At 52.9% G+C, this 70980-nt stretch overlaps 1 protein-coding gene across 1 annotated transcript; it reads right to left on the reverse strand.

The window, feature by feature from the left end:
• Positions 1 to 241: 241 nt before the first annotated feature.
• On the reverse strand, positions 242 to 47269 carry AR (androgen receptor). Its single transcript, XM_075720544.1, has 8 exons — positions 46263 to 47269; positions 21514 to 21665; positions 12964 to 13080; positions 5792 to 6079; positions 3103 to 3247; positions 2107 to 2237; positions 1402 to 1559; positions 242 to 397 (listed from the first exon to the last, which is right to left on the reverse strand). The coding sequence occupies exons 1-8, from the start codon at positions 47267 to 47269 to the stop codon at positions 242 to 244; spliced, it is 2154 nt and encodes a 717-aa protein (XP_075576659.1).
• Between the last annotated feature and the right edge of the window lie 23711 nt (positions 47270 to 70980).

The raw sequence follows: 70980 nt of genomic DNA on the forward strand, positions 1-70980 counted from the left end.
GTGCCACAGCCCCTTGTCCCAGCACAGCGAGCCAGCCAAATCTAGGCAGAAGCCATGGCAGGTAGTTCAGTTCAGAGGTACCTCAGGAAAAATAGAAATCTCAGGAATCCCAGCAGGTAGTCGTTTGTTACTGTCCATCTTCTTGGCACACCGCCTCTGTAGAGGGGATTCCCCAAGGCACTGCAGTGCAGAAATAATGGCTGAAATGAGGGTGGCAGAACTGGGAGGTCCCTCCGGAAGATCACTGTGTGTGGAAGTAGATAGGCTTGACTTTTCCAGACAGGATCTTGGGAACCTGCACAGAGATGATCTCGGCCATCATTTCAGGGTAGTCCACGCTCACCATATGTGCCTTAATCAAAAGGTCAAATGTAAACTGATGCAGATCCTTGGCAATCTGGGAAAGGAAGAAAGTTTTTTAAGTGAGAAGTCCCTGGTCAGCGATTTCTCTGGGAAGACACCGAGCGGAGGTTAGCAGGCACAGCAGGTCAGGGCTGGACTTGCTGCAGTGGGATCTGCTTTGCTCCCTGGCCATCACTGCTACCAGTTACCGGATGGCAGGTACGCGGCCCAAGGATGAGCGAGGGAACTACCCAGCCTGGGAGCACGTCGCGTATTTTGCCATGGCCCTTCACACTCAGACACTACCAAGTCCCACAAAACCGGGGATGTATAAAAATGGCACTTCCTTATTCCTACAGAAACTTGTCTTACTGTCTGCAGATGCTGCTGACTTCACTTATTAAAAATTACTTTTTGCTTGTAGACATATAGCTGTATGGGCATGGAGCTGAGCCCCAGGAAAGAGGAAAGGTCTAGCTCCCATTTCACCAGTACAGCTTTAAGTCACAAATGGAGAATTTGTTTTCACTGCTGTAAACAGAAAAGATTCACTGGGGGGACTGAGATTTTGAGCTGTTCTGCTAGGCTGACGATGGAAAAGTATTGTCTACAAAGAGCTTTTCGTCACCAGAAAAGGAAGCCCATAAACCCAAGCACAAGAGTGGTTATTGCAGGGAGTGACAGACACAGATAACTTCCACTCCCTCCGTAGTTAGTGGCTGTCTTTTCTCTGTCGCTTAATCTGGGAGCACACTGCAATACCGTCCCTGCAAAGGTGTGCCAGGAGTTAAAAAACAAACCACAAAGAATCACAGCACATTAAACATCCCGGGCTGGAAGGGACCTCAAAAGATCACCTGGTCCAGCCGTCCCTGGGAAAGGAGCCTGGATGAGGCTACCTAGCGCCCTGTCCACTCGCATCTTGAAAACCTGCCGTGACGGGAACGACCACGACCCTGGCGAGGTTGTTCCAGTGAACGGTCATTCTCACTGGTAAAAAGCTTCTTTCCTGTATTGTTTCTTATGTGTATAGATGGACATTTCACTGGGCTCTCTTACGGGATGCACGGAGTCCAGGACCTTGGTGAGCTGGTAAAATCGCCGAGAGCAGGAGGTAGGGTTCTTCCTCTTGCACGCAATGATACGGTCAAGTTCCTTAATGTAATTCATTCGAAGTTCATCAAAGAGCTTCTGGTTCTTCAGGCCATCCACTGGAACTGCATGGAACATGAGAAGGAAACAGTAAGAGTTGCCCAGAGAGTGGAGAGAATAAAAGAGCAAGGGGAAGGCTGAAGAAGTGGCCAGTGCAGACCCAACAGGAAAGATCTGCCCACCAGCCCTGCTTCCGCTATGGCCCTCTCTCTGGTCAGCTTGTTGGACTGCTGCTGACCCAGGGACCCTCGTTCGGCACTCGCTGCAGAAGAGGGGCGACGTAACAAAGTGCAGCGCTACGCTCCTGCTCAGCGGCTGATGCTCGGAGGTGCCCATGATGACAGCAGCGAGGCAGGGAGCGACCTCCTGCAGAAACGCTGCGAGGTGCAGAGGTGGGACGGGCTAGCTGCAGGGCAGCTGGGTGGCGGCACCCTCATGCTTGGCAGCTTGTCATCTCCGAGCAGCTCAGATTGAAGCAGAAAGGAGAATACCCACAGCCATCCCTTGGGAGGCATGAGCACACACACGTACAGGGAAAGCACCAGATACCTCTAGGGCAGTAACAGCGTGTAGCAACTGGAAATCTGCGGAGGAAAGGGTGTAAGTACTTACTAATACTGAAGAAGAGTAGAGCCTTCATACAAAGAAACTCCTGGGGTGTGATCTGAAGCCACCCGAACTCCTGAGAGAGGTGCCGCATCCTGACACATTGGCTGTACATTCTGGATTTGTGCATCCGGTACCTGCCAGGGCAAGATGCGCAACGCATGGCAAGATCAAAGCGCTGCCTGTGTGATGTGTGGGGGAGGACACGCTCTGCCCAACCCAGCAACCCCAGCCTCGCCTGGCACATCCCCGCTGCCAAGAACCTGTCTCGGGGAATGCTGGCAGCAACAGGCCTGCATGCAGGAGAGGAACGTTTTCCAAAATGCCCGTGTGTAATCCTCTTTGTCTAGAAATGGATGACTACCTGGGACCTATGGGGTTTGTTTGACCCTCTGCCTTCCTGAAAAACGACTGCAGTGCTTCACCCAGCGTGGCCCTCTGCAAGGGAGGCAAAGCTGAGCTCTCAGTGAGATGTGGTTTTGCTTACTGCTGTGCTTAGTTATTGTTATTAAGCTCTTCTACCTTAGTGTCAACAAACCCTCCCCACCTCTAAGCTGATGGTACATCAGGGAGAACCCATCAGAAGTTACAATACACGTTTGTTTCTGTTTCTGCTCGCTCCAGCGGACCAACCAAGCTGAAAACAGGAACTTAAATCCCTTAGAAAAAAGGCAGGTGTGTACGGACCGGCCCTTCACACCCAGCACCGGCACCTGCGGCTGCCCTGATGGAAGGCAAACCCAAGGCAAGGTTGAGGGAAAGGGAAGAAGGAGCAGGAGAGACATTGCAACTCTCCTTATTGCTCCTGGAGATCACTGCAGAGCAATGAGAGGGGAAAAGCAGGGCCCTCCTGTGCTTTGTTGGTCGGCTCTGAACGCGCCATTACTCAAGGTGTGCATTTCATAAGCAGGTGGGAAAGCGAATTCCTTGTCTCGTTCTCATTTCTCACCTAGTCTGCCCCAGGAAACGCGCAGTATTAGATTGCTGTTATTTCGCACTTACTCATTGAAGACCAAATCTGGAGCAAAGTAAAGCATCCTGGAATTGACGTTGGTGAAAGATCTCCAACCCATAGCAAAAACCATAAGGCCCATCCAAGAGTACTGGATTATTGACATCTGGTCATCCACATGCAGGTTGCGAAATCCTATGAAAAAATGAGAGAGGGATGTTACGAATTAATATTGGCTGCCTGCAGTCACCAGGACTGTTTTTGTGCAGGCTCCAGCTCTCTCGCAGCGCTCCTGTTGTGACAAGGCGATCCACAGCCTCAGCTCGTCCCAGCCCACGTGCGCGGCCGGGTGACGCAGCCGCAGCGCCGGCAGCCAGGTGCTCGCACCTGACGGGCAACCACGAACAGCCAAAGCGCAAAACTGCAACTGGAAGGGGAGAAGGGGGATCCCCAGACACAGGGAGGCGATAAAGAAAAACACAAGCAGCAAAGCGTTTTAAAGGCAGGCAGTGACAAGCGGTAATAAATGACATCTTCCCCCCAAGAGTCTCCAACATCTTCACAAATTGTATCTGAAGGCTTTGCACGACCCAGTGAGGTGGCCAAGCCTCCTTCTGCAACAGACTGGACAAAAAAAGATAAAGCAGGATGGGATTTAGTGGCTTCCTAAGGTCCTGCAGCGTAATACGTCCAACTAGAGGTGCTGAGCGGGCCCAGCTGCCCCGGCGCCAGCCCTCGTTTCTGGCACTAACGAGGCACCCAGACCGACCCAGCCTGGCCGTGCCATACGCTCTGCAGTCATGGCGTAACCCCCAAAGTCTCCGCTCCAGAACGTTCACAAGTGCCACGCGAGACAGTATGTCAAAAGTAAGAGAAGTAAAGGGCCGACGAGGATTTGTTTGCTTTGCTCTGCTAACAGGAATAAATCAGCCGAAGGGGAGCGGGGGCCCCAGCAGCGGTACAATTCACGCTATCACGGGTGGGGGCGGGACGGGGAGGGCGGCTGGGCAGGGAGCTGGCCTTGAGAGATCCCCCGGCCTGCGGAGACCTGCCCAGAGAGCAGCGACTACCCAGACGTAAGAAAATTAGAATTAATTTTGCCCAGATGCCGCCACTGGCAGAGCGGGTGCCGGCCCCGGGAGGCAGCGGTGCCGCAGCTGGCGCTGCCGCGTGGCCACGCACCACGGGGACAGAGATCGGCTGCAGTACAGGAGAGCAAAAGCCTCTGATAAGGGGGTGGTTACGACAAAAAATGTTTTTCAAAGCACTCTCCCTCTCTCCCTTTCCATTAGCACTACCGCAGTTCTACAATCTCAGCCCCCAGATGGCCGGTCTGGTTTGATGCGTCTCCGTGTACTTTTATGAAGAAATCTTGATGCCTGATGTAGATAAGCCAGAAGAGAAAGCATGATTTGTCCCTGGTTTCACAAGCTAGGTGAACCTTTTCCGACTCAAGAATATAAGAAATAGAATGGGCTATTCTGCACTTAAGCATATTCAGAGTAACAGCCCTCCCGGAGTCAGGCTACTTCCAGGGGGACTGCAGAATTTCTGGGACCATCAAACATCTGACTGCAATTCATCGCCAGGTTTTGGCATACAGTGGCAAACTTGTTTTGTCTCAGTTTCCTCCTTTGGTCATATCGCCCCGCACATAAAGAGCAGGATCCCTGTTTCCTGTGTCGTTCCCTGAGGAACAGGGCCAGGGTGAGGAAGGCAGCTCGGTATCGTCCCCGCGACCCAGTGTCAGGGATGCTGGAAGGTGAACCAGATCCCGCTGCACCCCCAGTGATCTCAGTCTTCTGCAGTTTCACTCATTCAGCCGGCAGGATTACGACATGCAACGGGCAGCGTGTTACAGACTGGTAGCCTCTACGCTCAGAAGCAAGGAGTGTATTTGAGGAAACACATATATCACCAGGATGGTTTCGTTTGCAGCACCTGTAACTATTACCATTTGGAAACTTCCCAGCCCTAATGTAATCCCATATCATGACTCTGAATGCATCATAAATGTATTCCAGCCGCCTGTCACACAAGAGCAACCTGACTGCCAGGAAGAAGCCCTTTGGGATTTTGTATCTCTCTTGCTATTTTACAATTAATTAGCTTGTGAAATACAAAACCGGTGAGGAAGGATCTCGCCCATCTCTCAAGCCTCAGCTCCGTTCAGCCCAGTTTCCCCCATCTCGCTTTCAGATCACGAAGTGGCACACTTCTGATTCACTGGGGGAATTTACCCTTTTCACTACTTCATGCGGGTTATGGGATGGGGCTAATGCTTGTTTAGAGAAGACTTCTGCAGGTCTGGTGGACACAGCCCTGCAAGTGGGCAAAAGCCCTGCAGGGAGAGTGGGAGGAGAGCAAGACCCCGACCCCCTGCCCAGCCACAGCCCTTCCCGCGCGGGGAAGCGGGCGCGTGCCTACACAATACTGCGTGCTGGGGGCTGTCAGCAGGGACAGACCCAAAAGCACAAGTTTCTACATGCTTTGTCACCACCCGGTCGCCTCTCCCATCATGCAGGCACCCAAAGGAGACAAACCTGCTGCTGCTGCAGCCTGCTTTACGGAGATATTACACAGCCAGGCACCTCGGGAAGACGCTCTCCCGAGGAACTGTGTGACGGTGGGACACGGGCTGCAGACCACCTCCTTTGAAAGCCACCCCAGGTGATGCAAACAGGGGCCTTTAGGAACGCGCCAGGGAAGGGACGGGATTTTTTAGTTTTCCCCCCTCACCTGGCAAGGCCTTCGCCCATTTGACCACGTAGACCAGCTGCCTCTCGCCGAGCTCATTCAGGCTGGTCAGCAGGTTGGAGAAGGAGTCCGGCTGGCTGTTGTCATGGCCAGCACACACCACGCCAGGCTCAATGGCCTCCAGGACGTTGAGGAAGATGGGCTGGCACTCATACCCATCAATGTGCGTCATCACCATCTTGGGAGCTTGCTCCTCTGTGGGGCTGGATGAGCTGGCTGCCTCCACCTCATCTGGCATCTTCAGGTTACCCAGCTTCTTCAGCTTGCGGGCTGTGGAAATGAAACATTTTAGCATGACGCTTAAATAAAAAAAAAGAAGCTTGAAGTTTCTTGGCCTCCAGCTCCATCACTTATATTTACGAGGAAAGGGAAACTGATGGCCAGCAGTAGCCTACTCCTACAGTGCACGCTGCCCAAGGAGTGCCTTGGCATCACGTACCTCACCTACGGACAAAAGGGAGCACACGCTGCACAAGGAAATCTGTTTGGTTGTCAATCTTATATGGAAAAGAACAAGCATCATTTACATCCTCAGCCGTGACCCATCTCACATTAACTCCCACTTAGAAATGGAGAGGAAGAACTGGGGAAAAGAGGGAAGAGGTGACTTGATTTAAACAACTACTCACATGCAATTAAAAAGGGAAGCAACGCAAGCAAATAAACTCAGTAGATGGACACGTTCCAGGGAAGACAGCCATTGCGCTTGGATGCTCGACTGGGATTGCTCCATCCCAGGCCAGAGTGGAAGCGGGCTGCAACCGAGTGAAAAGCCTTCTGCCTGCCTGGGGCTCCCGCAACCCCCACTGCCCTGCAACCGGGCTCCCCCAGGCAGGTCACTGCTCTACAGATACCTTATGGAAGACACACTTTAAAAGCTAGCAGGTGGTCCCACAGCTGTGTCCCTGGAGTCTCCCCAGCTAGCCCACCAACGCGGAGAAGGCTGGAGCAGGGGTGGCCCTGGTCGGCCGGCCAGCTTCAAGAGGAACGTCAGCAGAGCGGGCTTGTGGGGCTGGGACTGCAGGCAGCCGGCGCCTGTGCCCCCGTCACCACGGCAAAGTGTCTCTCCCGTGCAGCCGGCTCTTAAGTGCAGGTGCTAGCAAGGTACACCCGGAGCGTGGCTTCGGAATTCTTGGAGAGTCAGTGTTCACCTAATTTGACATCAACGTGCCAGTGTTCAGCACAACACGGGCTAGCAGGGTACTGCAGATAGGAACAGCTTTCACCCCTTACTGACTCCAAACCCCCTAATTAATTACAGCAAAAAAGCCGATTGCTTAATTCAAGCAGAGAATATAACATCAAACCAATTGTCCTTGGAGTTTTGGCTCCTTTATTACACGATACTTATCTCAAATTTCCTTTCAGCTGTAATTAGAAAAATAAGCAGCGAAACATAAAAATGTCAAGTTAAAGTGCAGCGCTGTAAATCAATTCAAACGTTGATCTTTAAGTAATGTACTTTGGATGATCTACTGTAAGAGCAATTAAGACCGGCTGCTCTGTAAAAAAGGAAGAGAAAAGAGTAATAACAATAAGAGAGAGCAACGGGAAAACAGGGCTGCAGTGCAGCGTGACGTGCTTCAGCCATGGTCCGCTCGGGCGCAGGCCAGCCAGCGCATGGAGCCTCCCCTCTCCCGCCCCTCCAGAAGTCGCGGGCAGCACAGGCAGCACCAGGATCCGGCAGGCTCCCGACGCTCTCCTCCCTAACCCCCGGAGAACCGATCCCCCGGGACAGGGACGGCACCGCTCTCCCTGGAAGCTGCACTCGGGTTTTGTTCTCGACAAGCAGCACGGAAGGAGAGGAGAGGAGAACACTCGTCCCTCGTTTCCGAACAACCTCGCGTTAATTCGGGAAGGAGGCACCGGGGCTGACTCCACCTGAGGCAGAAACCATGTCTCGTGGTCGTGCTTGGCACTGGACCTTTAGAGACGGGAGTGATGCTAGGAAGGAAAATCTCCCAGGCTTAAAGGAAGAAATAAAAACCAAACTGTATCTTCCAAAGATGAATAATCAGTGCCCGTCAGCTCCTGCGCGTAACTGGAGGCCAAATCCACACTATATAAAACACACACATGGTTTGGTTTAAATGTTACATTTTTTTCCTTAAAATTATCTAGTACTAAAATATGTTGAGTGAAGTAAGACCAAGCAACACGCTGGCTCTGAGACTGCAGCCATAAACCAAACCCCTCCGTGTCGGAGAGCAGTGAACGCGGATGATAACTGCTCTTATCAGAGGAGCCTTGCGTCTGTGCTTGCCCGGAGCACTTGCTCCACGTCACTGAGATACTGATGTTACTGGATGGAGAAAAGCTTCAGAGGCAAAGAGTAGCTTATAGCCAGACACCTGTGCAAAAGCCCTTTTTGGTGCTAGCTCCTACTCAGCAGCTACTGGGAACAAAGAGAGAAATAAAAAAATAGAAATTAAAGACATCTGTTACACTTTTATTCTGGGATGAGCTAAGCTAGGCAGAAGTCTACACTGTACTTCTCCAAACCAAGGTGGGACGAACCCCAGCACGTGTGACTGAAAACAGGCGGTTCACCGGCTCGGCTGTCGGCGGGGCCGCCGCCGCTCGGGAAGCCTCGGAAGCTGGCACAGCAGCACCCCAATCGCGCCCGCATTCGGCTTGGGCTTAACTGAGAAAATAGCGCATGTATTTGGGAAAAAAGCTTACAGGACATAATCATACGGTATCACCATAAAATAATTCACCAGTGCAAGAATCCCTAGGGAGCATGCTATAGAGCAATGATCGGAGGGACGCACACATTTTAAGCAACTTAACCTGCCCACCCTCCCGCGGGCGCTTCTGAAGCTGCTGAAGGAGCGCTCTGGGCTCCTGCATGGGTTTTTCACGAGTGCTGGGACTCCGGGAAGTTTTGGGGACCTGGAAGAAAACTGCTTTTGTGCTAGCAATGACAGAGAAATCCTGCCAGCCCCAGGCACCGCACGCTGATTCCAGCTGCAGGCAAAATGACAGAGAAGCTGAAACAGGACTTGACATATCCTGTTCTTTAAATTTTTTATTAACATCAACACGTGGCTTGTCAAAACCAGATCCTGTCAAGCTATCAATCTTTGCTGGCAGGATAATTTTAGTTGACAATTATAACAGTGCTGGTATAGCAGACACGTTTAAGAGATCTCAGTCAGTCTGGCCCACATGAATTAAAAAACTCGAATGATATAAAATCAGACGGTTCGCCTGAATGATTTTAAATTACCCAGGTGATACATCTCAGAAGTAATTATAAATGTTGAAACAACATCAGACGGGCTTGTTTCTTACCATGGTTGGTTGTGGCCCTTTGCTCTGTCTACATTCATTCCAAAGAGAAAATTAAGCATTTCTACTGAAGCCTACTGAAGTCTGGATGACAATGCAAAGATGGGAAAACAGTAACGAACATTAAGGACTGATAATTGAACAGATTAAGGCCTGCTGATAAGCTCCGTCTATTAAAGCAAAGTGCATTTCACTGTAAGTAGATAGATCGAGAAACTGAAAAAGTGAGCGTATTCAACGAATGTTGAACCCCATCCTCGGCAGCCTGACCTCGCACCCAAAGCAGACGGGCAAGCACAGAGGCCCCAGCTGGCAGGATGGGTCAGTGGACACGGGACTAACAGGATCCCATGCCGTGTGAAGGACGAAAACACTGGCCTGGGGAGCACCTTACCACCGCCTTCAAGCACTGACGCTGCTGACACTGGGAAACTCTGATTAGATGTTCCCCGTACGAGGGAGGTGTCTGCAGACTGCAGAAGCCGTAAGAACGGTAAAGACTAGGCAATGCGCCTCGAGGAAGGAAGTAAAGAATTTTACCTAGGTGGCTATGCAGAAGGCTAGAGGGTTATTAAGTCACAGCCAACAAATACCCACAGCAGGGACAGAAATTCAGTAAAAGTAGTTTTTTCATTCTAGCAAACAAAGATGTAATAAATAACCAGTTGCTGGAAATCAAGGATAGATGAGATGAAAAATAAGGTACATCTATCACAACACTGAACGTAATTAACTACTGCAGCTGTGTGGCAAAAAAATGTGTTGGATTTTCCACTGCTGGAAAGGCTTACATCGATAGCAAATGTTTTTATAAGACATGAGCTCTACTTTAACCACAGTGACTGGACCTGAATTAGGACTAAATACAGGTATGCCTCATGCCTCGGGCTTTTACAGGCTATCGGCAGTTATCACAGTAGTTTTCCAGACCTACCATCAATGAAACGAACTGAATTTTACATGTTTGCGAGGTTTTGCCGCAAGACAGGACCAACACGGAGCGCAGTCGCTAGGCTGAAGGTGCACAGCAGCGGACGTCCCGCGGCGCAGGCGGGCTGCCAGCTCCGGCCGCGGGCAGAGGCGCTTGGTTCTCACAACGGGAACAGCCTACGGGACCTCGCACGCCGAGATTAAAATGCACTGGCAGCAAACGAATAGGAGGTGCCTTAAATCCAGAGCTTTGCAGCTCAGCAGGAGTTGCACCAGCCGAGTGATGTGCAGCGTGCAGACTGGGGCAGGACAGGGGTCTGGATGTGCAGATGTGCGCGCAGCAGCACCTTCCCGTGCACAGGGCTGGCAGGATCCGTGCAGATGTGCGCGCAGCAGCACCTTCCCGTGCACAGGGCTGGCAGGATCCGTGCAGATGTGCGCGCAGCAGCACCTTCCCGTGCACAGGGCTGGCAGGATCCGTGCAGATGTGCGCGCAGCAGCACGCTTCCCGTGCACAGGGCTGGCAGGATCCGTGCAGATGTGCAGGCACCTGCGCTCGCAGTAGGAATTGGTGCTGTGGGAGAGGCGGGACAGTGCACCAGCAGAACTGAGCACACAAAACTGGCATTATCACTTCTTTTTTTTTCTTTTTTTTCTTTTTTTTTTTTCCTTTTCCTCCTCAGGCTTTACAGTGTTGATCAGGAGACAAGATTCTGTTTAATGGATTTCAGCTTGCAGGTCAGAGTGATCTCAATCAATAATGAAGTGCTTCGACATATTGCCATTCTGTGCCAAAGCAGAGAGTCCTAAATAAGGTATTCAGTGTGTCACCTCCTCCTCCCATTAAACATAAGGAGAGCTGCAGGTCACAGGCGGCTCTATTATACCCAACAAGTGACTGGTAATTAACAGGCTGTTAAAAACAACTGTTTGGAGCTTGGAGGCGTTTTCAAATGCTCTGCCTCTCTACTGTGGGAGAAATAACTGTGGATAAACTCATAGCTTGCCTGTTTTTAACAATTGCCTTTAAACTGACATTGAAAACAAATGTAAAACAGACCAGGCAGAACAGGTCAGGGTGACCCAAAGAGCTTAAGAAAAAAAAAAAGCAAGGGGGGGGGGCTATCAGTATTAGCATTAATTTTGTCAGTGTGTCCTGCAGAAGAAGGTTACACTGATGTATGTCTTCTCTTACTAAAGGAAATTTCGCCAGAAAAAAAAGCTCTTGAAAATATGAGCATGCTTGTTTTGGATGGCATTACGAACGCCTTCTGCTGGCTGTGGACCAGGGAGCTGGGTTTGGCTCCTCACCCCCGTCCCCCGGAGCCCAGCGATCCCACGGGCAGGGCGGCAGCGGCGGCCGGTCCCGACCCTCCCAGGCAGACAAGGGAAGGGTCCCGGAGCAGCCTCCCCAACTTCCCGGGAAGCCTCGGCTATGAACGGCCACCAGCAGCCATGAAGATGACTGCCACCAGGAACTCCGGCAGGAAGGCGTGTGGGCAGGCACGGCGCCGGGACAGGCTCCACTGCCCTCGCTCCCTCCCGCCCGGGCTGGATGACCGGGGCTGGGGGCAGAGCCGGCGAAGCGGATACTGGGAACCGAGACGGAGGTAGGCACCTGGTAACTCCAGCAAGCACACTGCCTGCTTGGTTGCATCGGGTGGATTAGGCACCTCCCCGGTGCTTCGAAAGCGTGGCGTGCCTTTGCACGTGCCCGTACACATCGCTCCCAAAGCGCTGCAGCAGCAGCACCCCGCCGTTTGCCGGGAAGCTAAGGGAAGAGCGGTCAGAGCCAACACACGGGGTTGGCGTCGCAGCCTTTTACGACTGCATTACCTTTTGGGGCATTTGGTTTTTTTGCTCGCTACCAGGAGGAAAAGAGCGAGCCGCGTGTCTCTGCATCACCCCTCACCCAAGAGCTGTGTCCCCACCGCGCTCAGATTTACCATCCGCTGCTGCGAAAGCAGCGGGGAGGAGGCTGGCTCCTGCCCTGCCAACTGGATGTGTTTGCTGGTACCTGCGCTGGAAGAACTGTTCTGCGGAGAAATAAAATTAAAACCACCGCTCCTTGATGAGCAAGAAGCCAGAACCATTTCGGTAGCAAGTTCTTCAAGACAACGTTCCAGCAGTCCAGCAGCTCCGGGAGGCACTGCCCATCCCAGCAATGGTGAAGTACTTAAACTAAGACATTGGCACATCTGGCTAGCCGGGGCTCCCCCGCTTCCCTCTGCGCGGTGCCTGACGTGCCAGCGGCTTTCCTTTCGGTATCACCCACGATTCCCCCCGCTTCGCTGCCAGGGGCCTTTCCATCGTGGGTCAGGTCCCCCGGCCCCGTTTTTCAGGGTATTTTCTTCCTCGCTCTCACATCAAATGAACTCAAAGATGAACCACCCAGTGATCTACATTGTAGCTTCTACATTTTGAGCAGAAAACCTCAGATTTTTGGATACGGGCACTCTGTCAGGTACTGGCAGAGCTACAGGTTTTGGAACAAACTGTAACAAGGATCTTTACCAGTGATACAGGAGCAACTTCCATTCAGCAAAGACAAACACCGGGCCTGTAATTTTATAAAGAAAAATGCCCCTTGATGCCTGGGAAAAAGCATCTTAAAATGGGAGTGCTCTGTTCAAAGAGGCTTTGCTGTGAGCGAGAATCCAGCTAACCCGGCCGTTTACATTTTTTCAGATTAACAAGGTTTTAAATTAAGGAAAAGAATGTTTCCTGAAAGTCAAACAAAAGTTTAATGAAATTCACAGTTTTGGTATGAGAAACCTACGAATGCTTCCCGGAGCTCATTGCGCTCCACCAGCCTCACTTTTTCAGACACTGCCTGCCTATTAATATGCCAAGTACATTCGTTATCTGCAGGATTAGCCCGGCTGCCCCAGCCCACCGCGACGACCCAGGGGATGTTATTCAGACAGTACCTCCGAGCGTCATCCCAGCTTCGTAGCACTTCCGCAGGCGGCAGGACGGGCAGTTTTTCCTTCTGAACTTGTCGATGGTGCAGTCGTTCCGGCTGGCACAGAGGTATTTCTGCTTACCTACAAACATCAGAGGAAATGGCAGGTGGGTGGTAGGTACTGATCAGACCAGGTTCACAAGGAGAAATGGGCTCACGCTTTCACAGTATCACCAGGGGCACCGGCATCGTGAGAGGAGAGGAGAGGAGAGGAGAGGAGAGGAGAGGAGAGGAGAGGAGAGGAGAGGAGAGGAGAGGAGAGGAGAGGAGAGGAGAGGAGAGGAGAGGAGAGGAGAGGAGAGGAGAGGAGAGGAGAGGAGAGGAGAGGAGAGGAGAGGAGAGAGCATCAGCGCTGGTTTCCCCCAGCAGCACCCCCCAGCAGCACATTTCTGTTGGAAGCTGGTATCTTTTGGGGAAACAGCAGAGTTCTTCCTCTGCTGCTACCGGAGTGGTTCACTGCCAGACACACACGCTTCGTACGAGGCTGGCTGCCCAAAGCGCAGAGCCGGTCACTGCTGTTTCACCGTGCTTCAGCATCCCTTCTCTGCCTGCCCTCGCCGCTGCCGGGTGGCACTCGCCCTCCACCCACACAGGTCAGAGCCTTTTAGACCAAGGTCTCCAAGGAGAAAAATCACCCTGCGCTGTGCGGCACAGCAGAGATAGACAGCAATTAAAAAGTAATGAAATATGGATAGTTTGGTTCTCGTTTTTTAAATGTCATACATCTATGGCTTGGCTTTTTGCTGCGACGAGCTGTTTTGCTCCCAGAACGCCTTCGAAACACAGCCTGACCCTGCTGCCGCTGCACTACCTACAGTTTGCTGAACACCGTCCCCAGCCAGCGTCCTTCCCGCTACAACCACCACTCTCTTCACTGTGCTTTTCGGGGCTGAATTATTTTTTGTGCCACCCATTAACACTAATGGGGTTTGTTGTCTGCAGGTTACAGACATGGGGGCTGGGGAACCGACTGCGTGGGGATCTGCTGCCCACAGGCTCCGCCGGCGAGGGTCTCGCGCCAGGCTGGCACCAGCCACCCTCTCCCCTGGGCTGCACCCGCAGCCGGCCGGGAGGAAAACGGGACCAGCGACTCCCTGCGAGGGAGACCATGGGCAGCAGCAGCTTTAGCGGGGCTTGCAGAAAATTCAGAAGCTACTTATTGCCAGACTCACCGGTATCTTAGACTCACCTTTCCACTTGTTCAGAGATCAGCCCTTAGAGCTCCAGATTTCAGCTCTTTTTTTACTGCCTCACTTGCTAGACACGCCAAGAATGAGCTTTCCTTCCTGACTCATCATTTGTTTTCTTGTCAAGTCTAAACACGTTTACTGGATCAGGATTTATCTGACGTTCTTCGTAGCGTTCCAAACTAAACCAGTCTCAGTAAATAATAGAGCTGTGCACCTCAGACTCTGCATAAGCAGCCTACATGGGAAATCAGTCTATATCCAGCTTAACTTTATCATTCTGCAACTGTTTGCTTTCTATATTCTTATAGGAATAGCCCTTTGGAGTCATCGGAGATCCAGTAAAAGGGCGAGGTTGCATCTAACAGCTTAACGTACCAGCTTTGACAAGACGTGCACCGATTTTGGTGCACTGATTTAGCAACTCCCCACCTCCCCCACACACGTCCACAACTTCTGAAGATACCAGAATCAGAAAAAGCGGCAAACTTCTAGCAGCCCAGTATCACGGACCTCACTGGCACCGTCTGTTGCTTCCCCGTCGCCCGCCCTGCTCCAGAGAGCGGCTTTGTTCTCTGCGCCCCTGGGAGCGGGGAGCCCACAGAAGGTCCCGCCGCTGCTCCCGGCTGCCGCTTCGCTGGCACGACCGGCCGCCCGCTGCAAAATCCCACCTGCAGCCTCTCATCACGGGATCACAGAGAAGTCATTACAAGGCTCGGTTATAACAAACTCCTCGCTCTGCATGCGCGAGGGATTAGGCTGAAGAGCTGCAAAAATGCCATAGAGCTGAACTTCTTAGATTGTCCCCATTAAAAGCTCACAATGACACCACCCCCAGTGCCTTCGCTGTTTAAGACTGGAGACAGAATGGGGCAAGATGCACTACCTGCCGCACATTAGACCTCACTAAACCCTTTTAACACCGTTCTCATCAGCACCTCACCTCATCCCCTCCCGTTGCTCATTACCAGCGTTAAGGACACTTAGACAAACCTCAGAAGCAGCAATTACACCAAATCCCAGAGCACACAAGCACCATCCTCCCTTTCAACAGTTCATTGAGGAGGATGAGTAATAAACAACTTCAGCTGAAACCGGGTTACTTGGAGTTATTTTTGTGCTATGGGAAGCAAGTGCCGAGGCCATACTCTCTCCGCTTGACCTCTTTATGTGCATACATCAAACAAGAACGGACGCCCTACTTCCTCAGGCATGGGCACGGAGAGCTGTAAGGTGACTTTGCTCTCCTTCCCCTCCAGCTGCACTGCAGGATTCCTGTCGCATGACAACATTTGACACTGGGATGCTCCAGAGCCCGTCAAAACTACCGCGAGTATAAACGGGCTGGGGTTGCGCTTACGGGAAGGCTCAAGCCCAGCCCACGGGGCCAACTCGGTCTCTGGCCGAGGCCGCCGGGCTGCCGCGAGCAGCGCTGCCCCGGGAGCATCCGCACAACCTTCCTGCTCTCCCCTCGCCCATCGGCTCCTGCTCCTCCCCTATCTCGCCTCCCTAGTCTAAACTACAGCATTTTTGCAACAATAATAGCTCAAAATCTTTAAAAAGGTCAAGCCTGTCCTGTGAACGGCTTTAGTAAGGGAAGGCGGCACAGTCACTGCCTGAGCCCCCCAAGGACGCTCCAGGGTCAGGCACAGCTCTATCTAAATTCCCCTGCCAAGAGGAGGAACATCCACCCCGCCCCGGCTCCCTCCTCTCCCCCAGGCTCCGGGCAGCATCCCGACACACGGCCTCGGCCCCCACCCCTCCCTGTCCCCCCAGGCGCCCACGGGAGGGGAGCAGGGAGCCGATGAGATTTGGGAACTGGGTCCAAGCCTTGCTCCCACAGCCGCGCTACTTCCCATCAGCTCTTCAGCAGCATCCGCCACCTCTGGCACTGCTGGGAGGGGGCACGGCGAGGGAGCGGCCTCCCACCAGCCCGGAGCAGGCAGGTGCCTCCGCACCCGCGGCCCTCCCGCACCACCGTGCACAAAACGGGCACGTTAGAAGAGTCTCTGCACCAACTTTACCTCCCCGCCGATGGGCTCGGATAAATGCAAGCTTTTAAATTGCAGTCAACAACTCACCCCACAGTCATGGCACAGTGATTTTGTTGAAATAGCGAGGGCCTGCTTCCTGGTTCATAAAATAAATTCTTTGGGGCAGGAATCAATTTTCTGTTAACTGTACATGCATAGTCTGGCACTGTTTATTTTAAGCTGTTAGCCATTATCAAAAAGGGAAACAAATGGTCATGCAGCAGCTAGTCATGAGTCTGCTTCTGCTCAGCATGAGAATAAGCTGCTTGCTCATCTTGCCCTCATTCCTAGGCATGTAAAGGTTCTCCTTTTAATTACTGGAGAAACCCAGCACCCTCATCGCTGCTATCCCCAGCTGTGGATACGGTTTGTGAAAGGAATTCATGACCTGGGAGAGGGACCACACTGCACCACTGCCCCAGCAAAGCCAACCATCCTGAACCGCCTGCGCTCGTCCCATCGACCGCAGAGAACCGCGATGGCCGGGACGCTCATCGCCTCCAGCACGGACCGACACACCGCCAGACCAAGCATCTCCGGGGGATACGCCAGCAAAAGCAGCTCCTCTGCTCTGTCCGCACCGGCGTACGCCATCCCTTCCCTCCAAGCTGGGAGCGTGCACTACTTGACAGGGACGTGAACGGCTGCGTAACCGGAGCACAGCACGGGCGGGCAGAGGAGAAGGTGCCACTGGCTGTAAAAGCCCGGAGAACAAGGAAGGGTGGCTGGAATACAGACGGGTTCCATCTGTCTTAAGTACCTTCTCATACACAGAGAATTGATTTTAATTTCAGGATAATTTACTATCTTCATTTAAGAACTAGCTGAGACATTTGCAATCAGCTGTTCTTTATTTAAACGCACTGTTTTTATTTTTATTAATGCTGGAATTATTTTTTTTTCTCTTTTTCTTTCCTGCAAACAATAGAGACACTTTCTCCTATTACTCCAAAGCAAAGGCTCTTGCTTGCAATCCTCTATGTACAGGTCTAAATTTTAAACACACTCCCCTATTTTGCCAAGCGGTCCCGCTCTTTGCAAAGCCAATCACCCAGACTCTTTGCAACGGGAATGCTGGCGTCAGCCTCAGATCTAATTACCCAGTTGACGACACCGCAGATGCACGCCTAGAGAAGACACCTCTCCTCCCCTGCCGATCCAGGTACTGCCTGACACGCCTGTAGGTGAGAAGTGAAGTCACAGAGGTACTGCGTACCCTCTGCCACGTCAGACCAGCACGGGAGTCCCAGGAGCTCGCTCCGAGCAGCCGAGGCCCTCGCAGGCTGCTGTCGCTCCCCGCTTCCCTGCACACCAGGAACACGCTGCCGCACCACTGCCCCCTTCGCCGGCAACACCCCCGGCGGCTCGGGCTCCCTCCTGGGCCACCTCACGCCAGGCAGAAGGATGCTTCTGCCATCACCGAGTCCTCCCGCTCGTCACCTGCGCCTGCAGTGAACGTCAGGAGCAGAGGGAAGAGCAGTTCTCCAGCCTGGACTAAAAATAAAGATTTACGGAGAAAGATCGGTTGCTCAATCCACAGAAGTTATTTAACTAAAAGTCAGTTGCCACATGAGCCGTCATGCCTAGAGTAGCTTTCTCTTAAAACTATTAACTTGTTGTCATCTTGAAAACTGGCAAGAAACTGTTGAGTTGGCCCGGAGACATTTCTCCGGTGCAAGGCTAATCCTCAGCAGGTCACGATGCAGAACAATAATCCATGTGGAGAGTGACTGAAAGGGAATCAGAACAGACTGCACAGCAGTCTGGCTGTTAGCCCTCTAGGAAATTTGCCAAATACCGCGTTATTTTTTTTCATTTAGCGCTCTGCTATTTTAAAGGCAGTCCCATTAGGAATACAGCCTACGGCATCCCAGCCCTGCGCTGCCAGGAACGCTGCACAGAGGCAGCTCCGAACTGGCCAAGGTGGCCATCAGATCTCATGCAATCTTGGAGGGACGAGAAAGGGCTACCATTTTTCAGAGATGGATGCAGGGGACACGAAAATTACTCCCTTCCTGGATGGGATGGGACAACAGGAACCCCTGGACTGCCAGTTGATTTGGAAGTCCGTCGTGTTTGAAGCATTTTCCGTTTCAGGGACAAGTGTGGTATCACGAGGACCAAACCCTACTGTCTTTAACTCATCCGAGCCATCCTAACCATGCAAAGTGACGCCCTGCCTACTTGTGTCGAGAAAAGTCAAAGTCTGTGCTGAGATGCATGCACTTTGCACTTACCAAATCTTTGTTATTGCAGGAGAAAGAGGAATTAGGAGGAGGAGGAGTCCTCCTTCGCAGGCTGCGAGTGTGGCCGGCAGCAGAGGAGCAGCAGCACTTCTCGCCGGGGCAGCGAGCCCCAGCCCTCTGGGTCCCTCAGCGCTTGGGCACCAGAGCGGGGTGACAGAAAGGGAGAGACAGATGCCAGGTTTGGTTACAAAAATGAGGCTGGCCATCTTGCAAGTGAGGAAGTCCACATCAGAGCTGAAGAATCTGCAGGGTGCATTTCAGAGCTGGCCTATATATAACCTGGGCACCTTGAGAGAGTCTATAAATCAAGAGAGCTGACAGAAAGAGATCAGGCAAATATTCATGTATTTTCTGTTAACTCTTCCAGCATCTTTCTGGAAGAACCGGTTGGACTTGAGCTTGCAAAAAACCTCAGATCTGTCAAACCTTTTATCAAAGCAGGAGTGACCTGCTGTACTGGAAACCACATGAATCCCTCAGTGTGCTGCAAAAAGGAAGAGGAATCAATGTCGTAATATTTTTTTTTTTTTTTAAATCTTTTCCCTTTCTAATCCCTTAGAAGGCAGTGTATGTCTACAAAACCTTCTTAAATATCCCTGAATTACTGCCAAATAAGTTCAGTATTATATTAGGCAAGGAATATGATAAAAGAAAAACTATGTGTCTAGCTATTCTTCATTTCCCCCGAGGTCATCTGTTTGTGCTGCTCTTCAGTTCCCAGTCCGTTGCTTTTCCTACCGGCTGCAGGCTGCTGGCTGATGCCAGTAACAGGAAGGTAACAGAGGCAGAAGAAAAGGTTTCTTTTCTCATCGGGGAAGCTTGCTGATCTGCTGTTGTAAAAAGTCTCCGAAGTTGATCTAAGGTTTTCAGAGATGCATCTTACAGACTTTAAAACATGAGAACACACTGAAATACCAGCTTTCAATATTGCTCCTCAGCTTTAAGAAGGAAAGGTCTGGCTGGAGAATCACCAAGAGTTACGATAGAAATCAGCACCTACCGCTACCCTGCATTCAGTATTTATAAAAGAGTCTGACTTGTTGTCTCTTCCCCAAAACAAGGACTCTATCCATGTGCCTCAGGGTAACACGAGATGAAACCTCCCCCTCAGGCAGGTCCCCCCGCACCGCTGCCGCTGCTCGCTGCAGACGCACTTCGCTCCACGGTCTCGTCCAGGGGCAAGGCAAAGGGCTGCTGCCGCCCAGTCCTAACGCAACCCAACACTTCTAACCCTCTGCGATACCCCGAGGCTTAAAAACCAAGAAGAGGCATGAATACCGTTTAAATTTACGATATAATCAGGAGAGGGAACACCACCGCAGCACGTGATGAAGAGCAGCGCAAGCAGCCCCGGCTGCTGCCTCTGCCCAGCGGGCATCTCACCGGGCTGACCCGCACGCCACGCAGGACGGAGCCCACTCTGGTGTACAAGCAGGAGCAGCGCTCCGGGCCCCGCCAGCTGACGTGGGGTATTTCACCAGCGGTTTATCTGACAGAGAGCGCCAAGAATCCACTTACTATAAATCGATAATAACTTGCTGACTTAAACAAGCATCTGCTATTTACTCTGGCTGCACAAGCCAATCCATTTGGCCTTACACAGAATTGGTGTATAGCAAAGAAACATATCCGTAAATGATTCACTTGGGAAAAATACGCCAAACTTATTATCTATTAATATTATTTGACTGTCCTATTATGGCAACATGATGCTGTTGTCCTCTATGGCACAGCCCTAATCCTTCCCTGAACTAGTGCTGGCAAGTTCACTGCTGGCATGCATGATGAATGAGGGAAAACGCAACTCGGAAAACGTGCAGAGTAATACCAGAATTAATCTAGCAGCTTTCTGACAACGGCGGGCGAGCACCCGTCAGTTTGGGACCTCTGCTCGACAGGGGTGACGTAAGGCGCGGGAGGGGAAGGTCACGGCGAGACAAGCCAGAGACAGAAGCCTCCATCGCCATCACTGGCCGCCGGCTGGGAGCCGCAGTGCCTGCCTCTCCCAGGGATGCCATGGCTTCTAACACCGATTGCCAATGGCGTGCTGGTGCACCGAATAAGTTATGTTAGCACCGAGGAAGAATCATGATTTATACTGGTTCATCACTCCAGAAAACAAGTTACATGTGTGATTTACAGGCATATTATGTTACCGCACAGTTAGGTTTCCACAATAGCAACTCTCACTCTGCTGCCAAGGAATCACAACTCTCAACTGCAGTTAGAAACCAGACATTGCTGACCCACAGCCCAAGGAAACAGCTGGGCTAGGTCCTTCTACATGCTAATTACCAAGGAAAGATGGTGCAGAGACCGCGCTGCTGAGAGGGAACATCTGAGCTCGCACTTCTCTCTGGAGAGCCTGGCACTACAGAGCTGGACATGAAGGAGAAGTTGCTTTCTCAAGGGTTGGGGAGAAGGATCACGGACACCAAGGCTCTTGATGGACAGACAGTTCTGCCATTTTGCAGCTGTTAAGAGAAGTGACCCTCTGAAAGAGATGCAAGCGAGGAAAAGCACCCCCTAAATTTGGAGTTGTGGGTCTGAGATCACAGGAGGGCTGATGGGAACTTAAAGCGCCCTTGAGAGTCAAGAGGAGAAGCAGGAACTGACTGCTCCGGGGTCTCACTAGGTCACTAAGATAATCAGGCATTGAAAAGAAATGTGTTTTGGCAAACTGGTTTGGCTACTTTTTGGGGGTAATCCGTAATGTGGAATGACAAACATAGAACAAAGAAATCAATTCATCCTTGAATTTTCTCCTTTACTTATTTAAGAGACCTTAGAAACCCACCGCACTTTGTCCCCACCACCCTTGCCTGAGTCCCCTTGGCTTGCTGGGCTCCCCAAAGCAAGGCTGCTTAACCTCTTTCAACAGGAGGAAAACGTATTGTGATGCTGCAAACGCCTCCAGCACTTATGTTAACGACTTGAGTGCTGATGAGAGAACTTGTGTCAGCAGCATTTGACACTCAGGCTACTTTGGCAGAGAAAGCCAAGACTTGGAGGTGGGAGTGATTTTCCCTCCCCTCTCTCTATGCATTACCTTCAGCCGCCCGTTTGAAGAAGACTTTGCAGCTACCACAAGTGAGAGCTCCATAGTGGCACCCAGATGCTTCATCTCCACAGATCAGGCAAGTCTTCTGAGGTGGAAAGTAATAGTCAATGGGCAAGACGTGTTCATGGCCAGTCTCCAACCTGCAGCGTAAAACACAAAGAGAACAAGGGAAAGGGTCAGCAAATGAGGTTAGGACGAGCTATGGGGGAGCACAGTGGACAGCGCTTGGGAGAACATTCATGGCAAACCCCAAAATTTCAGTGATGGGACAAGCCAAGCACTGATCGGAAAGGAGGCAAGCAACGACTGACCCAAACCTCGCTCTGACCACGCAGAAGACCATGCTGGGTCCCCTCCCGACATCGCCCCTACACAATGTGTGACAACGTGTGACAAAGTACAGGCACGGCGCCAGCACAGCCTAGAAAAAGACGACGACTGGGACTGACCGTTACAGTGTTCACGCAATTCTGGCTTCAATAGTGAGGCTTGTACACCAAAAAAGGACTCTGCATGCTCATTAAGCTATGTGATCCCACTTCATTAGGGTCACTGTTACCACCTCATTACAGAGGAATTTATCCTTTTGATTCTTAATTTAAACAAATTAATTTTTCCTAAGCTATCAACTCCCTTAAGCTATTCTTTTCTTCTTGCTTTTTTGTCTCACATGTTTTCTACTTATTCCCTCTTTCAACACCCAGCAATGGCTGGACTGAACCTTCTTCCAGGATGCCTTGCTCATCCACATGACCACTGAATCCAGCCAGAAGCCTCTGGTGAAAATATCAAGCATTTGCTGTGAATGTGTGAAACAGCAGACTCCTGTTTATACCCATCCCATGAGTAAAGGCACTGCCTCTGCATCTCCCAGTCACACGGGGTACATTGGGATAGTGCCACCGAGGTCCCTGCCCTGGAACTGAGGTCTGGCAAAAACAAGCACCGAGAGTGTTGCGGAGGGCTCCGGAATACGTGACCGTAGTTTGCACAATATATGGCAAGTGTCACGCTGCCTCAGAAACCCAAAGCAGGGAGATAGCGCGGCGCGGGCAGACACAACGGGTGCAGCAGTGACGTCGGGCAGAGATTCCAGCCCTGGCGCACGGCTTGAAGGCCAAGGTCAGGGCTGCTCACAAAGCAGCACGGCGGTTTTCAGGGGGGAGAACAAACAACCTCAGTATCTCTCTTACAGCTACAGGAAGAATTTTACTGTCGCTTCAGAAAGGTTCTTTAAGGAGACGAATAGAGTCCATTGAGCTCCTGCCACACGCAAATATTTCTGCAGAGTAGGAACTGCAATTTTGCAATGCAAGCTCTTGTTTGTCAATAGTTAATTTCACCAAACAGCCCAGATTTTACAACACACCCAGAGAACCAAGGCCAATTGTGGATAAGAGAAGAGTCAATCACTGCTCATAACCCACAAAGAAAGTTTCCATCTCGGCAACAGACGGCACACGCTACCCAAAAGGAGCCAAGGCACAACTGCCCCCCCCCATGACTCCCAGAACCTCCGAATCCAAAGACAGACCACGAAAAAGTATGTTTGCTGCTTTATCTGCATGGCTTCTGCAGTGCATGCCTACCTGCTCAAATAAGATTAATTCATTAAGCAATTCACCATGCTAATATAAGACGATGCATACTCCTTACGCTCCCTCTGTTTTCCAGTCTGACATAGCTGAACAAACACAATTTCCACCTCCTTCACTCCTGAATTTGACTACATTTTCCATGTTAAAATCACTCTAACAGTTGTAGCAGATCAATCCACCGGGCTGAAGCGAAGCATGGCAGCGTTGCTCTCGACACAGCTGTGCCCCGACGGCTGGCACAACCTCCTCATGGCATCAGCTCACTGTGTGAACTGCTCAGTGTCAGCGTCTGCACCAGCGGGCTTGGAACCCGCTCCGGGATTTAGCTGCCTCATCCAGAAATACGTCTGCTAAAGCACAATGTGGTGGATTTGCAAACACGGGGACTCAGCTGCCCTGGCCTTTGGAGAATCATAGAATAGAATCATCGAATCGTTTAGGTTGGAAAAGACCCTTAAGATCATCCAGTCCAACCATTAACGTTACCAAGTCCACACTAAACCAGTCCCTAACTGGGATTTGCCTGCCCACCCATGGCGGCTGCCACGTACCCCAGCTCACCTCGGCACGACCGGCCATCAGCTGCGAATCCCCAGAGCAGAGCACTTTTGGGCACACACCTCGCCCTTTGGGGAAAGCAGCTGGTGGTTTTGCACCTTTACGATGCTGTATCTAAAACTCTGCCTGGCCATAATGCTCGAGCAGATGCTGAGCCGTGAACTGAATAAGCACTTGCACACAAACTTGGATGACACAGAATCCTGTCCAGCCATTTGAAGTACTGCCATTTCTGAGATACTGTGATGTTATCAGTAGTAAACGTTGCCTTTAAAATGGCATCATCTGTGCATGGCGTTTTCAAACACGATATTAAAAAAAATAACTATTTTCCCGTCCATGGAGTTGCGTGGCTCACGCCTGGACAAAGGTCTGGGACTCACATCGGGGTGCCAGACCCCTGTTCAGCTAAGAGCACGACGGCTCATTTCAGGCCCGAGTCCCACGTCCTCTGGCACATTCCCGTTCCACCGCCGCCGCCTTCAGCCAGAGCTGCGCTGAATCTTCAATGCACAGTCGCTAAGTCGCGCTGATTCAGGTAACGAGGCCCGCACGGAAACTTTAAAGCATCCCACCTGTTAAAATGCTTTGGGCGGTTTAATCTATAAACATGCAGCCTCGTACACTGAATTTATTTCCTTTTTTCTAAATAGCCTTGAATATGTTTCTAAATTGACCGTGCCTTGTTGCATCCCACCTGTTAAAATGCTTTGGGCGGTTTAATCTATAAACATGCAGCCTCGTACACTGAATTTATTTCCTTTATTCTAAATAGCCTTGAATATGTTTCTAAATTGACCGTGCCTTGTTTTCATGTACAACTGCCGGAGGTGGGGAGGCAAGATAGCATCTCTGAGAGAGCAGAGCCGGGTGCACAGCGTGAGCAACAGGGACACTCTGTGGTAAACACATATGGGAACTTGATCTTCACTGGATTTAAATAAACATTAGCAGATGACAGCAGGTTTTCCAAACATCGCTGGCAGCGAGGGCAGGCAGAACTAGCGTGCCCTCGGGAGAAGGTCCCCCCGCCGGCAGCATGGGGCTCCCCCGCTGAGACGGCAGCAGCTCAGGGGCTGCCTCCCAGCCCCAGGGCACAACTAACTTCAACAAGCACAGCCGCCCAAGTCCCTTCTCAAACCTCCCAAATTAAATTTACTTTTTTCTTTTCAAACGCTCTAATTTGACAGCTTACTTTTCACGCGTGGGGGCCCAGCCGCAGCTGAAGCCCCAGCTCTAGCAGCCCAGGTCCAGGCAAGCCCACGGCTCTCCTTCCTCTTGCCCGCCTTTGCCGCGCAAGAAGGCATCAGCCCGGATCCGCACGGAGAGCGGCTGCCGCCCGCCCCGTGGCGCAGCCTTCGCCCCGGCACCCGGGGACGGTCCCAAACAGCCACCCCGACCAAGCGAGCCACCCACACCGTCAGTGGCGGGACGGACGGCAGAGGCCATCGTAACGCAAACCACGGGGGACGCTCCTGATTTTGACGATCATTACTGGCTCCCACCTTCCAGTCACCCCTAAGAAAGAACCGGAAAGCGCGGTTAAAAAGGTGAACGGGGGCGGGTGTGCTACACCTGAAATGCAAAGCCTGGGCAAAGCCTCTCTGCAGCTGCTGTATCGCACAGGCAGGCTCTGCGGTAGGCAGCTGCCTGCATTTGGGATGCAGGACCGAGACCGAAACTTCTGCCTCAAAACCTGATCTCCAGCCAGTGCGCTCAGGGAGCAGCTTCAATAAATCAGCTCAGAGAAGATGAAACGCTTGGTTTCCCCAGACGGAGAAGGTATCTACAAAAAGAGACGGCATAAACATAGTGCAAGGTTACTTAAGATGGGACCTCACCGGATTACGCAGCGTGAAGGGGACAAAAAGCGAAGCAGGAGTAACGCAAGCGGGCTTCAGCCCCGACGAGCACCCCCGAGGCCACCAGCGCTGTTCACCGCATCGTCCTGGTGACTGCAGAGTCACCTGGCGCCTCCAAGGACCAGACCTTGGCATCCTCGGTGCACAGAGAGCCCTACTTATTTCCCAAGGGAACAGTCTGTCCCCACTAATATTTTTTAAGTTAGTTTAATCCATACCATAATCTTGCATTCTCAAATCCATCTGACAGAAAGAGAATGCGACTTTAAGGAAAGTCACAACTAGTGAGATACTCTCGATGCATATATTTCATGCTGCAAGAGACACTGCCGTCGTGCCAGACCGGGAGCACCGCCCTACCCTAGAAAGCATCCCGGCTGCCACCGCGCTCGGCTGGGCACCGCCGGCTCCTAGTACCAGGCGCTAACCGTCTGCTTCTATAGGAGGACATTTAGCTTTCCCTCTTCAAAAACTAAGCGCAGCGATGCTTATTGAACGCTTAGGAAGAGGCGATGCAAGTTCCTCGGCGGCTCTTCACGCCAGCCAGATCTGAATCTCCGGAGGTAACGAAACGCCTCCCTGCCTGAGCCAGCTCCGATCGCCCCGGCCAGGGCCAGCCCTCGGCAGCCCACGCGTGCCGGGGCTGGGGAGGGGACTGGGGGCTGCCGGACCCGCAGCCGGCCGTGCCGGCAGCACTGCTCCTCGCGCCTCGAACGGTGCCGGTGCAGCGCTCCCGGGACGGGGGGGGTTCTCAGCAGGAATTCCCATCCTCGCCCAGGGCTCGCCGGGCTCACGCAACCACAGAGATCAAGTTGGGGCAGAAGACCGAAGCCACTCTCTCCACGCGCCCTTCACGTGCAGATTAATGTTCCTTTTGTTTCTGTAGCACACGGATCTTAATGCCAGCGCTGCATTTATAAATTAGACAAGTAGTCCCTGCTCCTGCTCGCAAAGCCTTTGTAGAACAATAGCTGCTCCGAGACTTTTCACTGGCAGGATGCAGGGATAAGGGCAGGCTTGCAGAGGCCGGCACACACAGAGCTGTGTCCAGCGACGGGGTGCAGCCAGAGCAGCTCACGTGAACCGGCCATTCGGTCCCCACGGCATCGCCACAAATCGCCCGGCCAGCCCACAAAGCGCTGCCGCGTCTCACACCAGAAGCAACAGCTGCTGGCGGGAGAGATGACACGGTGCGCACGGCAGGACGCGGGCACCGATGGTCAACGCCATATTCGGACGCGCCGCTGCGCTCAGGCAAGGAGAGCCCCTCTCCAGCCCACGGACATCTCCCCGCAGCCTGGCAGCGGGACGAGCGCTGCGAGCCTTGGCTTTCTAACATAGAATCACAGAATCACGGAATCGTTTGGGTTGGAAAAGCCCTTTAAGATCATCCAGTCCAACCATTAACCTACACTGCCAAGCCCACACTAAACCAGTCAAGGGCAGACCAGACTGAACCGTGTCCCCAGGTGCCACCTCTGCCCGTTTTTTGAACGCTTCCAGGGATTACATGGAACAGGAAACCTCGGGGCCTGCATCCCTCTGGGCGCTGTCGGCAGAGCGCTCGCCGACACCTCCAGCCCGCGGGCAGCAGAACGGGGCGGGCAGCAGAACAGGGCAGCCCACCCTCGAGCACCTCAGCCCCCCTGAGCCTCCCACCGGGGTCACCCCGAGTCCGCTGCCCACCCCCCAGCCGCCCCGCGGCAGGGACCCGAGGGGCTCGCCTTCGCCTTCGCCCGCTGCCTTCCCTCGTGCTCCACCCAGGACCCTCAGCTAACCTCACCGAATCTGATGAGGTACTGCAGAGAGAAAACCAAGGTGGACCGATTTAAATCGACATCATCTAGAACTTCAAATGTAATCAGCATTTAATTTGGCAACAAGGATGCCTCTACTTAAATCATCAGTTTTCATCTTTTCTACATCTGTCTTTTGCAGCGATTTTCCCTACAGAACGCATTCAGCAATGCTCCCTACCCTCACATTTTCTCTTTGCAATGTGCAGAATGTGTTCATTTTAAGTAGGGCCGTGCTGATGCCTCTGCAGAGGATGTGACAGTTCTTTTCGTAAGCCAGAGCCTTCCCCTGTTTAGCAAATACACATTATTTTTTTTGTCATGACTTTCGATTTTCTGTTCTATAACTTAGAAAATGGTGTATGACACATTTCTTATTTATTAGATGCCGGGTTAATATTTTATTTGTGTCATGTCAAGTTGCATTCACATGGATCCATAAATGCAATGGAAATGTGAACATTTTAAATTGCTCTTCTGGTAAGTCAGAACTAAATTTATCAAAGCAGACTGTATTTCCAATCAAGCCAAGCCAGGCTTATTTGTGAGCTGCAGATGCTGCTGACTGGCCCTTTCCTAGGAGACCTCCAAGATTTAATAGCCACTGGATACCACTGTCCCATGCCTCATTCTCTACACAGCTTAGAAGAAAACCTCCCACATTTTCTGGCTTTTTCAACTCCGAGTAGATGTCTGTTTTGAATGACTAGCCTTTGAACTGAACTGGCTGCATAAATTGGATTTTCTCTACTTTCCAGAGCTGGTTTAGCAACGCAGCGAATTGCTGGTGCTGAGGTGCTGCCTTCTGCTGGGAGCCTGATCTCCTCCGAGATGCCAGCAAAACCCACGAACCACCCACCATTATATTTCACTGACCTCCCGTGAGCTTCACGGACTCTAGTTAACACAGGCTTCCACATTCTTCCGCGATGAGAAAGTGGGAACGCGGCTCCACACCTTGCCCCACTCGCAACGTGCTCAGCAGCGCTCCTCTTACGGACAACAGACTGCCCCATCAGCTCTGCAGCCGGAGACAGCATCTGCCTCCGGTCCTGCGGGAACTCGTGGAATCTGGGAATAACTCCCGGGTTATTCCTCCAAAGAACAAGGCGGTGCAAACAGGGGCTGCAGACCAGAGCCCTCCCCGCCACACTCGGACCTCAAACCACCAGTACAACTTCCATGACAGGAAGGCTCCGGGCCAGATTGCTGCAGGCTGTCAGGATTCACTTCCAGACTCGGATATTTAAAACACATAATATTTTCCCCACTTCATTTGGCAGTAGAATTATTGCTAAGGAAACCGGTGCTGCAAATTCTGTGTTTTTCTTTTCTCTATTGGATGAAGCATGGGTTGAAAACGGGCAGATGGCAGACAAGGGCGGAATCCAGTATGGAAAAATGCGACGACCACAAATGCCGCTTATTTTGGAGGCACCCGACGTCACGCACGCAAGACTTGCTAGCGCGGGCAGCAAAGCAAAAGGCGGCATCGCTGCCTTTCAGAGAGCCGCTGCTCCGGCCCCGGGCCTCCCCGCTGCCGGGAGGGCCAGCACCCTCCTCCTCCTCCTCCTCCCGCAGAGCACGGCCACCCTGGGGACAGAGCGGGAGGAGAGGAAGAAACGGCAACGTCCAGCTCAGGAGCGGCCCCGCCGCCCGCCCTCGGCCCCGCAGCGTCCCCCCTCGCAGAAGCGGGATGCCGGGACGCGCCGTGGCGGCCGTGCATCGCCAGCCGCGCCGGCTCCTGCGCCGCGCCCCGCTCCCGGCACAGCTGCGGGCAGCTGCTGAGAGCCTGCGGTGGGGTTTTCGGGTTGGCCTAGGTGGGAACTTCAGCTGGTGCCGGAACTTACTGGCAGAATCGGTTTATTTTTAGGCATGTTTACACCAAAACCAAACCTTTGCGGAGACACAGCTGCAGAGGCATAAAAATACTTTTCCTTATTATGTCTGGAAATGGGTATAAGCCGTATCTGCAAAATTTCTCATCAGCTCTGCTGGCAAGGCATTTGTTCTCCGGAGGAGACTTCCCAACTTCCACAACAGCATCATCTCCCATGCCCTCAAAGCAGATCATGCTTTGAGTCATCTGATGAAGAGTAAACACGCAAATTATAAAAACGGCTTCACATACCTATGGCCTTCTTGGCACCCTAAGCCCTGACCTGAGGCAAGGCAGAGGCGAATTCCTCAGCATCCCACAGCAACCAGCTAACGTCCAGCCGGCCGGCGGGGACGGGCAGCGAGCTGTGCCGGTGCGAACCCCGGCGGCACGCTCACGGCGAGCCCCGGGCATCCCAGCCTGGCACGGCCCTGGGAAACATTGATGCCGGCGCGTTCTTTTAGCGATGCAAGGCACAGACAGCCGGACCTGTCATTTTGGGGGCTGAAAGCATTTCTTGGGAAGTACAGAGGGCAGAGCCCTGCAGCAGCCGCAGCAACCGGCTGACCCCAGGGGATCCACGAGCACGGGAGGCACCCCCGTAAGCACAGACACTGAAATCTGCAGATGTGCCGGCCCCGCTGGGCAGCGATGTCCTGAGAGCGCCGAGGTGCTTTTGCAATCGTTTACGAGCCCAGCACCCTGCCTGCTTCCCCTCTGCTTCACTCTGCCAAGCAGGCGAAGAACGAAAGCAGCCAGGAATAGTTTTCTTCTAAACCCGCCCACAAACCAAAACACAGATGCCACATCTAATTTTAGGCCTCCTAACCTTGAGAGCGTTCTCTTAATTCTCTTTTAAGCGAGCAGCAAGATAGCCATCTCAGGACAAAGCCGCCGAAGCGGCCGAGCGCCCACCTTGACCCCCACTCTTGGAAAGCCGGAGGGTGCGCAGGGGCAGAGCCCCAGGAGCAAGCAGATCCCTGCTGATCCCAGGGGATGCCGGCAGGAGACACGGAGCCCCCTCCGTTAACTGGAACCGGGCGCAGAGGGAGCAGCCTGCCGCCCCGCTAACCTCAGCCGCCACCTCATCCCCGCAGGGACGCGGGCAGGCGTTCCCGCTCAGGCCGTAATTCAAGCGTGGAAGAGCCAACGTGGCAAAGCGGAGGGTGAGCCGCACAGCGGGAAAACCGCTGCCCCCCAGGCCCCCGTAGCCGCCACCCTCAGCACGGCCCCGTCCCACCCTCGGCACAGCTTCGGGGGGAGGCTGCTCCGTCCCGCAGGCGCCCCGGCACTGCCCCGCTCTGCTCCCCCTTCAGAACCACCCTCCGAAGCGGCCAGGAACCAAAGACCTGGCATTTGGCACAAGCTGCGCTGTAAACAAGAAAGGTGAAAAAAAATCCCCGTGCTGCTATTTTTTTTCTAACCATTCCTGGGGACCTGGGAGCAGATCGGGAAGCAACGGATTTCTCTGCAAGTGGAAGATCGTATTATCTTCCCTCTCTGACCGCAGGGGATACATAAAACCAAAGCGAATAACTGCAAACCAGAAGGCCAAATCCACGTGAACGGGCTGAGCTAATTGGGGTGACCTCGCACGTCCCGAAGCGTGCGAGCACGCAGAGGGACAAAGCCCGCGGCCAGCCGAGGAGCGGACGCGGCCCCTGCGGGACCCACGGCTCCAGGCTTCGGACCCCAGCTGGACACGTGCCGCCCCGCGCCGCTGAACAGCGCCGGCGCTTCCAGGCAGCGGGAGGAGGGACGGGGGTGACCCGGAGGGTTAGCTCCCAACGTGGTGCCTGAGCAGTGGCAAGAAGAGGTGCTGATTGCAATCCAACCCCTGCCACGTCCCCGCGCAGAGGCTCGCAGAGCCCCGTCCGGCCGGGAGGGGACCCGTGACCGGCACTCCTTCCCACAGACAGCGCGGTGCCAAGCGCCTGATCCGCCACGTCTCCTCCATCTGCGGCCGCATTGCTAGCACAAGGGATGGAGATGTTATTTATACAAGAAGAACACACGCATACAAAAACCATGTGTTGTGTCCACAGGTAGAAGAGGACGCAGGACGCATGCCCACAAATGCACGCACACACGCACGCAAAAAGTACATCAGCTGAACAATCTTTGTGTACGGTATTTCATCTTCCAGTTAATGCACCTAATTGCCACCCAGACGAAAGCAATTACGCTGATCTGCACATGACTGACTTTTTGCCTTTTCCCTCTTTTAGAAGAGGAAAGAGAGGCTGCCAAGATAGCCCATCCAAACCCACCCCAGCGGCGCATCAGAAAACGCACAGATGCTGCTGCTGCCTGCTCCAGATAGGCGGGGAGGGGGAGGAGGCAGGAGCCTTCGCTAGGAAGTTACTGATAGAAAAACTTGCGCCCGGACTCTGTTCTCAGCGCACAGGCCAAGGTCAAAGCATTTTTTTCTGCCATTTCTAACCAGCGAAGAAGCTAATGCAGCCAAAATATGTAACACCGGTCAAACTGCTGCAGGGTTGGTGAGAAAACACCAGAAAAAGAAGTAAAGTGTCATCTTGGGAAAGACAAAAGCAGCCCTCTAAGGCCTTCCCCAACCAGTGAGAACACGGAGGGAGAGGAAGCAAAGTTCAGGGTTTTCCCACCTTGTCCCAGGAACTGAACGTGCCCCAGTGACTCCATGAAACGTATTTTCGGAAACCTGCAGCCTCCCCTCTGGCATTTGTGGGGATTGCTCCTGATGGCAGCAATTCCAGGAACACCCAGCAGGACGGCGGCCTGGCAGCGCGGGTGAAGGTGCTGTTTTAAGGCGGGATTGACCCCCAAGGCTCTTCCCGAAGCCGCTGGCTGCAGCCAGCCCCAGTTCCTAGTCCCAGCAGGAGCGCATCAGCGCGGAGGGAGAGGGCACCCAGCAGCCTGCACCCCCCCAGCGCGCACCCACCCATCCTCGGACGATTTGCCAGCGCACCAGACCCCCCGGCTCCGGCAAGAGCTTGACCCCAAGTTTCGCAGGCGGCGCTGGCACCCCGGATCAGGCGGACGGCGTCCAGGGACATCCCTCCCAGCGCCGCCTGTCAAAGACCCCTGGCTACCGACATTAAACAGGTTGAAGCTAAATCGTTACACCTATGCCCACGCACGGCGCGCCGGAGCGGCTCCCCACGCTCCGCGCAGCACGAGCGGGGCTCTGCCGGCCCAGGCACAGAGCGCGCGTGTCCGGGAGGCCGTCCAGCTCCCCGCCGCGCAGACCCGCCGCAGTCCACCGCGGGTTACGCACAGCAAAACGTGCCTGGCTGCCCTCCCCGGCTAGCCCGCGGGACGGCCGCCGGCAGCGCTCCCTCGCTCTCGCAGCAGAGGATGCCCCGCGCAAACGGTACTGGCGCCCCGACAGCGGCCGTTCTGCGCTGACTTTCTAAGCCTTATTTAAGACGCGTCTGCTGCTGCCGGAGCTGTTTTGGAAGCGGCAGCCACCTCGCCCGCAATCTCGAGATGGTCAGCGCGGTCCACGGCATCACACGGCCCCTCGGCAGCCCCGCCACGGAGGCGCCCGGCCAGCCCCTCCAGCAAAACCACGGGCTTATCGTTGCTTATTTATTACGGTGGGCTCCAATCTGCTTTTTGACTGCACGGAAGAGTCACCAGGAGACCTGCAGAGAGCTCGGGGTGTAATCCACCCTGTGTGGATACCCGAGATGCCTGGAGCAGGGCGGCATCCGATTCCAGCCCCAGGACGGATGCCCGCTGCCCGGGAAAGGGCAGCAGCTATAAATACCAGCAGAGCTGGGCTGTGTTTTTAAGGTGATTTCTACTACTGCAAATCACTTAATCTGCGGTCTGTGTCCTGACAAATCATTCTTACCGCTTCTGAGGACGTCTCAGCGTTTGACTTGCTTTGTTCTCATTATTTAAAAAGGCCTCCCCAGAGGGGGGGCTGGGGAGTTTCAAACCGCAGAGGAGCGTGGGCGACCTTGCTCTTTCTGGCTTCTGCTCAGATTGCATTAAACAGGAAAAAGGCAGAGGCGAGAGAACAGCCCAAGCCGAGCCCGCCCTCCCTGCCCGTGCATCTACCCCTGCCCACCGCCCGCACCGGCCGGCGGGGAGCGCGGAGGCTCCTGCCCGGGTCCCCTGAGGTGAGATGCCGCGCTCCCCTAACCCCGCTCCTGCAAACTCCGTCCCGGCACCCGGGAGCTGGAGGGGTCAGACATCCCTGAGGACAGCACTCGGGTCTGCTAAAGTAAACGGGGCTACCGGCAGGGCAGCAAGTCCAGTGCACCAGTACGCTCCCGCAGGACCCTCTCCCAAAACTGAGCACAAAAGCCGACCCGGCCCGCCGGGAGCCCAGCTCCGACGGCTGCCGCAGCCCACGGCCGTCCGCACGCTCTGCGGGACTGCTGCCGGAGCCACCGGCTTGTGAGAAACCTCACCGCTCTCCATCTACGGAAAAGGAATAATACCTACTTTGCATGGCTGCCTGGAGGCTAAATGGACTGCTGCTCATAAGTGCTTTGGAAGAAAAGCGCCATAAAAGCACAAAGTACCGTTACTGGTGGTATTTTTATTACCGTTCTACGATACATTGAACTTCAGTTAAAAATACTCGCGAGAAGAATCAGGGCTGTAATCGTTATTTTTAAAGCAGAATAAAGCACAAACACACGTTGCAACAAGTGCCAGCGCTGCCCGTCGCAGGCACCTCGCCCGGGTGAGTAAGGCGTCGCAGCAGCCGGGCGACGCAGGGCTGCCGGGCTCTGCCAGGCGCGGCTCCTCCTGCGCTTTGCCCCACATCCAGAGCTGGCAGAAGGACCAAGCTGCAGCCGGACGTGGCTAGGCAGCACAGGCAGAGCAGCGGAGAAGACAGAGGCGGCAGTGGATACGGTGAACGGGAATATGGATGAAGAACCCCATCACAAGTCTTTGCCATGACAACTGGGTCAGTTCCTTTTCATTTTAATGATCCTACTCATACCACTATTATTGTTAAAAAATAAAGCCAGTGCGCGGCGACTATTGACAGCAGGGCCACCAGCCCGCCTGAGTTAAAATCCCACAGCGACGAAACTGCTTTCTTCCACCGCAGGAAAGCGGAGCCCGGCTTCTCCGCAGCATTCAGCCTGGAACGCCAGGTCAGGGCTGGACGAGGTCACTCCAACCCCAAAGCCAGGAATGCTCATTCATGCAGACGCAGCCATCAAACCACCCCCATGCGGGCGTACTCCGCGGATTCCCTGCGAGGGAGACACTCCTCACCTTTCACTTGCTAAGGCGGGATTGCTCCATCACTCCCCGGGATGCCCCGGGATGCAGCGGTGGCGCAACTGGCTCAGGCACGGCTGTGCCCACCCACCCACCCACCCACGGCCGCGCAGGGCTGGCCGGGCTGCACGCAGCCTTCAGGCTTTTTTCAAACTACATCAGTTCTACGGCAGACTTGCTAATCGAAACAAGCTCTGCTCTCCTCGGCTGAGGAGTAATTGACTCCCTATCTCGATAGGAGAACGGATTACAGCATCCAGCCACCCTGCAGAGACAGCCGGGAAAGCCTCCGGCGACGCCGGCACGCGGAGCAGGGCAGTGACACCGACTGACAGAGCACTACGCCCCCACCCCGGCCGAAGGAGGATAAAGGCTGAAATAGCCATCGACCATCTTCTGTTTCCCTTTGGGTCCCCCCGCACAGCTTACCCAAACCCAGAGGTAGTTGCCAATTACCCTCCACAGACCCCTAAAGCAGTCCAGAGGTCCCCAGGGAGCATGGGCCGACTGAAGCATTTAACCACTGTTAAATGGCCATCATCTACATTTTCTTCCCTTCCCCTGCATCAATACTGCCCTGTATTCTGCAAGCCCCAAGCCTTGAAACGCCTCCCTCCCAAAAGACAGATGCTGTCGCCTCGCGAAGAGCGCAGCTCACCTGCCCAACCGGGCTCCAGCTTGCCCGGCTGCCAGCTTCCTCAAGGTCCACATTTAACTCCCTCTGCACGAGCTGCAAGCAAGAGGATGAACGCTTCCCACAGCCTCGGCTCTTGGGATTTCCAGCGGGACCCCAGGAAATCACAGGGATCCTTTGCTGTCAGCACGGGAGCGCAGTAACGGAGGAGGCTCCCCGCCTCGCTCATCAGCAAAGCGCTCGGGCAGCAGGAGCCGCTGCTGGCAGCCGTGCAGACACACGTCAACTTCTTCCACAGGCTTTTTTCTCTAAGCAGCATTTATGCTTGCTGCTGCACCGCACAAATCTGAAGTTCACGAGCCAGCTTCTTTCACAGGCTTTAGCTTTTCCAAGCAGATACAGTTAACAGTCAGACCCGCTTTCCTAGCCCTGGATCCCCAAACTCCCTCCGAAGGAAGGCTCGCCGCTCTGCAACCGCAGCCTGTGGAACTGAGGCCTCTGGACACCCGAGCTGAGGCTCCCCCCGCCCTGCTCAGCTGCTAACTCAAAACCGAGTGATGGGGCCCCTGGAAGAGCATTGTTCTCACCCCTAAGGATGTACACAGAATTTAAGATTTGCTTCTCACTCCCCCAAATAAATCAGCATTTTTATTCAGCTTTCTGCCATATGACCCAGCATCACTCTCTCTGCAAAAGACCTGAACTATAAGAATCAGAGAATCATTTAGGTTGGAAAAGCCCTTTAAGATCACCCAGTCCAACCATTAACCTACACTACCAAGCCCACACTAAACCAGTCAAGGGCAGACCAGACTGAACCATGTCCCAAAGTGCCACCTCTGCCCGTTTTTTGAACACTTCCAGGGATGGGGACTCCCCCACCTCTCTGGGCAGCCTGTTCCAATGCTTGACCACCCTTTCCATAAAGAAATTTTTCCTAATATCCAACCTAAACCTCCCCTGGTGCAGGACCTACAAGAAAACAAATGTGCTTTTGTATATCAGATAGAAGTACCTTCTATCTTCCTACCGTTCATATTCAAAGTCAAACTTTGCACTAATTAATTTAAAGCTCTTATGCAGAGCAAAAGAAGCTTCTGCAAGGACCTGTCCGTGTGACGACAGCTGATGCACGGCGGTACCTCCTGCACTGCCCACACCCCAGGGGCCCGTGCCGGCGCCCTGGCCCAGGGATCGTGCTGCGGGATGCCGCAGCCATCAGGGCTCCCCTGGGCTGCAGAAGGGAAGCGGCGATGGTACGTGCGCGTGCAACAGGGCTCCCGATGCAGCGCAAGCACAGCATCCTGCATCCAATGCTCAGCCCGCGCTGAGCAGCACGCCAGGCGCGGTACGGACTGAGGGACCAACCCTCCGGGCTGGCTGGACGGCCCTTGGCATCTGAGCGAGAGGGAAAGGAAGCGGGAGCCAGGTTTGGCGGTGGCGAGGCGAGGCCCCGAGGCGAGCTGTCGCAGGGCTGGGCGGGGAGGCCCCCCGGGCGGACGCCGGATCGCCGCATCGGTGCGGCAGCACCCTAACACCCGGCAGCGTGACCCCTCGGCACTCACCACGTCCTACCGGCGTACTGGAAGGTAACGCATCCGCCGCTGTCCCCAAGGCTCCTTCGGAGAAGGCTAACGGGATCCAGACGGCGGTCCTGCAGCCTCCCCTCGCTCGTTGCCTGCTGGACCGTGAAGCCCAGGCTATACGGAAGGGCTCTGAGCAGGTCGCCGGTCTCTCGACGTCCGTGCTGCTGTGTAAGAGCACGCAGTTCAAAGGTGCCACCCTGGCATGGAGCGAACTGCTGTTCTGGAGCTAAGCGTGGCCTTGGAGGGTCCTCGGCGCGCGGGCGAGGGGAGTCGCGCATCGTCCGGAGGGGCTGCCTGGGCATTCGGCATTCACTGCCTCGCTGCAGGGTTTCTGCTTTAATTCCTGCCGGGACCGTCCCACACCTTCCTCAATCTCAAGCAAGGGGCCGGAGGCAGAGACTTCCAGGAATTGCCTGCTCCGTGCCGCAGGGACGCGCCGGCAGCAGCGGTGCGCTCCCGACACGAGCGCCCACAAACCCGCCGGAGGCTCCTGGGCTCCTCGGCACGGCACGGCCTCTGCCCCGTGCCGACACCTTCTATGCCGCGATGCCCGCAGGTGCTTTAGGCGGCGTGGCGACGATCGCCACCGAGCGCGGCCGCGCTGCCAGGCACCTGTTGGCAGCAGCACCGTCCTCCCACGTCCTGCCGCTCGGCGTGCGGTGCCAGCCCCTGGGCAGGCGCGTCCCGACGGAGGGGGTGATCCTGCCCCGGGGGCCGATGCCCATCCCCGCGGTGGTGATCCTGCCCCGGGGGCCGATGCCCATCCCTGCGGTGGTGATCCTGCCCCGGGGGCCGATGCTCATCCCCGCGGTGGTGATCCTGCCCCGGGGGCCGATGCCCATCCCCGCGGTGGTGATCCTGTCCCGGGGGCCGATGCTCATCCCCGCGGTGGTGATCCTGCCCCGGGGGCCGATGCTCATCCCCGCGGTGGTGATCCTGCCCCGGGGGCCGATGCTCATCCCCGCGGTGGTGATCCTGCCCCGGGGGCCGATGCCCATCCCCGCGGTGGTGATCCTGCCCCGGGGCCTGATGCTCATCCCTGCGGCCTCCTGAGAAGGAAACGTGGGTGGAAAGGCACAGCTGTGCACCGGCGCAGTTTTCTTTCAGGCATGGCAATATGCAAAGCCACAGGTTCCTACGTGGGCTACAAAACATGCTTCATCTGTCATTCAGTCAGTATATTGAAATGTATCGCCCTTTTGACCTCAGAAAAAGCACCAAATCACTACCGATTTGTAACCAGCTCTCTTTGGCTGGACTGAAGTCCTCATAATAGGAAAACCAATGGGTTACACTATAGACTGGCTGCAAGAAGTAACACAGAGCACAGCTAGTTGCTGCGTAACAAATACCAGTGAATACTGCCAAAAGCAGAAAAAATGTAAAAGCTGTACAAGTAGGAGAAGAGCTGTCACGGGCAAATCCTTTACTGCTTCCTGCCCAGAAGTCCTTGGTAATACAGGCGTTTTGTGTACTCCGTCCTGTATAACTCAAACCCACCAATGCTCTTACAGTTTTTTATGCATTATTTCTTTGGTGAAATTTGCTGAATTCTCAGCCACTGTTTTCTATGCCAAGTGTCTTGTAGAGCTTACTCCTTCATTGCAACCAGCACTTAAGAGAAACTGGGGGGCAGGGGGGAAGTAATCACTGCTGGTATCAGCATGAGACTTTGGAACCAGTTTCCGGAGGGTGTAAGAGCTCAGGCATTCAAGACATGGGGAGAAGAGGGTGGGAAAGCACAGAGGAGGATGGGGGAATGTCTGCCCTCGAACGGTCTTACAATGAAGGGGTGAGAAAGCAAATGGATGTTTTGTGCTGTAAGAGCAGACGGGCAGGTCCCACGCAAACCCGCCATGCATGCGTGCCCTCCACAGCCCGTCCCGTGGCGAGGGGACGCATTCCCCTTCCCAGCGGGTAGGGAGAGAGGAGAGCTGGAGAGTGGGAGTCAGCAAGAGAGGGAAGACAGGGAGGGACAGATAGAGGAGGGAGGGGAAAAGAGGGAGACCAGTTTATGATACTTGGGACATGCTATGGCAACACTAGGAAAACTCCAGAACCAAAATCAGTTGAGTGGAAGGAGCAAGTTGGAAAATAAAGAACTCTGGCAACAGTTATTTCTCCTTCTTTCATTGCCACGGATGTGAATCCTGATTTAATGGCACAGGAGAGGGCCGTGCCAGCCCCTCGCCACCTCCAGCACTGCGCTCGGGCTGCTGCACCAGCAAGCACAAACCTGGGTGAGGATCAAGAGCACCGACGCTTTTTTAATGCCCGTGGGCTCAGCCAGTGTGTTAACACAAGGGCCGCGATCTGTCCAGGCTGAAGTGCTTTTTGGGCAGTTCTGGGCATCTTCAAAGAAAACCAGCCAGTCCCTCCGTGTGTTATGCCACCAGGACCCAGGCTCCTGATGCGGATTTCAATGTGCACGCAGCGTCAAGTCCAACGGCCCAAATTTAGAAAGGGCTTCTTGCTGCCCTCACACCACCGTGGGCTGAGTCTAGGTAACTAGCTGTGAAAAAGGATAACCTAATTTATCAATTTACATGAAAACTAACTCACGGGAAAGGCTAAATCAATCAGCATCCTCAAAATGAAATGAAAGCAAGCCAACCAGCTAAGCATGGAAGAAAACGAATGAGCTTTGGCTTGCATGCCACAGTCCTTCAGACAGCAACTCTCAGGGGCAAGGGAAAGGAACGGCGACCGCTGTGCCCCGGCACCGGGTGACCCAGTGGCCGCGCCAGCTGCGGAGGAAGCCAGCAATGCCCATCTCTGCCGCTCTGCCTGCTCGCGAGGGGTTCGCTGCACCCGCTGTTATCCTGCAAGAGTAAGGCTCCAGCAGAACGTGAACACCCCCAGCTGCTCCAGTTACCCTGGCGCAGTGTAGCACTCGTTTCACAACCGTAAATCAAGCCAGGACAGATGAGCGTCTTGTCATAGCCTGGTAGTGTGCCACTTCACATTTAAATGAGTCACGAGTGCTCTAAACCAGACACAGCACTGGTGCAGGGTGGGCGTTTTGTGCTGCCTTCACCACAGCCTTCTCGTGCCTGTCAGTAGGGAACCTATGCCAGCAGCTTTTAATGAATGCCATATCCTGGGTAAAGCTCAGCTCCGATCCCTCCTGAGCTTTGCATGGGTCTTCTGCTTCATCCCCCTCCACGTTCAGGCGGTTTGAAAGGCAGCACCGCCAGCACGGCCCCCCTGCCCCGCGCTCCAGAAGCCACCCGTCACTCAGCAGCGCTCCATGTGGATCTAATTCCGAATGGAAAAGTGGAGCGCTGGTTTGGCAACTGGGGACAAAACTTGGCTGCAGAAGACCTTAGCCCGCAGTTACAAACCCCGTGGATCTACGGGCTTCAAAGCAGCGGCCTGATCCAGCGGCTGCTGAAGCCAGGGAGCCCGTCAGCCAAGTGCCGCAGGGTCTGGGGTCCTCGCTCCCACCCCGGGCTCCCCCCGACTGCGAAAAGCCCGACGGTTAGCAGTGACTGAAGGCAGCTCGGCAAGCACCTACAGGAATCCGGGATACTTTTCAGGCACGTCCTAGGAAAGGTTTCTCCTACCGTAAATTTGCTGGGGTCTCTGTTGCGACCTGGAGCATTTACTGCTAATTTAAGGCATAGTCACTCCTGGTGAGTAACAGCAGTGCAAGCTGGTCCGGCATGACAGGAAAACACAGATGACCGTGATTTAAGTGTACGCCACTGATTTCACTGCCACCCGCGACTCACTCAAAATCTGGAAGTGATCAGGAAAAATATGGAATCTGTAGTTGTTCAAACAAGATCTGACAAGAGGTGAACCCTATCACCTACTAAATAAAAAGGACGAGAAATGGGCATTTCCTGGTGAGGATGCAGTGCTCTGAAGACAGCATGTGTTTGCCCCACAATGACTCGTACCTACGCAGAAACGTCAGACCACGATGCCCAAAGTCTCCCGAAAAGAGGAAAACCTCAGCTGCTCCTCGGGAGAAGGACCCGGTTCCAGCCGAGAGCACTGGTAACAGGAGTGCCTGATGTGTACATTCAAAGAAGAAAAAATAAGACTTGGAAGATGATGAGGAACGATACTTTTTTTATGCTTTCTCTTTTCCTTTTATCGGGAACCATCAAAGAGCTTTAGCATGTCAATGACGTTCCCAGCCACCCACGGTTCTCCGTCCATGGATCCGCACCAGCAGCTGCGGGCCATGAGCACGTATTACGAAGCTGGCCAGAGGGCCAGGCTTCAGAGAGAGCGTTCTTCCATGCACGGCTTGTCTTCAAAAGAAGCATTTACATAATACTGCCATTCGCCTGAGCAGAAAGGTCACGCTGCAACAGCAGACGGGAGGGTCGTCCCCTTCCCAAGGGCTTGTGAGTCCTGCCAGCGAAGAGCCGCGGGACCCCCGGGCTCTCCTGGGGACGGGGGCACGGGAGCCGTGCCCGGGCGGGCGCGGGGCGGACGGCGAGCGAGGGCAGCCCAGAGACCGGCCTCCTGCCTTGGCTCATCTCTTAGGGTACCGACCTGCCCTCCGTCTTCTTATCAGAACCTTATCTCCTCCTTCAGTAGGTAGAAATTATTACGGGTATTATCTGTAAGCGGTATCGCAATTACATAGCTGGCCACAAAAAGATTATACAGCCATTAAGCCAGGCGATGCATAAGCGCATGGCACTCGCCCAAGCTCATTGCAACCGAACCGAAGAAAGGAATCTGCAGGTAGGTGTAACCAGCAAACACAGGGATACCAAACAGCTCTCAGTAGTAACAGCAAACGCCTCTTCAAAACCGTCTGAAACTACGTGGAGAGCTAAGTTTTTCTGAGCCAATTACCCCCTAAATTCGTTTATCACCTTTGTTTCCACTGCTTCAGTAATAGCTCCTTTCTGATTCCATTTTAGCTTAAACCAAACAAGCCTACGCCACTTCCCTGGTGCTGCGTTTTGGTCTTACAAGTCATTTTGACACCATAACCCTGGATTTATTCTATCAGTGCTGCGTCTCACTCTTAAAATAGGTTGTTTAGTCACCTCAAAGACAGCTGGCAATAATTATGCACTGACCGGAGCACAAAGATAAACAGCTACGAGTCCGCAGTGTAACAAAAGCCTGGGTTAATTTGTTAATTACACGTAAGCATTACTGCCGCAATCCAGTACACCATATCAAAAGCTTTAAATTAAACCAAATTGCGTTAACACCTTCTTTGTTTCCTCTTAACGTTTCAGTGCCTCCAAACGCCGGCAAAACGCCGCCGTGGCACGAGCGACGGGGCAGGCAGCAGTTACGGCTCCGCAGCGGCACTGCTCCGGCACCCGCCCCACCCCGCGCCTGGAGACCACCGACCACGCCACGAAACGGCGAGGACGGCTCCTGCCGAGGGGGCACCTTAACTCGGCCCCGCCGGATCTGTTGGCTTCCCCCGGCAGCTGACAGCATTTGTTTTACGAGCTGTGCGTGCCGCATCCCGGGCCGAGGTGGACGCCAGCACACGATTTTCCATTAACGATCCTTCGAGCAATCCAGCCCCCCTCTCTCATGGTTTCAGAGGTAAACTCTCCTACTCAGAACCCCAAACCCAAATTGAGAGTCGTTTACATGAAGGGAAAATGTAAACAATTCCCTGAAAATATTAAGAAACCGTTCATGCTTCAACGTCATATATGAAGGGAGGGTGTCTCTAACTTCAAAACTACGGATCTACACCTGAGCCAGACTGCACCAGGGCAGAGCTGGGGTTCGCCCCGGAGGGAAGAGATGGGGTCTCGCTAGCACAACGTGGGACCGCTCAAAAAGGGAAAGAGCTAGGAGTGACGCACCTTAAAATGCTCCTTATTCTTCTTCAAAGAACATCGGGCTGCGTCTGCAGCTGCCGCTGCCAGCACTGCCACGGCGTGGGGAGCTGACGCGCAGACCTCCCCAGGCTGGCAAAGCTGCCGTGAGCCCACAGAAGTGCCCTCCACCGCGCTCAGAGAAAACGCTGAGACTGCATTTTCCGAGGCTGAGCAGGTAAAGCTTTCTGCGCCATGCCGCGCAGGGCAGGAGCTTAAACCTAGGGCTAGAAGCTAGCAGGGGAGTCCAGGTCCAAAGCAGAGCATCCTGCGGTTAGGGAGCTTTACCGTAAAGCGTTTTAGCTCCCCTGCCCCTCTTTCCGTAGGAGCGCTGCTGCCTGGGAAGCTGGTACAGGATCGGGCTGCGGCAGGGGCTGCCCGCTGCGCTGGCACTGTTGCATATCCAGGAGAAAGTTAAGAGCCACAGCAACCTATAGGCAGCACACCGTAAAGTTAACGGAGACTTTGCTAGGATGAAATATAAACCTGGCAGCAATTAACCGGCTTCAGCCAGACCGCAAAGGAGTGCTCGCTTTCCTTAGAGCTTTTTAAAATCGCATCCGAGCACAGAGAGGGGCATAATTACCATCAGTCCGTTGCTCACTCACAGCAGCAGGAGCAAAGGAGTTCAAAGGACAAGATAATGGGATTTTAAAAACCCTCTGTGCTAGCTCCGACTCCATCGCAGAAGTCTGCCAGCGGGAGTTCAGGTCTCGCCGGAGCCGCTGTGCCGGGGAAGCGGGCACCCGGACGCAGCACGCTGAACGGAGCGGCAAGGAAGAGGAGGGTCCAGCGTTTCCCACGGGAGTAAGGGAGATGTCATTTATCTCAAGGGAAGACTCGGGCAAAATTCACCCCCTGCCCAGGTCCAGCCCGCGCAACTGCCTGCTGACCACCGCGTAAGCCCAAACCTGTTCTCCACGATATTCCCCATCTGTGAGGGGCACGGGCTTTGCCGGCAAATAAACCATCACCAGGCTGAGCCTTCTGCTATCAGAAACCTGCATCACCCCTTGACAGCATTTGGACAGTTAAACTTTTCCAACTTTATTCATCCCTGCTCACTCTGCACTGATTTCAGCAGAGATTTATCCAGACTCCAGAGGGACACACACAGGGTACACGCAACTCCTGCCACCGGCACGATGCTCACAGCTGGACTCTTGACCTTTCCTCACTTTTACCCCAGTTTTTTTGCCAAGCCCGCAACTTCACAAAATCCCCGAGCAAATTGTTGTGTGGATGATAATTACTACACCGTCCGAATAAAGCTGTGAGCATTTTAAAGCAGCAAAACAAGCACAGAAGCAGGAGCGCGACGCATTTGCCCCCGTGCTAATTTAAAGGCAAAACCTAACCGTATTTCGATCGTTGCTCCCACCACACAGAGCACCACGGGGCGAGCATGCGGGTGTGAAACTCCAGCGGTGCAAACCCTGGCTGAGGCTGCACCAACCGCCTGTGGCCGGGGCTACCTCCGAGCCAGCAGAAAAATCCTTTTGCAGTCACGTTCTCACTCCCGATTCTATCAGCTGCAGCGATTCCCTCACGGAGTAACGCGTTTTGCCGTGATGAAAGGTGATGATGCAGCGTGCCCACTGGTTTAGATTGCATATACCTATTTCACAGAGACTGTTAATCTCCTTTTTTGTGGTTAATCCACCAGGAAAAATTACTTCTGATCAAATCCTTCTCCTCAAACACATAAACCTTTCCTCCTCTGCTGTATTCCTAAATACTCGTCTATCTGTACTTAAAACAGAGCTTCGAAGCACACGCGGTATCTCGCTGCCTATACATTCAGCAGCTTCAGCTTGCTCTGCGCAGCTCACTCCCCATTCGCCTCACTCGCAGCGGAGCAAGGTGCAGGGAGAATTTTAACCCGATCTCAAGATCGCTCTGCACTTGAAGGGCAGCGTCCTGATTCCCACACGCTTACAAGCAGCCGAGAGAAGGGGGATAACAGACACATAACGAAATGAGATACATGCGATCAGCTTAAGGGGACAGCAGAGAACACCGGGAGTTTAGCGCAGGATTTCTGGCACAATCTTGCCTAGTAAGCCACAAGCGACAGCATGTCGGTAAAAGGGAAGGCTCCGACAGCGGAGAGGTGAATCAAGCCGGGGGCAGCCAGGGCAGAGGCGGGCTGGATGCGCGGTGTTTGCCAGGGCAGCTGCGGGAGGCGGCGGGCTGGCCAGGCGGTGCGGGTGCCGGCGGGACGTGGGATGCAGGATTCCGGTGCCGGTGGGATGTGTGGTGAGGGATGCGGGGTGCTGGCAGGATGCGGAGTGCAGGGTGCTGGTGCCGGCAGGGTGCGGGATGCAGGGTACCAGTGGGATGTGCAGTGCGGGATGCCGGTGCCGGCAGGGTGTGGGATGCGGGGGTACCGGCAGGACGCAGGGTGCGGGATGCGGGGGTACCGGTGCTGGCGGGGTGCGGGGAGCCAGTGCTGGCGGAGTGTGTGGTGACAGCGGGATGCAGGATGCAGGGTGCCGGTGCCGGCGGGGTGTGTGGTGAAGGATGCGGGGTGCTGGCAGGATGCAGAGTGCAGGGTGCCAGTGCCGGCAGGGTGTGGGATGCAGGGTACCAGTGGGAAGCGGGATGTGGGGTACTGGTGCCGGTGCTGGCGGGGTGTGTGGTGAAGGATGTGGGGTGCTGGCAGGATGCAGAGTGCAGAGTGCCAGTGCCAGCAGGGTGCGGGATGCAGGGTACCGGTGGGAAGCGGGATGTGGGGTACTGGTGCTGGTGCTGGCGGGGTGTGTGGTGCCGGCGGGACGTGGGATGCAGGGCAGCGGTGCCAGTGGGATGCAGGGTGCCAGCGGGGTGCGGGATGCAGGGTGCGTGGTGCCAGAGGGATGCAGGATGCGGGGTGCTGGTGGGATGTGGGATGCGGGCTGCAGGATGCCGGCGGGGTGAGGGATGCGGGGTGCGTGGTGCCGGCGGGATGTGGGATGCGAGGTGCTGGCGGGATGCGGGATGTGGGGTGTGTGGTGCCGGCAGGATGCAGGGTGCCAGCGGGATGTGGGGTGCCAGTGCCGGCGGGATGTGGGATGCGGGGTGTGTGGTGCCGGCAGGATGCAGGATGCGGGGTGCTGGTGGGATGTGGGATGTGGGCTGTGGGATGCCGGCGGGGTGCGGGATGCAGGGTGCGTGGTGCCGGCGGGATGCAGGGTGCCAGTGGGATGCGGGGTGCCAGTGCTGGCGGGATGTGGGATGCGGGGTGCTGGCAGGATGCGGGATGTGGGGTGTGTGGTGCCGGCAGGATGCAGGGTGCTGGTGGAATGTGGGATGCGGGGTGCGTGGTGCCGGCGGGATGCGGGATGCCGGTGGGATGCGGGGTGCTGGCGGGATGTGGGATGCGGGGTGTGTGGTGCCAGCAGGATGCGGGGTGCCAGCGGGATGTGGGGTGCGGGGTGTCGGTGGGATGCGGGACGTGGGGTGCCGGTGCTGGTGGGATGCGGGGTGCTGGTGCTGGCGGGATGTGGGATGCGGGGTGCTGGCGGGACACAGGGTGCCGGTGCTGGCGGGATGCAGGGTGCCGGCGGGATGCGGGGTGCCAGTGCCGGCGGGACACGGGACATGGGGTGCCAGCGGGACGCGGGGTGCCGGCGGGATGCGGGACGTGGGGTGCCGGCGGGATGCGGGACGCGGGATGCGGGGTGCTGGCGGCATGCGGAACGCAGGGTGCTGGCGGGATGCGGGACGCGGGGTGCTGGCGGGATGCGGGACGCTGGCGGGACGCGGGGTGCCGGCGGGACGCGGGTACTCACCGGCCGTCGCCGCAGACGCCGGCGTAGCCCTCGGCCCAGGGCCCCAGCTCGCTCTTGATGCAGGCGGCGGGGGCGGCGAAGGGCGCCCAGCCCGCCGGGTACCAGGCGTCGGCGGGGAGCTCGGCGCTGCCGGGGGCCGGCCCGCGGCCGCAGCCGAAGGGCCCGGCGGGCGGCTCGGCGCAGGGCCCGCAGAGCAGCCCCTCCTCGGCCAGGAAGGCGGGCCAGGGGGGCGCGGGGCCCGGCGGGGCCCCCTCGGCGCCGAAGCGGCACGGAGCGCCCCAGCCGCCGCCCGCCGCCGGCCCCGGCCCCGCCGCGCTCTCCAGCTTGACGCGGGCGGGCGGCGGCGCCAGGCTGAAGGCGGGGGGCGGCCGCGCCGCGGGGCCCGGGGAGCCGCGGTAGAGCCCCGGCCCGGCGGGCGCCTCGACGGCGGGGGCGGCCTCGGCGGGCGCGAAGGCGGCGGGCGGCGGGCGCGGCGGGTCCCCGGCGGCGGGGCGCGGGGCGCGGGGCGGCGCGGCGGGCAGCGCGAACATGCAGTCCTCCCGGGGCAGCGGCTCGCCCGCCGCCTCCAGCGCCTCCAGCGCCAGCCCCATGGAGGCGGACACGGCGCGGCGGAGCTGCTTGGCGCTGTCGCCCAGCGCCTCCTCCTCGGCCGCCGGCTCGGCCTCGGGCGCCGGCGGCAGCGGCGGCGGCGGCGCGCCCGCCTCGCCCAGCAGCTCCCGCAGCTCGCCGGCGCAGGGGAAGGGCGAGCCCATGGCGGGGCCGCCGGCCGGCAGCGCTCTCCCGGCGCCGCGGGGCTCCGGGGGCGGCAGGAAGGCGGGCGAGCCCGGCGGCGGACGGGGGCTCGGCGGGCAGGGCGCGCACGCCGGCGGCTGCCGCCCGCCGCCCGCCTCCTCCCGCGGCGCCTGGAAAGCCTCGCAGACGCTCTGGAAGAAGGTCTGGAAAGCCCCGCGGAAGGTCCGGGCCCCCGCCCGCGGGTAGACGCGGCCGACCCCCAGCTGCACCTCCATGCCCGCCGGGCGCGGGGCGCCGGGAGCGGCGGGGGCGGGGAGCCCGGGCAGGCGCCCCCCGGCCGCCCGCCCGCCCTTCGGCTACCCCCGGCGCTGCCCCGCCGTGCCCATGGCCGCCGGAGCGGCGGCGCGGGAGCTGCCCGGTGCCGGTGTGAGCGGCGGCGCGGGCAGGCTGCGGGGGGAGGTGCGGCGAGGGGGCCCGCCCCGCGCCGCCGGCGCGGCCCCGGGGGCTCCGCAGGGATCGATGCGGCGCGGCTGCCCCTCGGCGGCGGGGGCCGGGCTGGGGGCGGCGAGCGGGGGGCGGGGGGTTCCCCGCGGGCGCAGCGGAGCGGAGCGGGACGGGGCGGCCCGGCGGGTGGACGGCGCCCGACACCGCGGCCTCTGGGCGAGCGCCCGGCCCGCCTCCCCGAGCCCCGCGGGGCGGAGCGGGGCGGAGCGGGGGCGGGGGCGCGGCCCCGGCTGCCGGGGGTGTGGGGTCGTGGTGCCCCGGCCCGGGACGGCCCCCCCCTCGCTGCCTGCCCGCCTCCCTGCCCGCCTCCCTGCCTGCCCTCCTGCCTCCCTGCCTGCTTCCCTGCCTGCTTCCCTGCCTTCCTCCCTGCCTGCCCTCCTGCTTCCCTGCCTCCCTGCCTGCTTCCCTGCCTGCCCTCCTGCCTCCCTGCCTGCTTCCCTGCCTGCTTCCCTGCCTTCCTCCCTGCCTGCCCTCCTGCTTCCCTGCCTGCCCTCCTGCCTCCCTGCCTGCTTCCCTGCCTGCCCGCCTGCTTCCCTGCCTGCTTCCCTGCCTTCCTCCCTGCCTGCTTCCCTGCCTGCCCTCCTGCCTCCCTGCCCGCCTCCCTGCCCACCCTCCTGCCCTCCTGCTTCCCTGCCTGCTTCCCTGCCTGCCCTCCTGCCTGCCCTCCTGCCTCCCTGCCTGCCCTCCTGCCTCCCTGCCCACTTCCCTGCCTGCCCTCCTGCCTCCCTGCCTGCTTCCCTGCATGCTTCCCTGCCTGCCCGCCTGCCCTCCTGCCTCCCTGCCTGCCCCCCTGCCTGCCCCCCTGCCTGCCCGCCTGCTTCCCTGCATGCTTCCCTGCCTTCTTCCCTGCCTGCTTCCCTGCCTGCCCTCCTGCCTGCCCTCCTGCCTCCCTGCCCGCTTCCCTGCCCACCCTCCTGCCCTCCTGCTTCCCTGCCTGCCCTCCTGCTTCCCTGCCTGCCCTCCTGCCTGCCCTCCTGCCTCCCTGCCTGCCTGCCCTCCTGCTTCCCTGCCTGCCCTCCTGCCTGCCCGCCTTCCTCCCTGCCTCCCTGCCTGCTTCCCTGCCTGCCCTCCTGCCCTCCTGCCTGCCCTCCTGCCTGCCCTCCTGCCTCCCTGCCCGCATCCCTGCCCGCCCCCGGCGCAGCGGGCGCCCGGCTGCGCGGATTCGGCGTTAAAGCCGCTCCCGGTGCTCGGCGGCTCCCCCCGGCTGGGCCCGGCGAGGGGGGCTGCCTGCCCCGGCACCCGCTGGCCTCGCACCCCGCACCCGCGGGACCCCGCCCGCACCCCCTGCCCCGCGCCTTGCGCCAGCGGGGGGGCACCGTGCGGGCACTACCACCGCTCTGGTCACGCACAAGGCTGGAAGAGACCTAGCTAGCGGACATAAATAGTGTAGGACCTACCATAAACAAGACTTGAGCTCCCCTTACTGGACCTGTAAAAACAGTCCTAAAGCATCTTCCAGCGGGCACCATTCCCAGGCAACCTGTTAATGGAACCGTGCTCGCTCGAGGCGGGTTAAAATAAGCCCATTAATTTCAACCCCTCTGGAGACAAAGGGAAAAAAGTAGTAATTTGTTGCAAATGGAGCCAGTCGGGAAAACAAAGAATCACGTCCAGTCTTTTAAAAGCATTTTTACAAGCTATAGAAGATAAAAATTAAAACCAAAGTACAGCCAAGCAAAATTTGGCAGCGTCCGCCTGAGTGGCCGGAGAACCCTACCTCCCACCAGCAAAGCAGCTGGGGAAGGCCAAGGGCTGGTGCGCACCGGGGGACGGCGTCGCTGCCCGCCCCACGGCCTCGCCGTGAGCTGGGGCGGGAAGGCAGCGGGCAGGGGCTGGCAGCAGCGGGCAGGGGCTGGCGGTTCAGTGCCCAGGACCCCACCACTCCTGGCTGTTGGTGAGGAAGACCATTTACAGAGAAACCTTGCTTTCAGTAGGGATGAAACACCACGCTGGGTTTTAATGACAACTAATATAGCCCCTAAAATAGCACAGAAGCGCAGCTAAAACCTGAAAAGGTCAAAATAGAGGCAGAGGCTGTAAAATCTGTCCGAGTGCCTACCGAAACGCGGGTCTCGGCGATCCTGCCTGCGTTACTGGAGAGGGGCCCGGCGGAAGCTCGGTCTGGGCTCCCTCTCCGCGTGTGACCGGGCTGGGGCTCCAGGTGCAGGGAAAGGGAACACGACGGGAGAGAATCCGAGAGGTGTTTCGGAGGGATGCACAGAAACCCGTAGAGACAAGGAGGACGTTTGTGTGGCCAAGTGTTGCAAATTGTTCTTCACGTACGCACGTGGGGAGATGCCTCTTCGTGGGGTAGGCTTGTGAGAGAAGTGTCTCCCGCAGAAGTGAGGTTGTGTGTGTCGCTTTTCAAAAACCTGGGATAAAGCCTTAATTGGACTTTCTGAAAGATTAGTGCCATTAGTTCAAAAAGCCTCTTTTTTTTTTCCCCTGGGACACAGATGAGCGTACGAACTCACTCTTCCTACCAGCCATGCAGCCGTAACGATGCATGTAGCAGCAGTAACAGTTGTTCCACACTTCAAAGACGATGGCAAAAACCTAGAGGCACAAACCCAGGAGTCACAACTGAATCTTATTACGGTGTCCCCTGAAAATGATGCAAAAACTCCTCCCTGTCCCGGAAAATCAGCCTTTGCCACCAGTACATGCAGATGCCTGCCAAGTGGATGCGGATTCCAGTCTTTGCACTTTCAGCCTCCAATAGTTGTCAAGGACCCTGGGAAACATCAAAGGGAGGATTCTGATGATTAGCATCACGAAATGCACTGAAAAAAGCTGAGGATCGGCGATGGAGCGTAATGCCACTTAAGAAACAGATGGCTTCGTGTTGTAAACAAGAAGTATGTTATTCACACGCGCAATTCTGACGAGCCACATAAGGACTTCGTTGGACGCCACCATTCCCACCACGGAGGAAGCGTCCTCAGTTCGTACATGCTGAAAACGCCACGAGCTGTGGAGGCCTCGGTACAAGTTAGACTTTCTGTGGTCACATAGCCTTCTCCGCCAGGGATATTTGGGCCTTCGCGCCCGCCTCCTGGCTCTCCATCCCTCAGGCTGGTACTTGTCCCGCCGCCCTCGCTCTTCCCCAGCATCTCCCACCTTTGCAACCTCGGTGGCCGCACGGATTTTCCCACAGGCTGAAGTTTGCTGCCAGGGTTTGTGAGACACTAAGCACAACAGACGCGCCGAAAGAAAGACTGCAAAACGGCTTATGTTCTTCTCAGTTTACAGAGCCGACACTTTAGTTTTGACTGTTTGTGTGGTTACGACGTATTGTTTTAGAAGCAATTTTGTGATTAGATCTTCACCTACATTTGAAGAAGCTGGCCGTTTTTCTTTGCTTTTTTCCTTTTTTTTTTTAAACTTATTTCCTGAAAAGGCATCTTGCAAGCATTTTGTTTTCCTGGTATTCACATGTTTCTTTTAAAAATTATTAAACGTTAATGGATTTTCTAGGTGCGAATGTGTATGGCTGCGCATGCTATTTTTCAAAGGCCTCATGTATTTTAATCTTCATGCTTGGTTGACGAAGAAAAATCTACTGCTAATGCAAGGAGAGTGTTTTACTTGCAGTTTCTATCTTACCAATATTGAAATGTAACTGTCTTTAGTGTTTCAAAGTTCTTTTACTAGTTTCATTAAAGCTGAGCTAAATCCTTTCCATAAAATCACTTTCTACAGTTTAGAAGTCAACCACAATCTCAGCTTACATCTTAAATTGAGAGCTATACTTCAACACAGTAAAATAGGCATAATTTATGGAATGACCCGGCAAAACCTACGCAAATGTATATTTTTTCAGTATGCAAGCTAAGCTGTGGGTTTGAGTATCAAATTAGTGAAAAATGAGCAGCAGTATGAACCTAGGCATGTGTTGGAAAAGTGCCTTTCTCTTAAGAGAGAAAGCTCTTTCTTCGGAACGAAGTTGAAGAATGTGTTACAGATTGTTTGCTTGGAGCTTGTGCGTGGCTGTCAGTAGTTGAGGCTAACGCTTTCATGCATTTGATTGCATTTTATTGCTAAAACATTAAGGTAGGCTAAGAGTATTTTTCTTTTGCTTTACTGTCTCACAAATACTGAAGCGTTCTTTTCCAACGTTCCAGTGGTATTTGGTTTTATTAATCAAATCTGAGTGTAAGAACTGTACTGCATTGTTTTCTGTTACATAAAATAACATTAAAATCAGTAATGGGGGCAGACATCCACTCTAAAAGCACTGCAGCCTGAACTGGATAGCCGTGTCTGGAGAGGCGTACAGACGTGTCGGCCGCTGGGACGGAGCGGAGGCGAGCGTCGCCTGGCCGGTGGCACTGTCCCCGCGGGGGCCGAGCTCTGCAAGGGAGCTCTGTCCTGGTCCACTCCTGTGCTCACTTGCTGCGCTCAGCACGCAGCCCCCCAACCCACACCCACCCACCGTGGCCGACGGTGCCGTGAAATGCGGAGAGCCCTTTGGCTGAGGAGAATTATTGGGCGCTGGTTCAAGAATACGACTATGTAAAACCATAATTCCGCAGTTCTACAGGGGAAACGTGGACATGTCAGTTTAGGAGGAGTCTGAAGAAGAGCTTGCAAATCATTCATCTTCCCCACCTCCCCCTGCCCCCCACCCCATCCTAGCAGTTTAAAAACCAAGAGTCAACTCTCTACAACTTTTGCTCCGTGTAATTGGCAGCGCTCCAGGCTGAGCGGTGGGCTGGGTGCAGATGTGAAGGGTGGGTAAGAGTGTCCAGCGGAAAGCAGTGGAGAAAATAGGAAAATAGATACCATACCATGGTGCAGGCTTCCCCTACGCTCGCCCACATACTCTCCAGGGATCGGCTCTCCTTACAGGAAGCAAGTTCATTCCCATGGCCATAATCAGTGTTTTGCCTCTCACGGGAATTGCCAGCTTGCCAGCTAGAGCTATCAGAAAAACATTTAAAAAAAAAAAAAAAAGACAAGAAGGAGCAATTCTAACGAACGCAGTAGTTTCATTAACATGTACAACTTATTAAGACTCTAAAACACTGAACTGCCAGGAAGAATTTCAAATTAGTGTCAGCCCAGCAGTGGTTATTTGCTGAGATATCACCGCTGGCAGGACCTGGACGGGAATTCCCACCTTCTTTCACGGAACCACCTTTGCTGTCCTCTCCATGTCCCCTGGATACGGTGGATACCTCCCTGCTGCTGTCACTCTTTTTGGGGGGCTCTTCCCTCTCTCCCGCAGGGAGCAGGTAGGCGGGCAGCGGGTAACTGGGATGGCTCTGCCGTGGAGGCAGCTGCCTGCAGCCCAGCGGGGCCAGAATGCGCATTCTACAGCCGGCTCGGGGCAGGGGCTCTGCAAGCGCGCGGGGAGCAGGGAAGGAAGGAGGTAGATTGTAGCTCTGCATCGCAGGGCAGCCTGCCCCACGCTCAGGATCTCTGGCATGCTCGGTTTCTCCCAAGCCATCAGCATTCAGCAAAGTCAGTGGAGACATCAGTGCTGGCTCCCGGGCGCAGGACGGGTGCTGTCACCCGTCACCTCGCTCTCTCCGTTCAGGGTTCAGGTTGCTCAGCAGGATGCAGGGAGTTTTCAGATTTCAGGTAACCTCTGGCTTACCGTGGGGAGACATACACTACAGTTATAAAAGCAAAGTATTCTGAGTGTATTCCTAAGATGTGAAGGAAGAATCAGTGGAAACAGAGAGGGGTTAATCCTCGTTCAAGGAAGGTTCAGATCTGCAGCCCTTAGAAATTTCATCTCTCTGATCAAATAGGTAGAAGGCTGTCAGGCATCTCTGCTTTTCCCATTCCTGCAGTTTCCCCATCTGTGAGCACCAAAATGCTTTACAGCCTTTTTCAAACTGAGCCTCTGTGCAGGTCTGGGAAGAGGGAGGAGGTGGCTGTCCCTCTTCCCCAGCCGGGAGACGCGAGCGGCTGCGCGGCAGCGTGACCATCGGAGGGTGAGCCGGCGGCAGCGCTGAGAACAGCGCTCACAGCCTTTTCCACTTTCTTGTGCTCTGACTCCAAGCTTGTTCCACGTGTGGCTTATTGCAAACCAGTCAGGGTTAGAAAAGTTTTTATTTATCTGGGAATTTCATATTTCTTCTCCCTCAGTCAGTCCCAGAGACAGCTTGCTCGATAAAGAGCAGGATTCTTCTGACTGGCAGGACTGCCAGGTCAAAGAAGGATAAAAAAAATCCAGCTCTCTTTTCTCCCATATTCCCCAACGCTGACTGAAAGTGAAGGAAAGCAGAGTTCAAAAGCCTGCCTTCCTCTAGCTGCGCTGGCCTCTCTGCTGTGCAGAAGGCAGAGGGGAATCTTGGGCTGCCCAGCAGAGGAGGCAAACAAAATATCCTGAGAGAACAGCACGAAAAAGAGCTCGTCCCCGGGCCCCCCTTCTGCCTCAGGCACCGCGGGTATTTCGGAGCTGACCTGTTCTCGACTTGAATTTGATAAGGCTTTGAATTTTATTTTCCCAATCTCTCAGCAGCACATATAGAGGTGATTTGTATCTCTTTGTAAATACTCTTCTAAAGGGTGAATCTTAAAGTCCCCTACAGATATTTATAAGGGACCTTCACCGTAGGCTTAGCTTTGATCAGCGGATGTCACTCAGAGTTCTGTCTTTCAGTTCAGAGAAAGTCAATTTAAATGCACGAGGAGGAAAAAAAATAAAAGATGATGGACTTGGTTCTGCATTACTGGACAGGCACTTTGGCTGACTTCACGAGCAGCGTGAGATCTGATTAGGGGCAGGGGGAGATGCTGAAGAGACCTGACCCGGTCTTTAAGTATATAAATAGTCCCACTGAAATCTAGGAAATACTTATGTGCTTAACGTTCAGTATTCACTTAAGTGCTTTGCTGGATCAGTACCAAAATGATTATTTACAAAGTGCTGTCAAATACATCAGACACCAAGAAAATACTTTTTCTGATAAAATCCTTTGGCTCAGAATATCCTATGTGACTGCTCAGAATTGCAGCAAATAACATTTTTCAGATAGATAGGGGACATTCCATTAAAAATTTCTCTCTAGACTCAAGATTAACAGCTGTTCCTTTGTTTTGTTTCCTGAAAAAAAAAAATCAACACCAGGTGATCTTTAAGAGCACAAATCTCCAGCCATTGAGAGCTCAAGTGTTACCGTACTCCCGTGGAGCTTGCCAGGAGGAGAATCAATCATTTTTTGCCATTAATCTCTAGTAAAATAAGGCTGATAGCACACAGTTCAACAGTTTTGCTTCCACTCATTTGAGGCAAGTTACAGGCATAATCCATTAGCCAGTTGCTTACAGTATTATCTTGATTGTACTACTTCTTTTGTGCTATCCCAGCTATGAAGTGATTAACATATTCATGATACAGCTGCAGAAGACCTGCCTTATTAATGGCCCATAAATGTTGAAATAATGAAGTCCTTTCCAACCACCGTAGCCTGTATGGGAAAATTAAGAATCATTCTTGCAGTACATTTAAATGAGCGGCAAATATTCAAAAAGCATCTAGAGCACAAACGGCGCCCCGCTCCCCGCCTGGGGCAGAAGCAGCTCGACGAGCCAAAGGCGCTTCCAGCCTTGGCGCGAGCGCTTGTGCGTGCGTGCATTTGAACTTGTTACTCTTCTCACCTAATTACGACAGGGAAGCCAGGATTCAGCGGCCATGAAGAGCATGTAATTGGGGGACAAGGAACACGCAGGTGGGTGAGCTCGCTCTTGTTTGTACCTCCTCTGGACGCTGTCGCTAAGGGAAGCCCGAGGTGAGCTGACGGGTGATGAGGCTCCCGTGCGCCCGCACAGCAGGCAGCTCCAGAGACCTCCCACCCGTCAGCACCTACGGACCGTAACGAGGCAAAGTCTGTAGGAAACCAGGCTTCGTTACTTCTACCACCCACAGCTTTTCCTCATCATTTGATTGAGTCTGTTATTCTTAGATCGCCTAGCGCTACACCAAAGTAGCACATTTCTTAACATTTTAAATATTTTGGCCGTTTGTATCAATCCTGGACTGCGACTTTGCCTTGTCTTGTCAGATAGATGTGTGAGTTCACGTGGGTGAAGAGGCTTTAAAAATTGCCTTTGCAGATGGGTGCAGAAAATGTTTTCACTTTCACCTATTTTAATTGCGAAAGGTAAGAATGTCTTGCACCTCTTGTTCCTCAATATGTTGCATCCTCCTGATTTAGGACCATAGGTTGCTTAACTCTTCCCTGTACCTCTCCTGGACATCCAGTGCTCATGCTGCTTCTACCCAAGCCTCACGTGCTCCGGGGAGAGGAACTGCCTGGCTCCCTGCCACTGTCTTCAGTGAGTTCTGATCAAGCACAGATTCGTGAGAGGATCCTGCTCTGTTCATCAGCCACTCTGCATGCCTTGTTCAGCGGCGGGCGGGGGGAACTGATGGAGCATCATTACCTCTCAAGAAGAAAGCACTTAGGGGAAGATGAGTTTGATCAATTCCAGGCATGCGGCAGGATCCACCGGCCAGCCCCTGCCCAGGAGCGGTGTCAGGCCAGCGCCAGGTTGCTCAGCAACCAGCAGCATCCTTGCACAGAAAGCGGCAGACCTGCACCGTGGCTTTCAAATGCCTTTGTTCACACATTTGGAAACAAATCTTGCTTTAAATACAGGACTAAACAGATGTCTTAAATAATATTTCCGGAACAACTACACTCACCTGAAATGTTATTCTTCTCTTTGCCCAAATTCATCCCTGTCACCTCCAAAGAATCACTAAGGTACTTTTCTTCTCTTACAAATTGGAGACAGATTTTCAGAACAGCCTGTTCATGCACCTTAATGAAATGACTGAAGTGCTTGGTCCATTTGATCAAAGGCAATCATTGCAGTGCCAAGAGCTTTTAGAAACTTCATTCCTAAAGAAACACACATTTGTACCATTTATTATGTCTTACACAATTGCATTTTGGGCAGAGTTTGAAGTTCCTCAGGAGCAGGGGAGGTAATACATGGCGTTGTGAATTCTAAGTTCCTATATGAAATCTGGTCCAAGGCAGCAATGCTGGCAGATCCATTTTCCCAGTGTACAGCTGGGAGAAGCCTGGGATAAGGCCGCTTCCATTGCTGGACAGGGATGATTGCCTACGGTGAGGTACCAGCGGCTGATGGAGACTCATTGGCTCCACTGAAGTCCATGGGCAGTTTGCTGCTGCCTTCAGCAGGCCGGCGTTTCATCCTGGCTTAAATACATAGTTGATGTGAGGTTGTTGCTGCTTGTTTGAATACTCCGAGGATCTCAAGGAAGCATCAGAATATTTTCCTTTACCTGAAGTTTCTAACGTTAATCATCTTTGTCCCATCTTAGCAGGCACAGCTCTTCCTCAGTACGTCTCGGCGGTCGTGTTAAGTTCTTATTTCCAAAGCTGCTATTTAAAGACCCTGTAACATATCTAAAGGATTTCATAGAGGAAAGATGCATCATGGCTCAGCTGAGAGCATGATTGAGGGGATTAGGTTGCGTTTATCATAGTATGAGCTGCTGTGGGAAGGAAATCGCCCATTGGAAACTTCAGTAAAACTACACATCTGTATCACGTTGTTACAGTACAGGTCACAAAACCTCTGATACAATGTCCTAGAGGTGTAAGACTTCGCACAATTTACTTTGTAAGCATATTTTCACTGTTAATTGGACACTGAGGAGTCCGTTCTTTCATCAAGTAAATATATTGTGTGACTGAAGATGTAGTTTAACGCATCCTAGTTGTTTATTAAAACTTGAGGCAGCGTGGTACACTTACTCCTGCACTAACATATTTTGCCCTTCTTGAAACTGAAGAGTAGCACACACAGACTGTAGCACTGGAAGCAAAACTCTGCTCAGGACAGAGCTGGCCACTGCTCCAGGCAGCTGGAATGTTTCTAAGGAGGAACGAGGACTGAGGACAGCTACACAGATCCACTATCACAGAGCTTGCTGATAACACAACTGTTAGCCAACAACAGACTGTAAATCTCCCAAATGCTATGACAATTCATTTAAGCTGCATATGAGGAGAACTGACTTTTCCAATTTTTTCCCCCTTAGTCCCCTCATCCATCCTTCTTGCTGAAAAATCTTTGCCCAGGCAATCTGTGATCCACACATCAGTAAGCCAGCGACCAAATGTGCAACCGCAAGCTGGCCAGTTGTTTAATCTATCTATGCACCCTGTACTGAGACAACGTGCATCACTCCCATGCTAGTTTTAAGTCATTCCTCTTGAATCTTGAGTTCTCTCTACAGTCTGCCCATCTACTGTCTATTCTGAGCTCCTTGCCTCCCTTAACCGAGCACAGAGCTCTTCCTGCAGAGCATTGCATGGGCGGTTTGAAAAGCACCCTTTGTCGCTCACAGAGCAAGGCAAGCTTCTGAGGTGGACGGTTTCTGTCTCTTCTCTTCCTCCCCATACGAGGCTCCGTTAATGCACAGCCTGGGGCACGGACCTGGAGGCAGCTGCAAGGGGGCTGGAGCAGCTGAGCAGCTGCGATCATACTCCACGCTGCAGACCACTGCGTTGCACGCTGCAGACCACCGTACTCCACACCGCAGACCACGCAGCATCCTGGGATAACAGGCAAGGTGGATCAGCTGTGTCCCTGGGCTCGCCCCAGTCAGGTAAATCCAGGCCTGGCTGGGGTGTACTGCTTATGCGCAGTCTGAGGAACTGCCCTGACTCTAGAACAAGGAAGAAGCATGCTTGTGTAACAAATTAAAAGGAAAACTAGAACAGTGCATCCTCAAGGGAAACAGTAGAGAAGAAAAGTATTTGGCAAGGAAAACCTCACTTACACAACCTGGAAAAGAAAGCCATAAATAGCAAAACGGTTGTAAAACACGGGTGTGGAAGGTTGTCTCCCCCTTCCCCCTTTTGTTTATTTGCAGCTACTAATCACAATGATGGGAAAAATGCCAGCTAGTCTGCAGGAGAGCTATTTACACGCAGCACTGAAAAACATCTGGGCAACAGCTGTCAGCTGTTTTCCACCCCACCTATTCTGAAGGGACATCCCACTGAGGGCGATGTGACAGCCAAGCCCACCACAGCTGGTCCCAACCCAGCTTCTTCGCACGGCAAGTTATGGTGATGGGGGTTGTTGATTAGTCCTTCTTGTGCTGATGAGTTTGTGGTGGGGTGTCTGTTCAGCAGATAGGATGGTCAGCAGACTGACTGCGACAGGATGGTCGTCATCCCACTGGATGCCGCAGGTTTCATCTGCCAATTTGACAGAAAAAAAGCACGTCATGCTCATGTACAAAAGGGAACTGTCTCTGGGCCATGCACTGCACTGATGCCGTAGCAATCGCTTGCTGTAGGTAACGACCTCCTCGAAGTTCCTATTGGTCTCAAGTCTTAACTTTTTAATTCTTCTGTGGCATAATAAATACCAGAATGCAGCAGGGTAATGTGCTTCTCTTGGATTGAGGGGCCACATCTTAAAGGTTATGATTGAATTCTTCTTGTGCTGCACAGCAAACTGCAATCTACAGCAAGGTGATCCTGAGGTGATAATGTGTAGAAAGAATGAAGAAATTTAAGGATGGTAAAGATCAGCAAGTTCACGTGCGGGTATAGATAGATTGCCATAAGAAGATGTAATAGACTTTTCCCTACTAAGAGTAATATACTATTGACTTAAAATCACTATATGGGTAGTATAGTGTCTCTGAAGTGTCTCCAGTGAATCAAAATAAAGAAATCTTTTGGGGCAGGAATCTGAAGTGACAAGGACAGATGTAGCACAGTATCTTACTCTTAACAGAGGTGAGAATAATTGAAAGAAAATTCTGAGAGGCTGGATGGGTTTATGTTCACCAAGTGTTCTTCTGCAGTACAAAAGGTGTACCCTTCACCTGCTGGTGAAACAGGTTTTCGGTGATTTGCCTCCTACTGCCCTTCCATTAGTATTGAAAAGTTTTGGCTTGTAGTACAAAAAATTGTTAGCGACATCATTACAGGGCAGTAAATCTTGGCATAAGGAAGCAACAGAGACTTCTAGCCTTTCTGCATCCTGAGCAGTATTTCTAGAATACTGCTCCTGTGGGAAGAGATATGTTGTGTTTATTTCTTAGGCTTTATTTTTGCTGCTCCAGTTCCAGCCTTAATAGCACACACAGGTGCACACGCATGTGCGCACGCACGCACGCACGCACACGCTGGAGTTCTTTCAGCCCCGGTGAATGACAAGAACCCAGAAGATGAAGGAGGTGTATGCATGCATATGCATTACAGGAGATAGCTGGACCGGACAAAGCACTTTGTTTCCAGGTTTCTGTTCACCAGTTAATCTCATAGCGTCTGTACAGAATAGGTCTAAATCTGGGGACTCAGTCGCACTTCCCACCTCCTGGGTCTAGCTGCCCAGTTTAGCAAGGCCTTAACCCACAGCAGGACAAGGCTGGAGCATGCAGTGCCCTACCGCCAGCACCCTTTTGCCCTGGAAAGGCAGCTCGGCTGCAGGAGCCAGGCGGGAGCCCTGTCACATTTCAGACAGGTTCCTGCTCTGAACGGTAAGAAAACTGCAATGGCAGGCACTGTAGGGCACACCTGCCTTGCCGTGCACAGAGCAACGGACAGAGCAGGAATTATACCATTAGCAGGACTGTGCAATCAATACTTCCTCTGATATATGCTTGAGAAATATCTCTCTAGGCTTCAAAATGTTGTGAAATCTCAGGAAAGGCTTTAACAGTCAAAGGCAACCTTCTCAAATTCGAGTCTCCAATGCCAGGTTGCATTAGAATGGCCGCAGCCTTGTCCCATACTGGGAACGGAGGTGAGGAAAGCTGTTAATGGTTACAACCTTTCTCTTACCCTTTGGTGGACCGGACAGAGAACAGAAATGCTACGGAGTTCAGTGTTGGTCTGTGCCTTGCTCAACCGAGCATGTTTCTCAAGCATGCCTAAACAAGATGTTTCTTGACTTTAAAATTTTACATAATTGTAACTGGAGCCGTATTATCCAAAGCTTCCCTTATAGAGCTGATTATCGCTCATCATGTGATGTTCTGGGTACTTTCATAACCTGCTGTTGCAAGTTCATTTAGGGAGTCTTTTTGTGCTTGTAAATTATCGGCAGATGTCTCATTTTTCTGAAACATCAGGAAACTGGCAGCTTTACTAATAAAAAAAAAGAAGGAACATTTTTGTTGTTGTTACTGTATCTCCCTGTTAAACAAGAAAAGTCTTCACTACTTGCATGTATTCGTATTCTGTTGTTTTTCAATTTTGCCCCTGAGGAATCCGGCCTTTTGATACCAAACCCTATTTTGGAAGCAGACACTAGAAATGCCATGTCTGCCTAGTCAGGTTTTGAAATCCTGACCTGTCCTCACTGCAGACTTTGCTAGCCCAGCGTCCACCCGTCCCCAGCCAGCCTCGCTCATTAGCAGATTCATTCTGTAATTGCCACCCTTGTGACCAGCCGGCTGCTGGCTTGCAACGCCACTCCCCTGGAGATGCGGCAGGCTGCTGTCTTTTTACCGACCAAAGGGAGGCATGATGGTATTGTTCCTTGTTTCTTTCGCATCTGGAAGCCAAGAACCAGATTTCGTTCCTGGTGTCTGGTGTCCTCTCCTCCTCCTGAAGCTGGGACGATTTTGGCCGTAGCTGGCTGGAAGGGGCGGTGGTGGGTAAGCCATGCCTTTGTAGCTCTGTTAGTTCCTGCAGAGCTACACTTCGCTTATTTTGATGAATTTTGTTGCACGGTTTTTATTCCATCGAGATACAGTTGTAACCCTTCAAAAACAAACCGATGCGGTGTATTGTTCTAACCTACACAGAGCCAGCCCGGAATATGAACTTTCGGGTCTTGTTTGTGCCAAACAGGCAACCGTTGCCGAGCCACAGGGAATATATAACTGTTGTTACATCATTGCCTTGCAGCGGTTCAGCCCAGGTGTCTGACAAAGCTGGTCCCCCATATCAGCACACACTCGACATTTCTTTCAGGCTGGTACATTCTGTGATCCCTTGAAGCGCACACTCTGCAGTGTCCATCAGCTTTGCTGAAAGCCGAGGCTTTTGGAGGTCTTACAGACGCGAAGACAGCTAGGTGGATTTAGAAGAGCTGTCTTGCTGGAGGGTGAATATTGCGTTTGTAAATCTGCAGCAGAAAGTTAGGTAAAACATCCGTGTTATAGAAAACACAGCTTAAAAGGAAAATGGAATTTCCTTGTGACAGAATCTGTCAGTTGTTTGACAGCCTTGTTTACCCTATTTCCTGGGAATCCAAGAATTTCAAGCAGTTATTCACTGCTTCCTTCCTCTTTACTAGTGCTGCTCACACCAGCTCCTCAGCGGTGGCTGTTTTTCTGCTCTTTTAGACAAAGTGCTATTTGGTGTTAACAAAATAAAGTAAAGTAGAAACAAACAGAGTGAGTAGTGTATTTCAAACTGATTGCCACTGTTCAGGTCCTGCCTCACAACTGATCTTTGAGTACCTTAAATCTGTACTGTCTGCTGAATGTGACCTGAACTGAGTTGGTCTTCACATCCTAGCAGGAAAAAAAAAAAAAACCAAAACAAAACAATGCAAAATGTTTTCATTCAGCCCGGGAGAAACAGGTTTAGAAGAAATGCAAAAAGTGGATGTCCCAAAGACCACAATAAAGCCAAGCAGGTGATTTTCCCCCTTGATGTCCATGACTTTACCACAGGAAAAGGGAAAGGCAAATGGCTGTACAATACTTGGCAGCTGAAGAACTGAGAGATAAACTAACAGGCTGCTCTCCCTCCTTTTCTTTTAGTGGTGGTTAGTCCTTCCTTTCCCTTTTCTCATGTCCCTACAGCACTGCAATAGGACTGTAATCCCTCAGTGGCCTCCGCGCCTTTGGGGCATTGTGCTTTTTATAAGGCAGGACAGTTCTGCATAGTTACCCTGGTGCAAGCAGTCCAGCTGCTGTCCTTGTACTCTGCACTGTGCTCGTACGTGTCAGATGCTTTTGTCTCACAGGCACAGAAGTGTAATCATCCCACTGTGTGGCCAGTGGACCTTGTAAGATTCTCCAGCCCTAACACTTAGTTGTCATAAAACTGAACTTGAGTGCAATGAGAAAATTCATCTGAACAAAAAAGAATTAAGCTGGTTTATGTGTAAATAATCCTGTTAGGCCTGGAAACACAAACGCATCTAGTATTAGATCAATGGGCCGCATGACAAACAAGGAAATCTGAATTGGCTGGGCTTACTCTCCAGCGTAATTGACACGAAAAGAGACGGCAAAGGCCAGGAAGACTGAGAATGGGGTTTCTGCATGTTTTTGAGCCTCCACAATATTTTGGACTCTGAGGTTTGTGTAAAGTCCAAATCATCTGTACATTTTGGTGGAGTCTAGCCAGACCTGAAGAACCAGAGACCTGATTCAAAGGAGGAGGAATCAGAGTGTATAATAGTGCTGCAGATAAGATCAAAGTCTTATCCATGATCTTATTGGGAAAAAGATTTAAGAGCTCAGAAAACCAATAATATGAATCAGTTGTTTTCATCAGTGTGAGAGGAAATATTTAAAGTCCCGTGGAAAAAATCCCAGTGTGTCTCAAAGGTATTGAGTGAGCCAATGTAGTATTTCCAATTCATCTTTTTCTCTGCAAGAAAGTCTCTTTTCAACAAACTATCTGCTCTTGTCCAGACCTCAGCAACGACACTGCAAATCCGTATTAGCTGCCTGTTGGGTAATACGGGACATGTTGCCTCTGTACTGTCTTATCTAATTTGTCTATCTGCAAGAAGGTGTCAGATGTCTCATGTTTACTGACTGATTGCTGGCTTCATTGTGTCCACTAATTTGGCAAAGTGAAATACAATTCCTTATCCAGCTCTATTTTCTTCTCAGCCATGCCAGAATGTTTTGCATGCAATCAGTTTCAGGAAATGCTTCCAGGCACTTTTAAGGGTGGGGCATTACTGATTTTGGATTAAATTGTAAATTTTGAGAGGAAAATCGGGGGCCAACAGCTGCAGAGGCTACAATATAATAGTAAATAAAATAAAAAAAGTTGATGAAAGAATCACAAACACCCAACAGAAAAAAGAGACCTTCCGTGTGAGCTCTACCATTCCTTAGAATGGTCAGGATGTTGCGATCTCGAAAAAGCCGTCTTTTCAATTAGAGAGAAAATTCCTTTTCCTCTGTGTAAGGTCACTGGCATAAATGACAGAATTCCCTCTATAAATTTCCCCAGTCCCTCGAGCGGGCCAGCCCCTCTGCTTCTGTCAACAGCTCTTCCCCTGGAACCAAACTATGGCAACATGAGGCTGGAAGACACGAGCACGGTCCACAGCAAGGCACCATGTCCTGTCCAGCTTCCACTTACTCTGTAAAACAGGAGGGGCCAAGGATGTGCATGAATCCTCCCCAAAACCATAGTCGCTCCATGGTCTTGGGTATCTAATTTAACAGCTTTCTGTTTCAAACTTAGATATTTTGCACGCTTCAGTGACACGCTGACCGGACAACCCATCGCGGTGCTGACTGCTCACGCAGCACCGAGCTGCCCGACTTCCTCCTCTCTTGACAAGAACAGCTCCTTTACTTTCTTTACAGTTGCAAAAGATCCTGGCAGTGCTGCTGGTATTTGCTTCTTGCATCCAAGCAGGTGAAAGAAGAAAAAGGGCAAAAATTTGGTCTCTGTGACTGCTTCTTACATTTGTTGCTCATTTGGCCAATACGTTGCTAATGGCTCATTGCCTGCGACTCCTGTCACTAGATCCCATCACTTCAAATGTTGTGGTGGCTAAGGAGGCTAATAAGGCTTTTACCCTCACTAGAAGAATGGGGAAACATAGTAATTATAAATTAACTAAAAAAATATGAAATCCTTTAGACAGGCTACCAGCCAACAGGTAGGTAGACAGGTAGCATGTAGATGTAGACAGGTAAATAGATAAACAGACAGATAAGATTTTAGCATCTAGGGTTTTCCCACCTTATCTGTAAAGTACTCCGAGACATGGATGGAAAAATGCTAGTGTAGAGATTATTTTTATTTCAGCAGATGGGTCCTGGAATCTGCAGCTAGACAGGCTGCAGTGGAGGTTTCTCCATTTATCCAAATTTCTAGCCACTGAGCTAATGTAATGTGTATTTAGGCATCTGACTCTATTCACTATTCAGCAGCTATTTCTGAGGACCGCTGGATTGACACCAGTCTTATTTTCATCTTCCGTTCTTCCCCAAGGCATAATTAAGCTCATTCAGCACTGTCCAGTTTAAATCTAGATGCAACCTTATTGTGACCTTCCAGTGCTGAAAGGGGCCCATAGGAAGGATGGGGACAATCTTTTTAGCAAGGTCTGTTGTGGCAGGACAAGGAGCAATGGTTTTAAACTGAAGAAGAATAGATTTAGACTGGCTATAAGAAAGAAATTGTTTACACTGAGGGTGGTGAGGCACTGGCACAGGTTGCCCAGAGTGGTGGTGGAGGCCCCGTCCCTGGCACCATCCCAGGCCAGGCTGGACGGGGCTCTGAGCACCCTGGGCTGGTTAAAGCTGTCCCTGGCACTGCAGGGGCTGGGCTGGGTGGGCTCTGAAGGGCCCTTCCCACCCAAAGCATTCTGCGATTCTGTGGTTCTATGATTCTATGATTCAACTATCAGGCACTGGTTGCACAGTATCCTTGGGAGTCCATTTGGTAATTATCCGTCAACCTTAAGAATGAATGTGATCAGTGGTGGAAGTGAATGCTTCAACGCTGTCACTCTTTGGCAGTCTCATGACCTGCATAGGGCTGGTATTCAGAAACTGGAAACTGAATTGGTTTTCTATACCATTCCCATTCCTTTCTTGTATCTGAACCATTCCTGTTGCTCCCACTGAATTTGTAACATATTTTATAGCTTTCTCAGCTGTGGTTTGATCTGTGGCCTTTTGTAAATTTTTCTCCTTGTAAACAGAGAGTTTAATACACTGAGAAGAATTTACTTAACTTGGGCCAAGGCAGATTTACAGTTTTTAAATGGAATGACAGAAGGTTGTTGGCACTTAGGGAATCCTGGTTTGTTATTTCATAATCACATATTTATGGTTCCCACAGCATATTGGTTTTGTCTTGCTGTTCATTTATTGCAGGTCTATTAAGTTGTCACTGCTTAGCTTTGAGGTACTGTAATTCTATCCATCGCTGTGACTGTATTTTCATTCTTCTGGGACTGTTTTGATGGAGATCAATATCAGTGCCGTGGAGAATATATAAGGAGCAGGTTCTGCCCTATGAAGCAGGCACAGAAAAAGCAAAGGTTGTGAATGAGCTATTGTCTGAGGAACACACTCCTTACAAGAACGATAAAATATCAGCAAGCCCAGGTGTTGGCTCTTTGAGCGTACTTGCTGATGAACAGGATCCCATGTATCAGGACCCACCTGTACGGTTACTTGCTATTCCTGTTGGCAATTTTAGCAGAGAAACCAGGGTTAAAGTAGGTCATTGATACTTAGCTCCCCTGGAAAAAAAAAAAATATCACTTGGAAATCTTTGTGTGTTTCTTGTCTAGGCCAGGATTTTGCAGCTTGCTTTTGTCCCTGATTTTTTCTCCTCCTAATGGGCACTCACATTCTGCACTCAGTTTCAGAAAAGTAGCTGCCTGGTTGCTCTTGTGAAGATAAAGGTAAACCAGAATCCCATGCTGGGCTGCTTGCTGCGTGCAAAAACACCTACTTGAGAGTAGAGTGAAATGCTTTGCTTAATAAAAGGTTATGTGTGTGTAATGTTGAAAGAGAAAGACCTGAATCCGGGAGTGCTTCCAGTGGCAGCTCTCAACATGGCCAAAGGTGAGGTGTTGGTGGCACCATCTCCTGACAGAGCAGGTCACCGGGAAATGTGCTGGAGCGACCCCATGGCTCCCAGTAAGCTCCTGGGGCTCCCTTTGGCTCCGAGGCAGGAGCTGCCAGTAAGAAGGGTGGTGAAGTGGCTGACTCTTTGCCTTTTGGCATCTGGACCCGGCCCAGAGCCCACAGTTTCCAGATGGATGAGCTGACCACGGGATGTGTTGCAGAGCCCTTGCAAGGAGTGAGCAGACCCTCATCTGCTGACAGCTGGCCTCGCATGCAGAAACTTCACAGGCTTTCTTACCCAGCACTGCCAACACATGTCCAGACCCACTCTTTTACCTTCTCCCTCCAGCTTTTTTCAGGTCTTTCAGTCCAAACTTGCAAGTCTCAGTTGTTTTAGTTTTTTCTGCTGCTAACTTATCTCTCCCTACCCTGCTCTCTTTCTCTCCCTAACCATTTCCATCACGGTCTGGGGTGTCTGTGAGGCTTTGACAGAACACCCAATTCCAGAACGCAGTAATATCAGACTGTGCCACCAGCCCATGGTCTGGGCAAGCTTTTTCGTCCACTCTCCCCCTCTGTGATCTGCCCTTTGCAATCACTACAGCGAGCCCGGTAAAATGGCTGAACACCAGCAGGTCTCTGGCACTTCCCAACATAATTCTTTCCTCACGAGCTCATTGCTCATCAGATCCTGCATATCTACCTGCCATAGGGAAGTGAATCTCCCCCTCCTCCCCTTCCGCTAGTGCACTTCTGCTGCCTTCTAATCCCCTTCTGTAAATGCTCTAAATCCTCCAGTCCCCTCTCCAAGGGCTATCTGGCTCCACTGCTCTCCAGATCTCATTTCGTACTCCTCCCTTCTTGCACCAGGGGTGCCCTCAGCTTTATGCGCTTTGCCAATCCATTCACCACCCTCCTGTGGCTTTTCTCTTGCTGGTCCATGCCTTGAATGTCTTCCTCAGTCTAGTGAGGCATCCTCCTTCTACTTCTGGACCTTCCTCAGAACAGTTGTACACACTTCTATCTATATTGTATATACTTATAGATACATAAGTTTACCAACAGTGATTAAATCTATAAGCTTTTTTTTTTTTTTAGAATTAAACCCCATTGATACTGTCTTAAAATGCCCATTTAGAAACTGGGAGAGTCTGATATGTGTGTGCCCTGTGAATGAGATGTTCTCCAATACATACTGCGAGAGAGATTATATCCTTAAAATAATCAAACAGAAATTTTAAACATCTACCTTCTGTTCCCTCCTTTAAATGTCTATAATGCATAGTCATGACAGCTCTCCTCTGCATACAACATCAGTTTTTTCCATCTAAAGTGAGGAGGAAGTTCAGGTCTTTGACCAATATGAACACATTTCAGTATTTGATTTGTGCCTTCTCCAAAATCAATATAATCCATTTTTGCTAGAAATTCAAACAATCAGTTGTGCTCTAGCTAGGTCTGAGCATTAGGACAGCTTGATGATAAGATTGAGAGACAGTTGCCTAGAGGAAGCCTATGGATTACAGTCTGCCACTGGACTATCAAGATGAACCAGTGCAATGTGGTAGGCAATTTCCCTCCATGATAGCTCATAATTTCATAATTATTTATGTCTGGAATGCTGCTAATATCACAGATATCTAGTACAGCCAGCCCGGAAAATACTCATTCAATGAAGACTATGGATGCCATGAGCATTTTCCATACAACTGTTTCTGAAAAAGTCAGTCTTGAGACCTGGTCTTGGTGCATTGCCGTGCCAATGACAATCCATGATGCTTTCCTTCTGGAATACCACTTTAGAATGAATAAAAGTCACAAAGCATTTCCAATCCACCTTCAGTAAAACAGAAGGGAACGGGAGAATGTGTTCATACCCGTTGGCTTTTCCTAGCTCTACTGTGGCTTCCAGATGCTCCTCTCACTCCGGGGATGAACTATACACTAAGGAGCTCTCCAAAATATCACCTGACATGAAGCTGTTATCACAAAGACAGATACAACCCTCTGCTGCAGAACCTTCCGTTTTACACACTGCAACGTATTCCCTTACCCAGTCTGATCTAATTCTGGTCTGACTCTGCTTGCGCTATTTAATTTGTTCCCCACTATTGGCTGGGCCACAGCACACAGTATTATTGTTCCCATTCCTGGTGCCAGAGGTCTCCGCAACAGCCAGAAGCAATATTGTAGAGAGAATCTGGCTGAGCATCGAGGCTCAGTCAGGTAACGTAGCTACCAGACTCCCAACAGGTCTGCACTGCACAATGCAAACTGTAAATTATTAGGGCTTATCTTATGGTTCTATGCGGACAATTTACTTTGGAGCAGTACGGAAGGGACGTTCCTTGCTCTATGGCAATCCTGCTGTCAGATTTGACCCAAAAAGCCCACTTTTCAGGTCAATGCTCTGCACTACGCTGAGGTTGCTAAGTTTCCTGGGTTGCTAAAGGAATCAGTCAGGAGGCCAAGAGATGAAGGTGGACTCGGTCACCTGGGACAAAGAAGGGTAAAAGAAGAACAGCAAGAAACTGCTGATGCCTCATGCCCTTCACAGTTTTTTCTGACTAATTTGCCGTCTGCTTACTAGTGACTTTCTGTATTTAACGTATTTAACAGCCACTAATTTCCCAAATCCATTTCTGAAGTAGAATTTCTGTCTGTGTGGGGGCTTTAAATCACCTGATAAAACAGCGTGAGGACATACAGCGCTGCTCTGTGCCCCCAGACTGTCACTAGGAGTCTGTGAAGAAAATACGTGCCACAATTCCTGGAAGTTGCCAGTCGGATTTCAAGCTGGCCAGCCTGCCGGCACTGCTCAGCTTCGGAGATGGAGGCACGGAGCCCCGAGGCCCCTGTGACAACCGGGACGTACGGCCAGCACGGCGGGCACAAGCCCGCGCCCTGCTCTGCGCTCCGCCTGCTCCCGGCGCTGGACCAGCCTCGCGACACCGGCTTCACACTGGCATAAGCGTTCCCTGCAGGGGCTGGGGGGTGTGGGCTACCTCAGCTCACTCCTGAACAACTAAGAGCATTTTTTGGACGATTAGGTACCGAGTTTGACCCTAGCAATGTGGGGGCTCTCTAATGGAGGTTACGAGATACAGCTGGCTTTAAGGGAGTCGCGCAAAGTCTTTCGGCAAATGACCCCCTACCTGAGCCATTATCGCACATCGCGCCCTGAAGAAGCACCGGAAGGCAGCCCAAGTCGGCATGAGGATTTTAGAGCACTTACAAGAGTTGACCTTTAAGCAGAGAAGGATGTTCAGCCATAGTTACAACAGAGCTGTCATTCTGCCCTAATAAAATCCCTTTGCTACAGAAAGGAACGCCGTGCCCTGCGGTCCTGCTCCGGCTTCTGCCAACGGCAGGGCTTGGAGTCAGCGTACGACGGGGGTTCAGTGCACCCGGCATTTCTGCCTCATCTCCTCACTGCTTTTGAAGTCAAGGATGCTTCTTTGTGCGCACGCTAAATTGGACACATTACTTTTTTGGAGGAGTTAGAGCCCTACTGTGCTACCCAAAAGTCAGGGAATTAGGTGAAATGAGCTGAATTTGTAAACAGCTGGCGTGTTAAGGGGCCTTAAAGAGGTGGTCTTGTCTCAACAGCCATTCTGGTTCAGAACTACCTCAAATTCAGGCTGCCAATGTGCAAATGCTCTTCAGTGAGGACGGCGTTTAGGGCGGATCTCGGGAGCGAGCTGCAGTGCCCGTCGATGGCCCTGTAGGAGATCCCTACATCGCTCCTGCTCTGGAGACAAACAGCGGCTGCAACTGTCTGGGACTGATGCTCCAGCGCATTTTATCAGCCTTAAATTAATTAAAAATACAAACAAATAATTCATCCTTCCAATAAAGTTTTTTTCTTTACTTCTTTTTCTTTAGTAGTAAGAGATTCAGCTGATGTGCTGAAAATCCTTGTCCAAATTTCAAATGATTTCAGAAACTATTTAGAGACAGGATCTTGTGCTATGCAGTACATGAAGTTTTGCAGATGACTGATTCCCACTCAGGGAATAACCTGGAGGGTGCTCTGTTGTTTCTCTCTTTAATACCTCCGTCTGTTCTTTAGAAAAAACAATTTTCAGCTCTTCAGTCAAGTTTAAAAAGCAAACATACCAAAAGAAACCCCAAATTTCCACTTTTGTTTTGTACCCAAAATATTAAAAAAAAAGCAAAGCACTTCATTACGGTTTGAATGCAGCAGCCAACTTACAGACATGCATGTTCACAAGGACAAACAGACATTTCTCCGAGCCTGTTTGTGATCTGATGTGAGCAACTCATAAAGCCCCCCATGTTTAGTGAATCTATGGCAATCATGGATCCTAATTGTTGCAAAGTAAAATACAGAAGGCATATAATGAAACTTTGGAGTCATCTGGACCATTTAAAAAATGGTGAATGGACCAAAATAGCAGAAAATACAGCAGGACCAGTCTGGGGTTTATTCAATTGTTACTTAAGAGAATTCCTAAACAGCAGTGGAACTGGGGCCAGAATTCAGGACCCCACATATGCAGCTATGTTCCTGTCCTTGAGACTATCAACACACTTTGTTTTCTCTGTAAATCTTGGATTCATTTCTAGGAAAAGAAGAGGAATCAACAAGAATGGTGGAAGCTGTTCCTTTCTGCATATAACCAGCAAGGTTAGTCTATAAGGATTGTGGATGTGGTCCTCTCTTACAGGCTTGGATGCCCCCAGGTCGGGAAATAATTACAA

This window comes from Pelecanus crispus, chromosome 13, assembly GCF_030463565.1.
Source record: "Pelecanus crispus isolate bPelCri1 chromosome 13, bPelCri1.pri, whole genome shotgun sequence".
Taxonomy (NCBI): Eukaryota; Metazoa; Chordata; class Aves; order Pelecaniformes; family Pelecanidae; genus Pelecanus; species Pelecanus crispus.

Excerpts from the sequence above, each read along its gene's own strand:
- AR (XM_075720544.1), bottom strand. The coding sequence starts at position 47,269 with ATGGAGGTGCAGCTGGGGGTCGGCCGCGTCTACCCGCGGGCGGGGGCC. Across the intron at positions 1,560-2,106 it reads TCTACTCTTCTTCAGTATTA|TTCCAGTGGATGGCCTGAAG; the intron begins GTAAGTACTTAC and ends TGTTCCATGCAG. Across the intron at positions 398-1,401 it reads TCCTGGACTCCGTGCATCCC|ATTGCCAAGGATCTGCATCA; the intron begins GTAAGAGAGCCC and ends TTCCTTTCCCAG.